Source organism: Arachis ipaensis, chromosome B08, assembly GCF_000816755.2.
Source record: "Arachis ipaensis cultivar K30076 chromosome B08, Araip1.1, whole genome shotgun sequence".
NCBI lineage: Eukaryota > Viridiplantae > Streptophyta > Magnoliopsida > Fabales > Fabaceae > Arachis > Arachis ipaensis.
This window is the reverse complement of record NC_029792.2, coordinates 118428972-118483726: the sequence shown is the minus strand read 5'-3', so window position 1 is coordinate 118483726 and position 54755 is coordinate 118428972. Positions and strand designations below refer to the sequence as shown.

Below are 54755 nucleotides of genomic sequence, written 5' to 3'. Positions count from 1 at the left end.
ATGCAATATATCAAACAGTTAGTGGGTTAGTGAACTGAATTGTAAATAACAAAGAAAAACTAAAAAGCAGGGGGAAGGGAAGAAATCAACTAAGACAGAAAGTAAATTACTCAAACAGAAAATTAAATCAAACAAAATAAAAATGCTCAATCTAGCGATCCTCTAATTTAATCATTGTCGATGCACAATCAATCCCCGACAACAGCGCCATAAACTTGATCGCGGAAAACTTGTCTCTCAACAAATTTCCATTCGGCAAGTGTACCGAACTTGTCGTCAAGTAAAAACTCACAATAGAGTGAGGTCGAATCCCACAGGGATTGATTGATCAAGCAACTTTAATTAGAGGAATGTTCTAGTTGAACAAATCCAGAATTAGAGTTGATAATTGCAGAAAATAAAATGGCGGGAAAATAAATGACTGAAAGTAAATTGCAGAATTGTAAATGGGAATTGGAGAATTGCTCGTAAAAGTAAATTGCAGAAATTAAAGAGAATGGGTAAGATTAGGAATGGGGAATTCATTGGGCTCAGGAGATGTTGCATTCTCCGGATCAATTTCATTTTCATCTCTTCCTCAATCAATGCACTCATTGATCTCCTTGGCAATCTTAAGTGATTGAATCACAATTTCTTGCAATTCAATCTCTCAAATCTTGATCAATAGCCAATTCCTTGGTCAATTGCTCATGAAAAGAGATGAAGTGTGGTCACTGATTATACCACATGCATTTCCCAAATCAAGTATTGAGAGGGTTATAGCCACATACCCATCCACACCCAATTTGGTCCAGCATGAGAAAGCATTTCTAGCTGATCTCTTCATTCCTCTTTCAAGGCTCCGAAGAGATCCAAGTTTGAATAGCTTCTTTTCCAAGATAACTATCCAATTGGATGAAGATCGAAAGCTTTCAAGTAAAATCAAGAGGAAAAATAGAAGAAGAACAAGAAAATTAGTATTGATCCATCAAATTACAACAGAGCTCCCTAACCCAATGAAAGGGGTTTAGTTGTTCATAGCTCTGGAAAATAAAAACAAAGATGGAGAATACATGATAGAACTAGAAGTGCAGAGAAAGTAAAATACAGAGAGTAGTTCTAAGCCAAGAGGCTCTCTATAATTTCTAACTCTCCAAAAGCTCCCCTCTAATTCAAAACTACCCCTATATATACTACTCTTCTGCTCTTCTAGTTGATTCTTCAAGTCTTGGGTATGTGCCTTGGATCTTGAGTTTGTAGCAGTTCCTCTTCTTCATTGGGCTTAACTTCACTTGCAGAGAGAAAGTGTGAAGTGGGCAGAGACTTGAGCTTAGGACGTTAAGGGTGTTAACGTTTAAATGAAGAGTGGATTCGAGAACGTTAGTGTCATTCAACATTTTCACTAACGTTCCTCACCAATTTAGAAGCCACGTTAACCTTGACGTTAGTGGCACAAACGTTGCCACTAACGTGGCCCTTTCATCCTTCGCACACGTTATTGGGACTCAACATTCCCAATAACGTTGCAAATCCTTCCACTTCCCTACGTTAGAGTCCACGTTAACTTAGTTAACGTGGCTCCTCTAACGTAGGCTTGCCAATCTTCGAGAACGTTAGTGACACTCAACATTGTCACTAACGTTCCATTGTTCCATTAGTCTCACGTTAGAGTCCACGTTAACTTGGTTAACGTGGCCTTTAACGTGGCCTTGCTAGCCATCTTCAACGTTAGTGACAATGTTGAGTGTCACTAACGTTGGCTCTTGAATCCTTTATCCACGTTAGCTTCCACGTTAACTAAGTTAACGTGGGAGTTAACGTGGCTCATAGTGGCTTGAGTGGTTGCTTCCAACGTTAGTGACAATGTTAAGTGTCACTAACGTTGGCGATGGCCTTCCTCTTTCACGTTAGCTTCCACGTTAACTAGGTTAACGTGGAAGTTAACGTGGCTTCTTAGGGGCTTTGTGGTTTCATTCCAACGTTAGTGACAATGTTGAGTGTCACTAACGTTGTCGACCACTTTGTTGCTTCACGTTAGCTTCCACGTTAACTAGGTTAACGTGGGAGTTAACGTGGCTCTTGTACCCTTGGCCAACATTAGTGATTATGTTTAATGTCACTAACGTTGGCTTCCCCCTTTGTTCTTAACGTTAGAGGCCACGTTAACTAAGTTAACGTGGCAACTAACATGGCCACTTATGAGCATGGACCAATGTTAGTGATAATGTTAAGTGTCACTAACGTTGGTTCCATTTTTCTTCTTCCACGTTAGAGCTCACGTTAACCTAGTTAACGTGACTCTTAACGTGGGCAATGATGGCTTCTATAGCTTTATTGGCAATTGCTTGTCTCATTACTTTGCAAGTTACTCCCATTCCTTGCTTCCTTTGTCCTGAAATCAAGCAGTAAAGTGCATCAAAGTTCTAATCCAAGTCATGGGATATGCAATATCAATTTTGTCATTAAAACCATGCAAAATCCTCATGAAATCATGTAAAATACACAATGCATGCTTGAATCAAGATGTAAATGATTTTCTACCCAAAACTAGCTTATTTCCTAAGAAAATGCAATGAAACTACCTAAAAACAGTAAAGAAAAGGTCAGTGAAACTGGCCAAAATGCCCTGGCATCAATGGCTTTCCCTCTCCACTATATATACACCTTTTACATTGGCAGTATTTGGGGTCTACATTATCTGTTTTGTTCCTCTGCTGTTCCCTCTATTGAAAGTAATGTGGCGGCCTAGGTGGTCCACAGTAAGTGTTTTTGTTTTCCTGGTCCTTATTTTGTTGGCCTCTGTGCCGTCGTAAGTGGTCCACGTCTTCTGTGTTGTGCTGTTGCTTAATTGTTAATGGTTCGCTATCTGGTGGAGCCGTGGTTGACTTGAAATTAATTACACAAATTTGTTGGTAATGCCTCGTATGCTGTTTTTCAATATCCAATCTTTTGTGAAACAAGCACCCAATTGCATGCTAACTGTTCATAATGCCATCATCAATAGTTGCCGTTTCATTTTCTTGGCTTCATGCACGTTGCATTCATGTTACACATGCCTTTAACTTTAAGTACATCTCCTTCTCGTTTTTTGGTTTGCCCAACCAAATGTGCCGCACTTTGGAGACGACGTCAGCGATGATGTCATGGTCACTCTAAGAGCGGGGGAGATTTCCGTCCGGGCAGACTACGCCAGATACAGGGGCAATAGAAGGCGCAATTGTGGCACCATCGGCGGAGGGTGGGCTGATTTCTTGCGCAAGTGCAACGTAACTGTGGAGAAGCTGGCCGTCTTTGAGATCTCCAGGACCAACCCAGACGTGGAGCTGTTGGTCCAATTTGTTGATTTTGAATGAATCCAACTGGGTTGATGAACTAGCTGACCATGTTATTTTGGATTTCCTTTTTTGATTTGGCAACAACTTTTTGTGTTCTGATTGTTGATGTGTTGCAACTGCTAGACTTAAATCTTTTTGTACATGATACAATCTTGTGACCGGTGTAACTAAGAACTTTTTAAAATATCAGTGTTCCTTAGATTACTTTACAATTCCAATTCACACAGCACCATGGATGCTCTCTACACTAATTTATATGGTCAAATTGGAAGTATAATAGTCGAAAACAGTTTTCTATAGCTACCCATTGTTTGTCCAAACATAGAACATCACGCATGATCTTCTAAGAAACTAAAACACCTGTTGCATCACCAAACCTTTGCCTAATTTGAAGACCCACGTTCCCACTGGATTGAGCTGTGAGCGCACTAAAAATAATGAATAGTTACCAAATTGTGCCCTGTGAATCATAACCCTCGTCCAAGGCAACGTCCGATGCATCGTCCCATGCCAACTACAACGATACATTCAGTTAGCCATGAACTACGAATTGATGAACGGTCAATACATTAATTGAAAAGGACGACTAAACAAATTTGTTGACAAAGCTTACCTCATCCTCCTCAGACGAGTCCTCCCTTGTGCCAGTTTCACCTTCGCCCTCACCACTAAAGTATGATGCACCCTCTTGTGTGTTCATTCTGCTGTTGGGATTTAAGTGGCAGGAAACTCGATTATGCCCTGTCTGGCGACAAAGACCGCACCTCTTCACCCCCTTCACCGTTTCCTTTCTTTGCCTCTTTCGACACCGCACCAACTCGTGCAGTGAAAAGGACCATACTAGACCATTTATCTAGTTTTAACAACACTTTTAATAGCCCAACACTTGAGCCCAGCATTGGTTTCAGAAAAAATGTGCATCTCAGGGGAAAAAATTAGTCCAGAGGCCCATCACGATTGACCCAAGTTCAACCAACTGTGTTCTAACCTAACCCGCCCGACCCGTAACACCATCGGCCCCTCCTTCGTCATCCTCTCGCCCACCATCCCCGCGCCGCTTCGATCCTTCCTTGTTGGACGTCTCCGGCAAAGCCATGCATCTAGTCGAAACATCACTCATTGTTATCCGACGGTGATCGAATCCAGCTCCGGCGAGGACACTATGCAGATCTTCATCCTCCGAACCAACGAGTCGCGACAGAGGCCGCACTTCGGAGAGCAGGCAGCTCTGCAGTGTGACTCCGTGGGAGAAAGCTTCCTACAACTCCATTACTCCATTGACGGGTCAGTGACGGATACGTATCCATCGCAGCTTATCTTGTATGCGTCAAACGACGTCCACGGCGCTTTTTCTTCCCTCCCAGCCCTCCTCTATCATGTCTGATTTAGCGTTAAACAGAATCACTAACAGCCATTAATTTAGTTCTTAAAACATGATAAACTAATTCTACATAAACCCAAGTAATTTTTTATTGTAACAAAAATAACCAGCTACAAAGTGAAATTTGCAAACTAACCCTCTGGCACACCTAAACCACTAACCAATCATAAGAGGAGAGAGAAAGAGTAATCTCTACCATTGGATTGAAAAAGCAGGGAGATCCGACGGCCAACCTCAAATGGCGCACCGATCAGCCAAACATATAAAAATTGGTATCCTCTACTATAGTTGTGAAATGAATTTATCACCTTGCTTTATATTATGCCTATACTTTTATGGTATAGAAAATTTTTAAATCTTCTTAAAACATTAATATTTTAGTGATTTATTACAAGCTCAACCTGCTTCATTAAACAAATTTCCAGGCTAAGCTTGGGGGCTATGATCCAGCCGTTACAAATCCAATGCCTTAACTCGGCATTATACACCATAACTTAGCAATTTGCGTCATAACTCGGCGGTTACACGTTATAATCGGACTCAACGGACTACATTTTGGAATAAAATTGTCTGACCAGGTATTTATTACTTATTAAACCTAATAACTGCTCATCAATTCAGATAAAGAACGTAATTGACCTATCTTACTTCACCTATAAAGATATGATGTTTTATCCTCAACAGATATACACTGAATTCACAGTACTAACTTAAGCATTGGAGTGCCTTTTGCAGGTACACTCTCCCTTTGTTTATACTCTCCGTAACGTGACACCCTTCTGGATGAGAAACTCGGACCATCCCAACTTATAGCTCGGTGCTGAAGGCCAAAGCTCGATGTGAAAGACCAAAGCTCGGCGTCAACTCCTATAGCAACTGGGGTTACGTCCAAGTTGTTCACACAAGAACAGATACTATGTTAATATATAATATCCTAAATATATTCTAATATGATATATTAACAGTATAAAAAAATTTATACATATATTTAATTATTAATGATATAATATGAATTATTAAAGTTATAATAATATAAAATTTTTGGACATTATTTATGCATAACCATAAAAAACAATGACATAGATAGAAGAAATCCAACAAAGATTTTCATGGTTGATACACACATATAGTGGGTGACCAAATCCCATCATCCATCTCGAACCACAACAAAACAACACAACCATGAATAATGATAATCTCTTTCTCGAGATTCTAACATTCTCTCCAACAAACTTATTATTATAAAATTCCCTTCACAACTTTACTGACTTGGCCCAACTCATTCATTTCTTGATTCCCCTTCTCTTCACACCACCATTTCACATGTAAATAAATAAAAACTTAATTATTTGTATGGTGTTTATAATTTTATTAAATTTTTAATTATATTTTTATATTTTTTAATTAAATTTTTATATTATTTTTAATTTTATAATTAAATTATTTATTCCCCTGACATCGACACACCTTTATAAATTTGAAACATATCCATCTGGCATTTTCAACTCTTGTACCCATTTACAAATATTTTTTCGTTGTTGGAGTGTCAAGACATAGTTACCCTTAGGCTTTGTCCAATGACCTTTATGTACCTCCACCAAATTCAAATCTGGTCGCCTACAAAGTACAGCCATGTCTAACCTTGCCTTTTCATTGTCTTTTGTTCTTTGAGTATCCATAACAGTATTCATTATGTTATCAAAAACATTATTCTCAATATGCATTAGATCCAAACAATGACGAACCAAATGATCTTTTCAATATGGGAGATCCCAAAATATACTCCCTTTGGTCCAATTGTGTTCCACCCCATATCCGCTCAATCACACTTGTCCTCCTGTGTCAACTATTTTATTTAGAATATTGTCTAACTCTTTTCCAGACCTATTCGCCGTTAAGCCTAATAGGAGGTTCTTCATCCTCCTCAACATTCTTCTTAAAACCAACTTTATTATGCCTATAAGGATGACCTTTAGGTAAATATCTCCTATGACAGTCAAACCACGAATTCTTTTCGCCATAATCTAACCAAAAAGTCTTGGTATCCTCCATATATATTGGACACGCTAATCTTCCCCCATGCTCTAACCAGACAACATTTCATAAGCAGAAAAATCGTTAATAGTTCACATTAATGCGGCTTTTAACTAAAAATTCATCTTTCTATGAATGTCGTATGTTAGGACGCCTTCGTCCCACAACTCTTTAAGTTCATCTATCAATAGTTGAAGATAAACATCAATTTTTGCTTTAGGATTTTCTTTTTTAGGTATGATGCACGTTAGAAACAAGAAAGGATCTTTCATACACATATGAGGTGGAAGGTTATAAAGGGTGACTATAACAGGCCAGCAAAAGTACGGTGTGCTAAAATGAACATTAGGAGAAAACCCATCAAAACAAAGTCCAAGTCTAACATTACGCGGTTCGCTTGTAAAATGAGGATACTTGGTATCAAAATATTTTCATGCTTCACCATGAGAAGGATGTGTCATCATCACGTCGTCGTTTCTGCGATTTTCGTGATGCTACAACATATGAGGGGCAGTACTCATTGATGCATACAACCTTTGTAGCCTTGGAATCAATGGCAAATAATGCATTCTTTTATATGGAACCTCTTTATTTTTACCCTTCCTAGGCTTAAATCTCTGCTCCCTACAAAATTTACATTGTCTAAGATCTTTGTCCTCTTTGTAATATATCATACAACCATTGATACAACAATCTATCTTAACCTCCTTAAACCCAAGCTGGGAAACAATTTTCTTAGCTTCATAGTAATTAGCAGGAATTTCATTTGGAGTTGTTTGCATTTCTCTAAACAAAGTTACCCACTGGTCAAAAGATCCCTGGATTGGTTTTCCTCTGATTTTATACTCAGCATCCTACTAGCAAGTGACAATCGTAAATGGATACAATTAGAAATTTGTTTATAAACATGAATCATATTTGCTTATATAACTTATAAATTAAGTTTGATTATAGATTTGAACATAAGACTACTACTTTCTTATACAAGTGACTTGATTTACGGCTGATTTACGGCCGAGTAAGGACACCAATGCTTCCAAAGGACCAACAATCGACCAATTCTATCTTCTTCTCTTTGTTTTATGTTTACTCACACCGGATTCTTGAATTTATGTTTCAGTGTTTGCATTCTATTGAGTTTTGACACTTAGAAAATAGTTGAAGTCATGATCATCAAAAACTAGGAAGATGAAGACTATTTCTCACTCATTCATTTATCATAGTAATCAATTTTTGGATGGTGGCTTTTGATGGTTAATTAGTTTAATCAAGTTGTGGACTAAAGAGTGTAAAACCAATTTTTTATAAATTAATAGATAAGAGAATTCACCATAATTATTAAAAAATAATAATGTCACTCTTATTTTTTATAATATTATTGTTCACATATATATTATCTAAGTTGATAAAAAAGTATATATAGACCACATAGGAATGAATTTAGTGTCATTATATACATAAGAAAGACTAATATACATAAGCTAGCTAAATACAGAACATGCAACTAACTGACTAGATATCAGATTGATTAGTGCATAATACACTAATTTAATGTGATCATATACATAAGAAATACTAATATATCAAATTAGAGTCTAGACAGATTATTTCTATTCCTTTGAATCACTAACTGACGAGATGTCAAAAGTGATGAACCCCTATGAGTTGTAGTATATATGTTCAACATTCTCTTTTGTGGGTGCATCAATAAGTGATTTTATGAAATATTATTTACTTTGATAAATAAAATTATTTGACATTAATCTATTTTTTTTCTTAGTCATACAATTCACACACATTCACACTCAACACATACTCTATTAAGGCTTCATCCACTGTATCTAGTGAAAGTTATGGACTTCCATTTATGATTTATCCTTCTAATTGCTTTTTTGAAAAAAAATAAAATATATATTTGCTTTCAAGCTCATAAATATATTAATAACTATTTGCGAGTCCAGTTTGGTTATTAGGGAAGGATCATATTCATACGGTAACTCAGGTGAGAAATTGTTGTTAGGAAAATAATTTCAAATCACCTATTTTTTTTCTCTCTCTCATACACAGCATGATTTTTTTCTGTCAATTCCTTAATTTATGCTGTTCTTTTTATTAATGACATTTTAATATTAATATTTTTTTGTTTGTTTTTTTCCTCTCCTTATGTTGTTTACAAGGCATTGCTTACAAAGACAGCCTCTAACGATCCTAAAACTGGTTATATTTTAATTGAATTTTTAGGATATGTTATTCTCTGGTTTGCTTTCTCTATATTCAAACAAAGAAAGGTATCCATCTTGGTTTCTTAGTTCATTAGTACTATAATAATGCTGCAATATAAATTATATAATTAATAAACCTGATGAATACAATGTCTTGTTATTACTGTTACTACAATTTCTTATTACCAAAGCACTAATATGTGTTAATATTAGGCTATGGATTCATGTTTCTTTAAATCAGGCTATGGATTCTCACTTCTTCAAATCATTGTACAATGCATGTTATAGAAGTTTCATTATAATCATTAAAGTCAACTTTGTTTTACGCACACAGTCTTCAGTCTTCATCATGTAATATGAAATTAGTTTTTTTTCCTTCTTAATTTCTTATCCATTAGTAATAAGTTGTATTCTTATAAAATTAAGTATATTTATAGTTTAATTTATTTTTAATATATATTTTATATTTTAATATATATTTTATATTATAATAAATAGAACAAATGATCCTGAACAGATAATTTACGATAATAGTGTATGTAAAAAAAATAGAAAAAGAATTAAAGTGAAAATATTCTGAACTCATATTTGTATGCTTTATTTTCTTCAAAACTACTTATCAAAATTAGAAAAGAAAAAGTGAAAATATCATTAGTATTTAAAGTTATCTTTCTAACAAATTTAAATATAAGATTAATGCAATAATGTTGTTTCAATTCAAGTAATGTTACTAAAAGAGTCTGTGTATGAAAATAGGAAAGTGAGTGGAGGTTGTTTGTGTAACTTCTATCAGTATAAGATTTTGTTTTGTTGACTTGTGAGAAAAAGATAAAAAGGTAAATTGGTTATTATCTGAAAATGATATAGTAATCGGTTACGCTAAGTTACCAACAGCATTTCTACCAACATCTGCCAACTCTTATGTATAACTGTGTTTAATGGATGTGTCTTCGTAGATGTGTCTAATAAAAATGTATTTTTTATGGCTGTGTTTAATAGAAGTGTCTTTATAGATATATTTTTTGGATGTGTCTATTTATAGTTGGCAATAAGTTGACAGATAATATGTTGGTACCCTATACTTTTTCTATAGTAATTTATTATTGGAAAGTCTTTCCCTTTTTTGTGGCAGCCAAAAAGTTACCGTGATTGATACTCAATAAGCCCTAAACTAAATTATCATATTTTTTTAGGGACAAAAAAATCAAATTAAACAAGATAATGACTAGACTCAAATAGTTTTAGAAATACTAGAACCTAAACCAATTAGATACAAGGACTTGATTACTAAATGTTAAACTATATAACAATCTAATTAATGAGACATGGAGTAAAGTCATAAAAATATTTAAGTAGTTGAATAAATGGAATCAATATCAACTTTATTTGTAAGAAAATAATTCTAATTTGTTTCCTTTTTATATTGAATAATGAATACCATAACAGAGCTGTGTTCACGGCACACCCTAAAATGAACCAACAGCGGCGTATCATGGTGAAAGTCAGTTCCTCCCCCTTCTGTGCAATATTCACTGTGATCGAAATTTATTATGATATAAATAATTGCAACTGGCTTAGTATTATTATTGGATAACTCAATGAAACAGGTGCCTTCCTACACCGGTACAGTGGTACCTAATTATTATATTGGTTTCTATTTTTCCGCATTAATTAATTATATAAAATGAAAACTATTTTATTTTAATTATCTTGTTTTATTTCATATGATTACATAATATATATATTGTCATCGTAAAAGAAAGATAAATCCACAGTAGAATTAATAACAATGCAGAACGACTAACATGTAAGAAAGGTAAAGAGTTGTAAAATATTGAGGACACATGCATGTTCATATTCATTGTTGTTCAATACTGATGAAAAAGGTCAAATGCGACGGTGCAGTTGGAGCTCTTGAATATTTTCTTTTGAAGTTCTGAAACTCTTTTATATTTGGTCATTGAAATGATAATTTTGTACTAATTTTATATATTCCTGCCTTTTATTAGATGTCTTGATTAACTATACTCCAACTTATAAAATTAAAAAAAAAAGGAAAGAAGAATAAAGATAATAGAATAGATAGATAATAAAGATATTTTCTTAAATTAGTATAATTATGTATTATTCATTAAATATTAATTGTAATATTGTAATATAGTTATAATAAAGATATTTTTATAAAATAATTTATTTAGAGAAATATAAATTGGTTATTAATAATCGGTGCCATTATCATATAATTATCATATTATTAATATTATTATTATTATTAAAATTATTAAAAATATTTTCGATTGATAATTGAAAAGTAGTTTAATAGTGCATTAAATATTGATTTTATATAATTATAATGAAGATATGTTCCTAAATTGGTATAATTATAATAAAGATATTTTTTATAAAATAATTTAAAATTGATTGAAAATTTCATGCATTTTGGAGGGAGAACGGACTCACGAGAGATCGACACGTCATATTTATTAGCTAGGGGAAAACTCAATTTTAGTATATTAAGTAGATGATTATTGTTGTCTTGTTGATTGTTGATAATCTAATTTTGTGTTGTTAATTGTTGATTTTGTGTTGTTTATTATTGATGGCTAAAAATTAATTTCTTTTATTATCTTAATGATCATATAAAATTACCCTAGCACTCCTACGGATTAAAATTAATTGAGTTTTATTAACTATTTTTCTAAAAATATTGGTTACAAATTTAAAATTATTTCAAATGCTAGAAAGATTGAATTTGTCACTATTGAGTATTGATGATCTAGAGTTTTCATCTTCTTAACCCAGAGATTTTATTTTAAAAATCTTAACTAATTTATTGTAGATTGGTTTAAAATTTAAATTAATTTTATTATACGCTTTTGTAGATTTCCGAATTTTAATTGAAACTCACCTTTACTAGCTACTTGGCCTGATTGTGTTTGGTATTGATCAAAGACCTTTACAAAATAATCTTATGCCTAAGGTTTCTTTAGCATTATTTTGTCCTTTTTTTTCCGAACATGAATTCTGAAGCTAATGTATAGAACTATAAATATTATATACATAAAATTATAGATATTAAATTAAATAAAATAGTTTTAAAGATCATAATAATTTTACTACAAATTTCAGGAATTAGTAGATCATAAAAATAATGTAAAAAATTAACTATCTATAATTTAATTCAAATAAAATATATATAAGAAATTATGATGGTTCTTTGAATTTGACCATGCTTAAATTCTTTTGCTGATGCTCGGTATATAAGGTGAATATTATAGTATTACACGACAGGAAGTTTCCTTAGTGGAAACATGGAACAATTAATTATTTAATTATGAATGTTTGTTTGCAACTAATGGGAATGTACCCTATGGCTCTGTATTGGCCATTTTTAGAAAAGCAGAGTGAGAAAAAAACCGAGTGATACCATAGTCAATATCAACCCGTACTTACATTAAATTTCATTTACACTTTTCAGTTTGGATTTTCTTATTATACAACCCATATTTTTCCAGTGTGAATCACACTACAATCTCCATCACCCCTTCCTTTACACTTTTCAGTTTGGATTTCCTTATCTCCATCACCCCTTCCTTTACGTATACAGTTAAAGGTTCTTATAGCCAACCATTTCTTAGCATCACACTATAAGTCACTGCTTCCAACATTTTTTCAGAGTGAGAGTGAGAACCAAACAGTTTTCAGAGTGAATCACAGTACTATAAGTCAATCTTAGCCGAACCAAACAAGTCTCCACTATAAGTCATCTTTCTTCTTTACTTTAAATCCTCTTCATGGCTTCCACCTCTTCTACTTCTTCAAGATCATGCAAGTACCATGTATTCCTCAGCTTCAGGGGTGAAGACACTCGCCAAAAATTCACTAGCTATCTCTATGCCGCACTCACAAGGAAGGGAATCACTACCTTCATTGATGAGACCAATCTTTGCAAAGGTGACGCTATTTCATATGAACTCCTAACAGCAATTGAAGACTCCATGTTTGCGATAATTGTTCTCTCACCAAACTACGCTTCCTCCACTTGCGATAATTATTTTATTGTTAATTTCACCGTACCAAAGTAGTTAGTTGAACGTATTTACAAAGGAGTTCACAGGTCAATTTCCAAAAAATAATTTCTTTCTTTAAAAGTTTAATCATGTATGCTTGTTCTGTTTCATGTATAAATTCTCCTTGCTGAAGATTTGATATTGACGTATCAGTGTCTTGGTTTGAACAAAACATTCATGTTTGGAAAAAAAAGGATAAAATAATGCTAAAGAAACCTTAGGCATAAGATTATTTTGTAAAGGTCTTTGATCAATACCAAACACAATCAGGCCAAGTAGCTAGTAAAGGTGAGTTTCAATTAAAATTCAGAAATCTACAAAAGCGTATAATAAAGTTAATTTAAATTTTAAATCAATCTACAATAAATTAGTTAAGATTTTTAAAATAAAATCTCTGGGTTAAGAAGATGAAAGCTCTAGATCATCAATACTCAATAGTGACAAATTCAATCTTTCTAGCATTTGAAATAATTTTAAATTTGTAACCAATATTTTTAGGAAAATAGTTAATAAAACTCAATTAATTTTAATCCGTAGGAGTGCTAGGGTAATTTTATATGATCATTAAGATAATAAAAGAAATTAATTTTTTTTTTTGTCTTACTTGATATCGTAATTCAGGATTTCTGTTAACTTTGTTTTTAATTTTTTGTCCTATTTCAAATCGTTACTCACGATTTCTTTTTATCCTACACCAAAACATCATAATATTAACGAAGTACACCAATAATAACCTAATATAAAAAAAAATTTAGCATATTCGTATAATCTATCAAAATGTCTAAAATAAAAAATATAAATCTTCTATTTTTTAAAATAAAAAACTGCATCAACGTTTTGTATTTAATAAAGGCAACCACTCGAATGAAGACACTAAAAATGTCTTCTTTTTAAAGATATTCACACATGTCATGTTATTATTGGACATCCTTATTATTAAACCGGTTAAAATTTTATTTTTTATTATAAACCAGAATAAAAATTTATGGGAGCATTCCCCTTTAATAAATTTAAAAATTATTTTTACATACCAAACGGCGGTGACGTTTTGTGTCTCTTAAAAAGTATAAAAGAAAAAATCAGCCCCTTGGCCTTACACTTCCCGTAATAATAACAATGTTAAATGTTCGCATTAGAATTTTTGTCATTTTGCATATTAAGTTTTTATCCTTCACATGCCACACACTTTAATTAAAATAGTTTTTAATATCGTTTCGCCGTGTGCAGACGCTACTGATCTCATGCAATGGCAGGTCACCTCTTGCTATGTTAGGAAGCACTTTGCAAAGGCTTGAACATTGGACGGCACCCGAGGTTGCCTAACCGGTGCAATTTTAAACGCATGTGATGCATCCTGCCTCGATGGAGCTGACCGTCTTCATACTCCAAGAAAGGTGTTTGCAGACCCAACTTTTTGACCGGGCAACAGCTAGCCGATTCCATCCTCTTCACAAATCAAGCCATCGCCAAAACACAACCATCCCCACCCACAACCAACGCGGACCAACCCATCGGACGCCGACGACCGATACTGCAACTAACAATGGCCGAACATGGGACACCCGCTGCATCCAACAACGTGAATGACGACACGGCCCAGGTACGATTGTGGTGCATTGGCTGATTTTGACTTTTTATTTATTTATTTTTTTAAGTTATGCTTATGCTGCTCCCGATTCTACTGAGTTAGTTGTATATCACAACGTACTAACAAGCGCCCAATGCCATGAGGACCAGAGAACACCAAACCCAGACGACAACACTTCAAACGACGCGTTACTGGAAATAATGAGAGAGGTGCTCGAGAACACAAAGGTTGGTAACACCCGTCTCAATTTCCGTTCTAACTGTTTCGATAACTCCAACCATCTGACAGATCTGTTACGATTTTCCATGGAAGAACACGCAATGCCGAATGGACAGAGTCGAAGCGGAAATGGTGACGATTCGGTTGTTGGTGGGCGGTCTCAGAGAGCCTATCACCGAGGCGCAAAAGGGACCTGCGAATAAAGTCAACGCAACGTCTGATGGAAACCGGATTGAGAAACAAAGAATACCGGTCGCCGACAGGGAACACATACACAACCCGATGTCACGCGCCTCCATTTCCAACCGTAGACAGTTGATGCTTCCAGGAGCGATGAGAAAGAGACTGCATCAGTCGTCGACAAAAAGCAGCGGCGAAGACGTCGACATGTCTGTTTACGATGACGACGAGGATCAGAAACGGGCCATGTACCCAAAGATGTGCAGGTCAAACACGCACGGCGTCAAACATGGGGCTAAGGGTGGCAAGGCCACATTCTTCTTCACTTGATTAAAGGAGAAGGTATACAGGGGTAACCGGGGGACTATATCGCCCCAACGAAGCAACAATGCCGACAACCCGACAGGGCGCAATGGACTGCAGCCAATGCAAAACAGAAAAGGCAGTTTTCCCTTTAACACGATGACGTCATTCGACGAGAGCTCATCGAAGCCGGAAAGCAGCCACGGACGGACAGCCGATACCTATAAGAAGATTCCGCGACGACCCCCGTCAAACTTGACCAAGAAGGGAACAAATACCACCAACGCATGGCCCATCTCTCAGCACGAGATGGACATATCTGTAAGTACGTCTACGACCATCATGCTGACCCCACGTAAGTATTCGATCTGAACATCAACGACTGAATCTGCCGTGTGCCGTCATTAGTGCCGGACGGCCGCAGTTAAATTGGGCTGGCGTGTGTAACATCTTCCATTTGTTGACGGTAGGGAGATCGTTGTACGCGTCGGGTCGCAGCATGCAACTCGTTCTGACATGGGATGCCTGTTAGACGGACGGCAACCAACCCTGAAGGCACGTGGCAATCCATCGTATCCTCTTCGAATTAATGGAATTTTTTCCGCTGACCCGGATTTATTATTTCCATGCGAAGTCTGATTTTTTTGTGTTGGGCATGATTTGCAGATAATGGAGTTGATCACGATCATGGTTGCATCGGAGGGAGAAACCGATGGAGATCACCCTCGAGCGGTGTGGTGCTTGCATCCGAATTTTGCGGTACGCCCAAATCCTAATTCGGTAGTTTATTTGAGTGCATACCTAGGATTTAATGTTCTCTGTTTTAACACAAACCATGTACCGTTGACATGCACGGTGACTTGTTTCAACTTCTGAATACTTCCTGAGTAACCAGGCCGATGTAATGGAGGGCGTCCACCCTGAAATTTTGGCGCAGCGATACGGCAATGACCACATGCACCCGACGGAAGACCTATGCCTTGTAAGCTACCGACCGATTAGATTATTGTACGCAAGTTCTGAACCTGGGCGGACTGAATTATGACTCTCTTATCGTATTCAGCTTTTTCCATCAATCGCAGGTCTATATGCCAGTACTGGAAGAAGATTGTGAGAAGCACTGGTTCTTGGCTATGGTTGACCTGTCGGAGAGGCAGGTCTTCCAATTTGACACGAATGCAACTAAGGAATCAAAGGCAAGACGGAGACGTGTCATACAATGCATGGTAAGCGACGCACATAGGTTAATTCAGCGTCCTATCTGAATACGCTAATCTTTATTATATTGGCGAATCTGTGCCAGCTGACTGCGCTGGATGGAATCGTTGCAACTGACGGGTATAAAAACTCACACTCTAAGAGCGCTCCCGAGTTTGCCAGTTTGGACATCATAGCCGCACCGGGAGTGCCAAAAAACAGCAGCAGTACAGACTCTGGTATTTGGGTCATGCAGTGGATGGCAATGGGACGGAGGTTCACCCATGCGGTGCTGCCAATTGTAAGTTAATGCTTGCCTACTAGTAGAATGCAATTGCACTGTGTGTCTCTAATAAACGCCGCATTGACCATTGCAGCTGGACGAAGAGAAGACCAGGATCAAAATGGCAATTGCACTGCTAACGGGAAGATGTAACGAGAAAAGCGGTCCATTGCTTGCGAAGGCGGCGGAAGCGGCCAAGACGGGGGAACCATGTCTAAGAGAGGTGTGAAGGGGCCAAATACAACGTTTTTTTTTCCTTCCACTGCAATTTTTTTGGTTGTTGGATGCATTGATACCGGTTATGTTATGTGACATTGTTGGGTCTCCTCACTGGACGGATAGTCTTCGTGGGCTGATTATATCATGGGCCATATATCCTATTACTGTTATTCTATCTTTATGTTGGGCCCCTTTATGTTATATCATGTTATTTTCCAGCGTGCATCTTCGTTGAGGATGATCGGCCGTGTCATCGCCACCATGCATCAAGTTTTCCGAGTCTTCCGAGCTTCGGTCGGAGGTGGAGTTGACATCGGCGGAGCGAGGAGTTTTGCCTTGGATGAAGAGGAGAGTAGCTTCGAATAGGGTCGGGCATTAAGGGTTGGGTCGCTATGCGAGTTCGGTTTCTGGGTTTTGGGTCGAGTCAGTTTCTCTGGCCCAACACCTAGTAAAAAAAAAAGTTATTTTCCAGCATGAGAAAAAAAAAAGTTATGTTCCAAGAAAAAAAATTAAAAACTGTAAAGATACCAAAAAAATAAAGTAATTATGAACAACTTACCTGCTTCCATCGCCTACATCAATCCGTCCATCCATCGCCAATGCAAGGCTGCCAATATGAAGTGACTATTCACTGACCCACGCAATGGAATGAATGATTAAGGCTATGTTTAAATCTTGAACTCATTCGGTGGTTAGCGTTTTTTTGGAAATCCGGTTATTGCCCTTGGTAATTGCACCAACATTAATGACCCATTAATGCCCAGTCTAATCAGGTTTAATAGTTATTTATTAAAAAAAAAACTTAAAAAGGCGGGAGTTGTTTCGCCTATTTAACGCGCGTACGTTTCTCATTTACCAAAAAAATAAAAAAATGCAAACTTTTCGAAGAAGGGAACCCATTGTTAGAGACTCAAAAACTCCCGGCAGTAAAGAACCGGAAACCATCAAAGAAATCACAGGCGAGGTATGACAATGCCGACGCTCGCTGATTTCCGCTTCTTCAGATTCATAATCCCCAACACGGAGAATCAACTTGTAAGTTTTCAGTTGTTTTTGTTCTACTACCATATCCCCAGGGCCCGCATGCAAGCCCACATCAATATCAATTTCTTACTCGTGCAGAGAATGCCAGCGCCCTTCTTCAACGCTGTCCGGGAGAACATGAGCAACCCCATCGAGGTAAGCACCACAAATGGTCAGTCGTGGAGCATCTCCTGGGTTGTCGAGGAGGAGCATCCACATCGAATCGTCTTCACCAGAGGGTGGCGAGCCTTTTACGAACACTACCATCTTTGAATCGGTAACACAATGCTATTTTCGTATCACCAACCAAAGTTTTTCTACGTGGCCATCCATGACGCAAGATACTACGAGATCAACTATGGAAGGTAACAAGATTATTCTAGCGGGTTTTCTGTATGCACTCGGCTAAGGCGTTTGTTTTATGCTGTTTTACGTTGTACCAGAAACTTGCGTAATGGAAGTCTTCCAGCAATCCCCGCACATGGCAACTATACAGTCCAGTTCTTCGCGATAATCCTGGTGAACGACCTCGATACACTGGTATAGATGCCAATTTCAATTCCTTTACTACCTGCAATCATCAATCCATCCATGTGTGTCACATTGTAAACCTTTTTTTTTCCACCATCTGCTACAGATGCTCCCGCTATGGTTCTCGCGGGATTATGGCCGGTCCCTACCGCGACCCCTGACCCTAACCACGCCTACAGGACATCATCATCACGTGGGCTGGAATATGGAACCTAATGGAAGGATCGTGCCTCATGGAGGATGGGACGCTGTCCGGGAACACTACGGCCTAAGGGATCAGTGGCTGGTGCTGTTCCGTTATCACGAAGCTCAAAACACCACGTATGTCATGTTCTTCAACGGTCATACAATGGAAATCAACTACTTGGCCCATGCCGAGCCGGGGACGGACTCCACTTGTATAAGCTATCCGACGGCCCCAAGTCAAGGCACATAGCCGATGGGTTCAGATCGACCAATCCCTTCTTTGTCAGCCCAATCGTGCATAGACTGCCAACCCGTTTTCTCATAAGTCTCCCGACAGTTATTTTTAAAGGCAACTATTTCCGGTGCTATTGTTCTATTCAATTATTTCATTGCTCTCACCCTACAAAATATGTCCTCGCTTCCAGCCGAATGTCCCCCCTCTGCCGGGAGTATACGAGGATAGCCCAATTTCGATTACAAACGAGAGGGGCGCGTGGACCGTTCAATATACGCACTATGTCGGGAGGACAAACGGATGTTTTGGAATGGGCTGGTGTGCCTTAGCAACAGCATGTCAACTAAGACACGGCCATGTGTGTGTCTTCGAGCGGCGCGGCTGCATATATATTGAGAACTCTTGTATCCTAAACCCCCCAGCCACTGATGATATTTTTGTGGCAACGAATTCCAACACCCAAACTCACCGGCAAGTGTACCGGGTCGCATCAAGTAGTAAAACTCACAGGAGTGAGGTCGATCCCACAGGGATTGATGGATCAAGCAACTTTAGTGGGTGATTAGTTTAGTCAAGCTAACATTTGAGTGATAATTGATGCAGCAGAAAGTAAATGACAAGGAAAATTAAAGTGCAGAAAGTAAATTGGACAGTAACTTAAAGAACAAATTCTCCCCTCAATCCAAGATTCAAATTTAAAGAAAGAAAAACTAGAAGAGGGAAAGCTCTCCAATCCTAATGCTCCCTAGTGGAGCCAGCCTCCTATTCTCTCTAATGGAGCTCTCTCCTTTTTGAAATGAAATTAATGCCTTTATATAGGCTTTTACAAAATGAAAATGAAAAATGAAAATAATATTTACAAAATGAAATTCCTAATCTAGCTTCTCTATGTGCCTTTGAGTCATGTGGGCTTTGCTTGCTTTGGAGTGGAATTGGGTTGAAGATGGATCCGGATGGCATTGGTCTTGAAAAGAAATCCGCTTGCAATTTGGACTTTGGAACATTCACGTTTGAGTCAACGTTTGAGGCAAACGTTGGCTCAAAAATCTTCGTGAAGGCATTATGCAGAATGGCCATTTTACTGTCACTCACGTCTGGGTTCACGTTTGAGGTCAAAACCTTGTAGTTCATCTTCATTATTGTTGTCCTTTTCCTCTATTCTTCCTTCTTCCCTTGCCAAACTCATAATGCTTGCTCATCCTCAAGCAACAATCAGAACAATGGCTACGGGGCTAAGATGGATCATGAATGTCTTACACAATGAAAAGTTAGTAGTATATGTGTTCTAAGCAAGCAAAATTAAAGATAATAGTCAAGGCACAAGAGACAGAGACATTGTGATTGCAAACTTAAGAAGGTGAGCATAATACTTTACATAAAGAATAAGTGGCACACCAAACTTAGTGTGACACTTTCACTTGGAATTGATGCAAGTATCTTGTAAGGATTAGAACCAAATTTGTTGCATAGCAACACCAAACTTAGAATGCAACCATATTTCAATTTATTGAAATTTAAACTAAACAAAGGAAGAAAACAAAGCAGAGAAAAAATGTCACCTACGGTTGGGTTACCTCCTAACAAGTGCTCTTTTAGTGTCATTAGCTTGACATGTTGTTCTTCACTTTCTTCCTCTTCTTCCAGTTTGTTAAGAGGAATGACCTTAAGGGGGGAGAAGATTCAGCTATTTCCCCTTGTCTTGGCCTTTCCTCAGCAAGCTTCCTTTTGCAAATGGCTTGATTGATCTTGCTTGCTGGATTAGGGACAGAATTGGTGTTCTTGCTAGTTGCCTTCACTTCTTTGGATTCAAGATTTGGTTGCTGTGTGATTATTGGAGTTTTGTATTCATCTAAAGCCTTTTGAATTGGTGGTTCCATGAGCTTTTCCTCTATGTACTTCTCTGCTTCACTTGAGTTTGGAATTCTTTGGTTGTCTTTCTCACTTTCTTGCTCTTCCACTTCCTCCCGTGCACTCAACATTTGACTTAATAGCTTTTTCATTGAGGAGGTTTGTTGATCTTCCCAACATTTCTTCATCTCCTCTTCATATCTTTCAATCATGGATTCAATTGTTGAGCCGTTTTGTTTCAAGGAGGTTTGAGAGAGTTGTGAGTTTTCATGTTCCCTTGTCATCTCAAGTGGCTTCTGTGAATATGCAAGTTCAGGTTCCAATACTTTCACCACCTCTTCCTTTTTTGCAATTTCACTTGACACAGGGACCTTGTGTTCTTGTTTTTCCATTTCCTCCTTCCTTGCATTCAACAATTGGCCTACCTTCACTTCCATGTTTTTGAGGGAGTTTTCTAGTTCTTTCTGGTATTTCTCTTTCTCCTCTGCAAATCTTTTGAGCATGGACTCAAGCTTTGAGAGCCTTGAGTGGTTCATGGAAGTTTGTGTGTGTGGTAAGTTTTGAAAGGGGCTTTCTGTTGAAGCATGGTCAAGTGATGATATCGTTGGATGAATATCATATGGAGCATTAGAATTCCCTTCCCTGCCACCATTAGAATCATGACTAGCATCATTTTGTGGTGGAAGAAAATATCCCATATGGTTTTCTTGCTCATCTTGTGTCTCTGAAGCAAATCTCCATGGATTGGAGTGCTTAGAATTTGTATTTTCTTGGTGATATTCCCAGCCACCATTAGATATTGGTGATGGTGGGTGATATCCCATAAAATTTTGTTTGACCATAAGATGAGTTGAACTCCATTTGTATTTTGTAAACATCAATGAAAATTGAAAATCATGTCACAGAGAAAGAATTTCTTAGTGAGGCAATAGCTCAAACACCTTGCTATCAATTTAAAATGGAGAACAAAAACAAAGAAAATGCTTGATCTAGACTTCTCACCCACTTAATCATTGTTGATATAAATCAATCCCTGGCAACGGCGCCAAAAACTTGATGGATGTTTTTGTGGAAAAATGAATTTCCAAAACACCGAACTCACCGGCAAGTGTACCGGGTCGCATCAAGTAGTAAAACTCATGGGAGTGAGGTCGATCCCACAGGGATTGATGGATCAAGCAACTTTAGTGGGTGATTAGTTTAGTCAAGCTAACATTTGAGTGATAATTGATGCAGCAGAAAGTAAATGACAAGGAAAATTAAAGTGCAGAAAGTAAATTGGACAGTAACTTAAAGAACAAGAAAGTAAAATAGCTGAAACTTAAATTGCAAGAAATGTAAATTGTATTAAATGTAAAGGGGAGTGGGTGCTGGAAATTAAAGAGAGCAATAGATCAAAGCTTAGAGAAAATTAAACTTGCAGGAAAAGTAAATCAGATCATGAACAGAAATGTAAAATGCAGAGCACTTACAGAAGAATTAAATTGCTTGAAAGTAAATTGAATTCAGTGAGAACAGAAAGCAATGAGAACCAAAGATCAAAATCAAGCTCAATGTAAATTAAATTGTAAACTTGCAGCAAAGGAACTTGTAGTAGAGGAGAAATTAAAATTGCAGAAGAAGAACAAGAGAAATCTTAGACCGAGAGGGAAACAGAATTCCTTTTCCCCTCAATCCAAGATTCAAATTTAAAGAAAGAAAAACTAGAAGAGGGAAAGCTCTCCAATCCTAATGCTCCCTAGTGGAGCCAGCCTCCTATTCTCTCTAATGGAGCTCTCTCCTTTTTAAAATGAAATTAATGCCTTTATATAGGCTTTTACAAAATGAAAATGAAAAATGAAAATAATATTTACAAAATGAAATTCCTAATCTAGCTTCTCTATGTGCCTTTGAGTCATGTGGGCTTTGCTTGCTTTGGAGTGGAATTGGGTTGAAGATGGATCCGGAGATTTGTTGCCGTGCTTCATTTAGTGTATTTTATTCATCATGTCCGGTGTTTTAAGCGTGTGCTTTAAATTACATCCAGAAGCCATGATCCCTTACAAAGAATTTCAAAACCGTGATTGAACCACATGCATTTTCCAATTAGCACACAAGGTAGTACAAGACGTAACCAGTTCCGAATGTCTGCTGCAAAGAGGCGGACGAAGGGAGTTTTTTTAGGAGACGTCCATCTGAATGTCCACATAAACGTTACATACAAAATATCCACTTACCATACATACAAAATATCCACTACACATAGAATCGCTATAAAGATGTCCCTAACTAACATGTTCGGTTCAACAAAAGGGTCAAAAACGAGCGATTAATAATACATCAGGTTTGACAGTGGATTTGCAGCTATTCGCATGACACCACTTCACACCTCCACTTCTTCAATCTCGATTAAAACCTGTTCTATCTAGAGCACAACCACATACCAACGAAAGCCAACATAGCAAAAACTTGTTTTAACGTCGACGACATATAGACGGTTCTGTACCCAGATGAAATGCAGACAATATTCTGTGTACGGCTACAGCCTACCGGAGAATGTGAAAGGATTCGACCAACCTACCGTTGCAACACACAGTCGTGACGATTGTAGGCCCCCTTTGCTCAATCGGCGAGAGACATGACAGGCCCGGACGTGTTGGTCCCAGCGAAGTCGCTGTTAGCAAACCCAGCCTGCGTGTCACTATCGGAGCATTGGAACGAAGAAATCTCGGCGGTCGCATACATATCGCCGGATAGGTTATCATAGAGCTGACACCAATGTGAAAAACAAATTATTAGAACCATTTAACAGGGCAGAAAACTTAACTAGATCATCTATAAAGCGACTAACCACCATGTCAGTGTCCATCGAATCCATGTCATCTGCAACTGCGCTGGATGACTCCATCGTGGGGCGGTCTGGACAAGTCGTCCTGTTGTGTCCCACCTCCCGGCACAAACGACATCGCTGGGTTTTCTTTCCACCATGAGCACTGTTATCCTTTGTATTGCGCCTGGGTGGATTCCGCGCCGGGCCTCTGCCATCCTCAGTAGGTGGCCCCTTGGGTGGAAAACGGGTGTCCCCTGCATCTTCGTTCTTGAAGTGCTTCAGCATCAGCATGGCAATGTCTCTTGCAAACTGGAATTTTTCAGTGCTGTGACATGCAATCTTTCACACTTTCCGGTACCAATCCATCAGGCACCAGTGTTGCGTCAGTTGTACAGAATCCCAAATCATGCCCATCGACTGCACCGCCACAAGTTTTGCATCCTTGGTCCATCTCGGCAATATCAGAGACCACGAGATCTCATGAACATTGTTAAGAACAAGCACCACAATTATATGTTCGCAGGGGACCCCAAAACATTCCATTCTCATGCACGTGCATCGGACCTCCCTCGTATCAGACGTTGCAACAACACGCCAATCCTTCCCCGGAGTGCCGTATCGAGAGACGGTGTGGATAAAATAGGAACCGTTGTCTTCAGAGTCAACCACCCTCATTGCGCAGGCCCTGTCAAGAATGGGAACAAACAAATAGAATATTGCACGAGTGTAGTTCTCGGCTGCACTCCGCTCCAGCTGTTTCAGGTTGGTGGTCATAACAGGGTCACCCTTTGCACACTCAAAATCAGCCTCCACCTCCTTTGCACGCACGAACATCAAGCATCGATGGAAATGACGTAAAAACTCAGTGTAGCTGTATCGAGACTTAACATACCGTGATATCACAGCGTGCAAGCCCTCGCACCTTGATGTTGTTCGAAATTCAGCAAAGAACTTTCCCCGTATGTGTGTTGTGGCCCAACTGTGCCTTCTCTCGTACATGTCCTGTACCCATCTTTTATCGGCGACGCCAAATTTCTCAACTATCTCAAACCACTTTCTCTGGAATGTTCGGACCTCGTAGTCTCCAAGCATGCAATCCCTAAACATCCTAGTGAATTTGGGCTTTCCGATGTTGCTCGTGGCGTTTCGGAGTAGATGCCAAGCGCAGAGTCAATGGTGAGCCTCCAGAAAAACTTGCTCGATCGCAGACTTCATTTGCCTGTCACCGTCGGTTATTATGGACACGGGAGCCTTCCTTTTCATTGAAGTTTGCAACTGTTGAAGCAGCCAGACATAGGTCTCTTCTTTCTCGTCTGCCACCAGTGCAGTGGCAAAGACAACCATTTGGTTGTGGTGATTCACACCGGAGAATACTACAAGAGGTGAAAGGTAAACGTTTTTCTTGTACATTGCATCAGATGCAACCATGTCTCCAAACACCTGGTAATCAATTTGGCTGGTGCCGTCACACCAAAACAAATGTTGCAACACGCCCTCACCGTCAACAACTTCCTTGTAGTACAGTGCTGGATCATTTGTCTTGCACTCTCGGAGATACCTTTGGCACGATTCCGCATCTAGGCCACCCTCCCTTCGTTGCTTCGCATTTACATTGTGCATGTCCCTTGTTGTGTACAGGACATTATGATACCCGCCGGCTAGGCTCGCCATAAAACCGTGGATTCGGGAGACGCCAATGCCCCCTTTGCGCATGTCGTTCATCTGCTCGATGTCCGCTTCGCTCATCCTCCGATGGCCTGGAAGCATGGAAGAAAATCGCAACTCAAGAACGTGGTGGTTATGCGCGTCTGAAAAGTACGCAACGTGCCAACGTCCTGATTCATCGTCCACGCGGAGTAGCATCCTTGCAGGGCATCCACAACGTGTCTCGGCCCTCGGCCTCTTTTGCCGGTTAGGCATCGAGTAGAACTTCGGGGATCAGTACCCTTGTCAGTGGCATACGAACTCCTGCCGTATCCTTACTTCGCCGCGTTTTTCGCTTCTGGAACGTCTCGCCCCGAAGCCATGGTGCTTTGCATATTGCTGGTATAACTCAAATGCAATGTCAACGTCTGCGAAATTAAACCGGAAAACATCCTCCTCGCTCAAGTTTAAAAAATCAATCCAACCTATCGACTCCACGGAATCAACAGCGTAAAACTCGTCTTCCGCATAATTGTCAGACATTCCTCCGGCGCCATCCAAACTGTCTTCCAATTCAACCGCATCCCCATTGTCGACATCGGCCTCTGCATGATGGTCGTGTTCTGTTTCATCTTCCTGAAAGTCGTACTCGTCCGACTCCATCCCTGCAGAGCCTTCGCCCTCAAACGATCCAACTCCGTGCTCTGCTCCGTCAGACATTTCTGGTTCATCGGCGACGCGCATGCCCCCAGTGGTATCTTCATCCCCGGCAACTCTGTGCCAAACAGCAACAATGTGGTAATTTAGCGAAACACGCAAAATTGGGGGATGTCCTCCAAAGAAAATTGAAGTCCTATGAGGAAGAAAAAGGGGGATATTTGTAAATCAAGTGAAGGGTGATAATACAACGGGTACCTTCTTTCCGTTGATGGAGACGGCGAAGCCATCAACTGCCGAAGACAACCGACAATGCAGATCAGGCTCCGTCGTCGTCAGAGGTGAGGCTATTTGTGGGCTTGGATCCGCCTGAACAGACTCGTTAACACTGGGGGGGAGAAGAAGTTATCTGAGTGGGGAGGCTTTAGTCGTTCTCGGTGGTGGAGATAGGAAGGGACGGTGCGATTGCGACGGAGGGGAAGGCGAGGAAGAGGACGCGATTGCGACGGAGGGGAAGGGGAGGAATAGGGCGGCAGTAATAGTTGATAACCAAATACTAAGTGTCCAGCTAATTCTAACAATTAAGTTAATTGTATGCATTTTAAAAATCGTAAAAATGACCCCCTATTTTATATGAAATTGCAGAAAGAACCCAGGAAAAGCATTAGATTTCATTTTGGCGCTCCCTGGCTGACCAGTGCGCCAAACACCAAAATGGCGTTTTGGTGCGCTAACTGGGCCCGCGTACCGAATTCGTGCCCTGATAGAAGTTACACAAACAACCTCCACTCACTTTCCTATTTTCATACACAGACACTTTTAGTAACATTGCTTGAATTGAAACAACATTATTGCATTAATCTTATATTTAAATTTGTTAGAAAGATAACTTTAAATACTAATGATATTTTCAATTTTTCTTTTCCAATTTTGATAAGTAGTTTTGAAGAAAATAAAGCATACAAATATGAGTTCAGAATATTTTCACTTTAACTCTTTTTCTATTTTTTTACATACACTATTATCGTAAATTATCTGTTCAGGATCATTTGTTCTATTTATTTAAAAAAATGTTAGAAGAATATTATAATTTATATTTTTGACTAATAATTAGTTAATAATATTTAAAAATATTGACTAAAAATATATTAATAAATTATTAGATTAAAAAATTAAATTAATAACTAAAAATAATAAATTTTTTTTAAAAGATTTGTTTGCCTCAATTTTATCCTTTTGTTTTTTGTATTTTATATAGCCTCTAAAATTGTCCACCAATCATAAGTAGCAACATACACTACAAAAAAGAAATTGATTAAAATGACATATAACACTGATATTATATGAAAGTTAATATAACTGCTACAATTTTTTATAGGATTTATTCAATATGTGTTTTAAAGACATATGTTAAGATAATAAATTAATTTTTTTAAAGCACAAAATTTTAATTTTTAATATATTTATTTTTTACTTATTAAATAAAAATACTTAAAATATTTTATTAATAATAATTTATAGTACTAATGAACTAAGAAACCAAGATGGATACCTTTCTTTGTTTGAATATAGAGAAAGCAAACCAGAGAATAACATATCCTAAAAATTCAATTAAAATATAACCAGTTTTAGGATCGTTAGAGGCTGCCTTTGTAAGCAATGCCTTGTAAACAACATAAGGAGAGGAAAAAAACAAACAAAAAATATTAATATTGAAATGCCATTAATAAAAAGAACAGCATAAATTAAGGAATTTACAGAGAAAAATCATGATGTGTATGAGAGAGAGAAAAAAAATAGGTGATTTGAAATTATTTTCCTAACAACAATTTCTCACCTGAGTTATCGTATGAATATGATCCTTCCCTAATAACCAAACTGGACTCGCAAATAGTTATTAATATATTTATGAGCTTGAAAGCAAATATATATTTTATTTTTTTTCAAAAAAGCAATTAGAAGGATAAATCATAAATGGAAGTCCATAACTTTCACTAGATACAGTGGATGAAGCCTTAATAGAGTATGTGTTGAGTGTGAATGTGTGTGAATTGTATGACTAAGAAAAAAAATAGATTAATGTCAAATAATTTTATTTATCAAAGTAAATAATATTTCATAAAGTCACTTATTGATGCACCCACAGAAGAGAATGTTGAACATATATACTACAACTCATAGGGGTTCATCACTTTCCTCTGACATCTCATCAGTTAGTGATTCAAAGGAATAGAAATAATCTGTCTAGACTCTACTTTGATATATTAGTATTTCTTATGTATATGATCACACTAAATTAGTGTATTATGCACTAATCAATCTGATATCTAGTCAGTTAGTTGCATGTTCTGTATTTAGCTAGCTTATGTATATTAGTCTTTCTTATGTATATGATGACACTAAATTCATTCCTATGTGGTCTATATATACTTTTTCATCAACTTAGATAATATATATGTGAACAATAATATTATAAAAAATAAGAGTGACATTATTATTTTTTAATAATTATGGTGAATTCTCTTATCTATTAATGTATAAAAAATTGGTTTTACACTCTTTAGTCCACAACTTGATTAAACTAATTAACAATCAAAAGCCACAATGAATGAGTGAGAAATGGTCTTCATTTTCTTAGTTCTTGATGATCATGACTTCAACTATTTTCTAAGTGTCAAAACTCAATAGAATGCAAACACTGAAACATAAATTCAAGAATCCGGTGTGAGTAAACATAAAACAAAGAGAAGAAGACAGAATTGGACGATTGTTGGTCCTTTGGAAGCATTGGTGTCCTTACTCGACCGTAAATCAGTCGTAAATCAAGTCACTTGTATAAGAAAGTAGTAGTCTTATGTTCAAATCTATAATCAAACTTAATTTATAAGTTATATAAGCAAATATGATTCATGTTTATAAACAAATTTCTAATTGTATCCATTCACGATTGTCACTTGCTAGTAGGATGCTGAGTATAAATCAGAGGAAAACCAATCCAGGAATCTTTTGACCAGTGGGTAACTTTGTTTAGAGAAATGCAAACAACTCCAAATGAAATTCCTGCTAATTACTATGAAGCTAAGAAAATTGTTTCCCAGCTTGGGTTTAAGGAGGTTAAGATAGATTGTTGTGTCAATGGTTGTATGATATATTACAAAGAGGACAAAGATCTTAGACAATATAAATTTTGTAGGGAGCAGAGATTTAAGCCTAGGAAGGGTAAAAATAAAGAGGTTCCATATAAAAGAATGCATTATTTGCCATTGATTCCAAGGCTACAAAGGTTGTATGCATCAATGAGTACTGCCCCTCATATGTTGTAGCATCACGAAAATCGCAGAAACGACGACGTGATGATGACACATCCTTCTCATGGTGAAGCATGGAAATATTTTGATACCAAGTATCCTCATTTTACAAGCGAACCGCGTAATGTTAGACTTGGACTTTGTTTTTATGGGTTTTCTCCTAATGTTCATTTTAGTACACCGTACTTTTGCTGGCCTGTTATAGTCACCCCTTATAACCTTCCACCTCATATGTGTATGAATGATCCTTTCTTGTTTCTAACGTGCATCATACCTAAAAAAGAAAATCCTAAAGCAAAAATTGATGTTTATCTTCAACCATTGATAGATGAACTTAAAGAGTTGTGGGACGAAGGCGTCCTAACATACGACATTCATAGAAAGATGAATTTTTAGTTAAAGGCCGCATTAATGTGGACTATTAACGATTTTCCTGCTTATAAAATGTTGTCTGGTTAGAGCATGGGGGGAAGATTAGCGTGTCTAATATGCATGGAGGATACCAAGACTTTTTGGTTAGATTATGGCGAAAAGAATTCGTGGTTTGACTGTCATAGGAGATATTTACCTGAAGGTCATCCTTATAGGTGTAATAAAGTTGGTTTTAAGAAGAATGTTGAGGAGGATGAAGAACCTCCTATTAGGCTTAACGGCGAATAGGTCTGGAAAAGAGTTAGACAATATTCTAAATAAAATAGTTGACACAGGAGGACAAGTGTGATTGAGCGGATATGGGGTGGAACACAATTGGACCAAAGGGAGTATATTTTGGGATCTCCCATATTGAAAAGATCATTTGGTTCGTCATTGTTTGGATCTAATGCATATTGAGAATAATGTTTTTGATAACATAATGAATACTGTTATGGATACTCAAAGAACAAAAGACAATGAAAAGGCAAGGTTAGACATGGCTGTACTTTGTAGGCGACCAGATTTGAATTTGGTGGAGGTACATAAAGGTCATTGGACAAAGCCTAAGGGTAACTATGTCTTGACACTCCAACAACGAAAAAATATTTGTAAATGGGTACAAGAGTTGAAAATGCCAGATGGATATGTTTCAAATTTATAAAGGTGTGTCGATGTCAGGGGAGGAAATTGTTTGGAATGAAAACTCATGATTGTCATGTATTTATGGAGTGTTTACTTCCATTATCCTTCAAAGAGTTGCCAGACCACGTGTGAAAACTGTTGACCGAAATAAGTCAATATTTTAGGGACCTTTGTTCATCTACTCTTTGGGTTAATGATCTTGTACAAATGGAAGCTAATATTCCTGTTATTTTGTGCAAGTTAAAAAGAAATTTTCCTCTTGCTTTTTTTTGACGTAATGGAGCATCTACCAATTCACTTGGCATATGAGGCACGTGTTTGTGGACCAGCTCAGTATAGGTGGATGTATCCATTTGAGCGTAAAATAGGCATGTATAAGAGATCGGTGAAGAATCGGGCTAGAATAGAGGATTCAATTTGTCAAGCATACCTGGCTAGAGAGACATCAAGTTATTGTTCTTATTACTTTGAGCCACATGTAATGTCTAAGAGAACAAGAGCGAACCGGAATGGCATAACTTGTCCTCATCTATTGAGTTTAGCATTCGGTCCAAAAACTAGGGCAACGAGTGTCGGTATGTTCAAGGTCAACGGTATAGATTTCATACTTCTGAGCATGCATGTGGAAAGAAGACAGATAATACAGGTATATATGTTAAAGGTGATAGAGAGAATGATGCATCTGACTGGTATGGTACTCTTAAAGAGATTTTGATTGTTAAATATCCAAGTCTTGTTAGTTTGAGAGTCACCTTGTTTTACTGTGAGTGATATGACCCTACCAAGCCTCGGGGAATGCATAGACACAAAGACTACAAAATAACTGAAGTATTACCTACTAGGAGATATGGGAGTTACGATCCATTCATCCTTGCACAAAAAGCTAGATAAGTGTATTACATGCCATATCCACAAGGCTGTAAGTGTAATTGGAAGGTTGTGATTACATGTAAACCGCGAAAAATAATAGAGGAGACACAAAATGAGTCTGAAACTGAGGTGTATCAGAATGATGAACCTCCACATGCTAGGATCATTTCAGAAACCGAGTTTCCAACATCATTAGCATCTACATCAGGAGATATTGATATGATACAACTTCAAGTAGCTAACCTCCAGGTTCCTAATGTAAATAATGAGGAGGATGATGACGTTGAGATCTATGATGACGATGATGCTTACATTGATGATGATGATGGAAGTTTAGAATTCTCGGATTGAGGTTTTAGTTGTAATTCATATTTCGTAATTTCTTGTATCGATTACTTGTAATTCAAATCACAAGCAATTTAGTTGTGAAAATAAATGTTTAGTGTGTGCGTGTGGAAGATGACACTGATATAATTTAGATTCTGAGGAATTAGGTTTTTATTTTCTCCCTCTGTTTAAGTCATAAGATGATGCTGGTTTGTGGTTTTGGTGGTCATTGCAGCTTTCGGATTGAATTGGTCATCACATAATCATGTATTGATTCTGCTATTATTTCTTTCTTTTATCAATGTGTTGTATTTCCTTTTTTGATGTTATTGTTTTCTTATGAAGATTGTGGTCCTGGTTTGTTTGTTTAACATGGATAAATCCAGGCAGAATCATCCATATCTATTATGTATATCATCTTGATGGTCCATATGAAGCTAAAAAGAGTACAGTTCATGTTTACTCATTCATATAAACTGTCTACATTCTTTTATCCTTTTGTTTTCTGCATCTGATTGAGCCTTTTTTTGAGTGTTCACAAGCATCTTTATCTTGTAGTAGAAACTGTATGTGTTAGAAAAAAGTGCTTGGCATCTAATGCTTTTTTTTTAATTTTCTGTTTTATCTTTTAATACAGTATTGAGAAGCAGCCCCCACATCAAAAAATTTGGAAAGTTGGAATACAGTATAGAATATGGTTGGTAGAGACAGAGATTGCAGCTGTGGCTGTGGCCGTGGCCGAGGCCGAGGCCGAAAGGGGAGGCCTAGGCTTTCTACTGGTCACCCTCTTGACTTACATGCGGATCCATACACTATTGTTGGGTCATCATCAGCCACGACTGCTCCGACCAATGGGAGACCGCCACCTATTGCTACAACTACCCTCTCTTGTCAGGAGCCTCAGATACACATGATGCCTACTCCGGGTGTGCCAAGATCATGCACACAACAAGCCAATGAACCTTCCAACACTGCCTCACATGGTGTGCAGAGTGATCCAGCTATTGTAGTGCCCAGTCGAGCAGGATCTTGTGGGGAAAGACAAACCACATCTAATGGTATCCAAGATACTCATGGTCAAGGAATATCCACCGCCACTGGTCACTCCAGCACAAGTGCTCCCAAGCTTAGATATGATGGTGCCAAATGGTTTGTTATTTGCTTTAAATTTTATGAATTGCATGTCTCATTTTTACTAAGTAATCTGTCCTTATCATTTTTTTTTGGTTTTTGATGTAGTTGACACCCACGTAAGCCTAGTTTGAAGCGTATTTCTCGGGTTTTTAAGAAAAACTACAACAAGACTTGGCTGAGTTTTGATGAGGCAGATGATGATACTCGAAAAATATGGTGGACAGAGTGGAGGGTAAATTTTAATTACTATATTATAGTAATTAACTCGAAAAATTATATGGCTGAGTTTTTAAGGACCTGCATGTTTTTACTGCACATGCTAATCTCATTAATTAATTACTAAAGTACATGTCATAATCTGTTTAATTTCAACGTGATGAAGGGCTAATTTGTTGCTGATAGATTTTTTTTCGAATCTTGTTGTTTAGAATTTCAATGGCATATTATATACTATACCATCTGATTTATATATATACTTGCTGGCTGCTTTAGTTAACATGTATGTCCTTCCATTGCGCTTCATTGCCTCTGTTATGTCAGATGCTCTCTTTAAGAGCTCAGAGAAAGTGTTTATGTTGCTCATAGAAAGATAAATTTGGGATCCATCTTCCACATTTCTAATACACCCGTACACCAATTGTGGCTCTCAGAGAGTGTCTATACAAAGTAAAACTTGATCTCTGTACCTCTTGACGAACGCTACCAATCCTTCTCCTTGTCTCTGTTTCACTCTCCCCAGGTCCATGATGTGCATGGAGGGTTCCTCTTCCAGGAACTTGTTGCAGAACTCCGTTACTAATTGCAACCAGGTGTTGATGTTACTGGCTTTCAACTTGCAATACCACGTGAATGCCCTTCCTGTCAGTGATTTTGAGAACTCCTTGATCTTGAGCTCCTGGTGGTTCCTGAACACCCTGAGATCATCCAAGAATGACAGGATGTGTTCTTTAGTACTTCCAGTACCATCAAATTTACAAAAGGTAGGTGGTTGGTACCCCTTAGGGTACGGTTTTGCCAAAATATGATGCCCGAATGGTGGACTTATCTCCCAAGTGGGTTCACTTGCTTCTCCTTTGCCCTTTAAAATATGTGCCAACTCCCTACGAGTGACTGGGGTGTTCTCGCCTTCCTCCATATTCTCCTGGTTCGCGAATGGAGGCGGTGAGGGGGTTCTATACCTCGTTTGATCTCTAGCCATCATTTCCGTGATCAAAGCTTGCATCTTTGTTTGGTTGTCTATCATATAGTTGTACACATGAGCAGGAATAGTTACATAAGTGTGCATGCCAGCGGTACCTCCAGCATGGGGTGTGAAGAAATTTGCATGGGCATGAGCTCCTTCTCCTCCTGCACCCTAGTTACATAAGTGTGCATGCCAGTGGTACCTCCAGCATGGGGTGTGAAGAAATTTGCATGGGCATGAGCTCCTTCTCCTCCTGCACCCAGATTCTGCTGCTCCATGTGTTCCTCTTCTTGGTTGTGTCCGTCCTCGTCTTGAGGTGATCCCAAGCTGAGGTTGAGATCCCGAGGAGTTATTGAGCGTCGCTTAGGTGGTCGATTCTGCCCAGGATGAGTATTGCTAGATTCAGCCATCACGTCGAAGTGTTCCTCCCCAGTAGAGTCGCCAGATGATTCGGGTGGGTTTCGTGAAAAATAGATTAAGTGAAAAATAATAGTTAAGATGAGAGATTAGGGGTAAGTAAATTTGTGAGGAAGACACTTCTATTAATGGCAAATAAGCAATACAAGAACTAATAATGAGGAAGAGAGGTGGAGAACAAGTGTTGAGACCTCTACTAATGTCACAAGAGGATGAATGAGCTTTGTTTAAAGTGGACAAGGGTTGGTTAATGGTTGTTGAGCGTTTTGGTGGAACACCAGAACGCTAGTTTTTACTCGTGAAGGTGGTGAATGAAATGAAGAACAATGAAAGAAAATTTGGGTAGAGGAAAAGATGGATTTTTTAGCTTCTTAGCTTCAGAAGTCAGAAAGGTCTGTGAAGAAGAAGATGAAGATGAAAGTGAAAAGTGAGAGTCTGGTTGAAGGTGAAGGTGAAAAGTGAAGTGTGGTTGAAGGTGAAAAGTGAAGTGCCTTACAGAGGTGACTTGAGGTCCTTTTTATAGTGTAAAACCATGATGAAGAGGACACCCCTTGGCCAATGGTTTTAGTCTGACATTTGGTTTACTGCTCTTTCCAAAATATCTTTAGGTACTCCTGTCACCTCAAGTCTTGTCAACTGAAAAGGTAGGAAGTTGATTCTCACACGTTAAACTAAAGCTCCTGACATGTGACATTAGTGAAGGGACATCTAGTTTGGTTTTCTTTCAACTAGATGACACCTTTACACTCCAAATCCAACCAATCCACTTCCACCAATATAGTTCCCACTGAAGAGAAATTTAACTCCTTAAGGTGTTCTTTTGGGTTCCATCCTTTTAGCCCAATACCTTTAGGAGGAACTTAACTCTTTTTTTACCATGTTTGTAGGTCATTATAAAAATTAATTATGTACAAAAAAGGTTTATATTTTTAGTACACAATCAATCATAGAGCTCAAACTCTTTAGTGAGAGCTGACGGATTTTTTATTGACTAATCATTAATTTTACAAGTATTTAAATTATATCCAATATCCATTCAACTAGTACTCCAGGGTATTAGGTGTCCGGAATCAAAGTATAATAAATACATTGTTAATTATTATGACAATGGCAGGTCAAAGAAAACCCTATTACCATGTTCATCTTGAGAATATCCTATTGACAAATATGTGGTAATTATAACCATTAAGAATTCTCAAATTGAGTCAGTTCAATGGTCATATCTATATATGCACCATCTATATATATAATTTAGTAAATGAGATCTATTAATCTTCATCCAATGAAGACCATTATTTATATATATATATATATATATTGATCTTTTTGGATTATTAATGTCCTTTTTAATAATCCTATGACCAAGAATAATTTAGATTAAATTATAAAAGATTTATCTCTCAATATTATGATCACTATCACAATGATAAATCTCTAAATTTAATCAAAGACTTTATTATATTAATATTTTAATATAATAACAATAACAAATTATTTGACACATAATTTATTAGATTGTGGTCATACTACTTATTTCCAACAGTAATATGATGATCAGATAAAGCTTTTTCGGAAAGTAAATATTTGATCATTAACAAGTAAAAATTATTATCTTCTAAACTTTTTCACATTATGATTGACTCTTATTTTTTCAAATAAATATTTGCCATGATAGCTCGCGCAAGTGTCTTCAACGTTCATTTTATTTTCTCTTTCATTTATTTTGCTGCTTGCATTGTTTGTAAAAATATAAAGTAAATAAATTTGCATTTTTTAAATTTATCCTTAGGTTATTATTATCATAATATTGTTATCAAACTAAACTTTGGTTTTACAAGTTCGTGAATTTCACTGAGATCTGATGATCATATGCAAAGAATGAAACAGAATTCTGATAACATTGCGTTAGGATTTCATGAAAATATGATAATAAATTGAAATATAAGGATATATTCATATATAATAATAACTAGGTTCTAGTTGCCTTTATATATATGGCGTAGAACCTGTTATCACCAAAATAATGTTGAACATAATATTATTAGAAGAATTCAAATTAAAGCGCTTTTAATGCAAGCTTAATACTCGGGAGGCGGAAGTGATGTGTGGACAGAGATAGGCTTGCTTTGATGGAGGTGGTGAGTTGTAACGTAAGGAGGAGGAAGTGAAGGTGAAGAGTGGCAGTGGAGACTTTTAATTAAATATATGGTGGAGGAGGTGACGGAGAAGGTGGAGGTGGTGACTTGTAAAAATATGGAGGAGGTGGTGGAGACTTGTAGACATATGGTGGTGGTAGTGATGGAGATGATGGTGGTGGCGATTTATAGATATAAGGAGGTGATGGTGATGGGGATGGTGGTGGAGGAGACTTGTAGAAATATGGAGGTGGTGGTGAAGGTGAGGGTGGAGGAGGAGACTTGTAGATATATGGTGGTGGGGGTGGAGAGTTAAAATAATAGGGAGGAGGAGGAGATTTGTTGATATATGGAGGTGGTGGAGAAAGAGAAGGAGAAGGTGGAGGAGGAGATTTATAATAATATGGAGGAGGTGGCGACGGAGAAGGTGGTGGTGGAGACTTGTAAATGTATGAAGATGGAGGAGGGGGAGACTTGTACATATAGGGTGGGTGAGGTTTATGTGCGGGTGGCGCCGCCTGTGGAGCTGGGTGGTAGGGAGAGTTGTGGCTTCCATAATAATTAAGGACTCTGATCATCATCAGCAGCAACATTGATAGCAATTAAGCAAAATGCTAATGCATAAATGAGTGGAGAAATGGATCCTCTCAATTTTTTTTAACAATTGAGGGAGTAAAGTGTAATCTCTCACTATTAATTGTTATAGGTAGGATCAAAAGAAAACATGAGAGAGAGTGTATTGAAGGGTTATAGATCACACTTTATTCCCTCAATTTTTTTTCAACAATTGAGAGGATCTATTCCCAATGAGCGGAGGCAAATGCTTCCATGTCATTGAGGTTCCCATAACAACTAACTCTTATTAAGTGTTAAACCCTAATTAGTCCTCTTTTCCTTACTAATTAGGGTTTATTTTTGTTGCTTGGCATAGTGAGGATTGCAACCCTATATAGTGCAAGCATCCAATACCTTGACTTATAACAATTATTTGTTAAATTCATTAATAGATTGCCGCCTTATTAGTTTTCAACTTAATGTGGCTTCCATAAAACAAAGTTCACATTTTCCACAAAGTCAAGGTTATTTGAGAGGGTTGGTGATGGCATACGCACGTCTTGAGGAACCAGTTTTATTAATTAGTAGCATATGTATGATGTATCAACTATCAAGATTCAAGAGTGTTATTATTTCTCTTCGGGCACTCCAAACTCCAAAGTGTGAAGCAGCTTATCAAAGTCAATCACTAACTTGCTCTAACATGTCTTTTTAATTTCTTTATACTTTGATTTATTTGTTCTTTCATCCATATTTAGCAATATATATTTCTGGATTATAAAAACGTGTTATTAATTAGTGTTATATATTTGCTTTTGTGCTCACATTTTTGTCGGTGAATAATGTTTAAACTGCCTCAAAAGAAAAAAAAAAGAAAAAAACCCTTATCAATGTGCTAACAAAATATAAACCATGCATGATGACATATGGTAGAAAAGTAGAATTGAAATATTTTCTATAGACATATGTAAATAAATGTTTCTCTAATTCTTTATTAATTTTTATATTTACTCCAATCCTTTCATCATCTAGGTTTATGTCTACAAGAATTTTAAAGCAAAGTGATTGTATGTGTTAAATATCTTTAAATTTACAAGTCAGTTCAACATATAAATTAAAGGACAATTTACATAAATAAATTATTGGAAATAGAAATTTACACAAATACAATTTTCTAAAACATCTTACATTCATATTTTGAATGAATTTTATGTAAATCGCAACATTCTACCACGGTTTAAGAATTACACGTAATTTGCACAAGTTATCGCTGATTATGTTTAAAACACATATAAGCATAATCCATTGTACTCTATCACAGACTATGACTAAAATGCAAGACATAAATCGCTGCACTTTATCGCAGTTTATGAAGGAATAGTGAAGCATAGTCTGCTATAATCTATAGCGGATTATGAACAGGTGGATTCATTATATATAACAGTTGAAGATAATTGTGAAGTAGAGTGTCAAATTCACAATGTCTAGTGAAGAGAGTTTTTTAACTCTATTGCATTGTTCTGAAAATTTTTTAAAAAGCAAAAGAGCGGATATAAAGTTTACTGGAGAACTTTTGAGTGTCTTTATCCGGTTATCGAATACCTTGTCAGATCTAAAAATCAGTATATTGCAGAAGTTTGGGGTGTATGGGATCAAGTGAGTGAAGAATTTATTTTACCAGATCTCTATTGCATTTGTGTCAAATGGTGTGAACGAAATACGATACGTTTGTGATAACATCCGACGAAGATCTGCAGGTTCTGTAAGTGAGAACACACGAGTTGTATGCAAAGTTGGAGGATGGTGTCAACAGTTCTGAGGCATCGTCTCCGAATCCTCAATCGACTGTGTTGAGGGTGCTTCTAGTTCGATGCGTGGTTGCTCCGACTTATCCGTTGGTTGCATCTCTATCTTTTATAATTGGGATGACTAGTTCTCTTTGCATGATTCCTGATTCTGTAGTTGACAGTGAACCGAATCAAGTTGAAAATGCAATGCGAGATGATGATTCGGACGAAGAGTCTGTCGACATAGTTGTGGACAGTGATGAGGATACAAGGAGCAATCTACCTACACAATATGGCCCATCAAGTTCTGGCACACAGCAACATCCTCCACATTTCTTGACCTTGAACTTGGAAGCTATGGGGCAACAGTTGGACTTAGATGCTATCTTTCGGGGTCAGGGATTGCATGATAGAGCCGCTCTTATAAAACTTCAGATTGGGCAATCTTTTCAGAATAAAGAAGAAGCTGTGTAAAGAGTTATACCATCCGTCGTGGAGTTGAGTACAGGATATTAGAGTCAGATCATTTTAAGTACCATGAGAAATGCAAGGAGTTTGGTAAAGGTTGCACTTGGTTGATTCGCATCCCACTTAGGCAATAAAAGGGTACCTAAGAGGTTAGAAGGTACAATGGATTTCACACTTGCTTGGCTACATTGATTTCAAGTGATCACCCACAGCTTGATTATTACGTCATTTGTGCGAAAATTTTTCCATTGATTAGAGCCGATGTTGTGGTTACGGTAAAGATGTTGCAGCAAGCTACAGAAGTAACCTATAGTTTCAGAACTACTTACAGAAAGGTTTAGCTGGCAAAGCAGAAGGCAAGAGTACAGATATATGGAGATTGGGAAGAGTCCTACGGCGAGTTGTCCCGTTGGATGCTTGGTGTGCAGTCCACCATGAGTAGATAGTAGCATCATAATATAAGCACGGGCATATATACGCACCGTATCCTCACTCGCATCGGCTGGGAGCACCCTAAACCTCTCATCAAACTATGTAAAGTGGATTGTCATCTGCTTGACTTTATTCGGCAGCGGCAGCTCGCCGAATAACTCCTGAAATCACTCCCACGCTGGTCTGCCATCTTCAATAAACTGTTTGGAGTCAGTGAGGCACCTACTAACAGTCTCTCCATCATGGGTAACCCCAACTGATACGTCCTGCAGTATGATGGTGCACTCTCCGAACGGCATGTGGAAGCTGTGTGTCTTAGGATGCCACCTCTCAATGAATGCACTCACCAATCTATAAGCTCATCCACTCAAAACCAATGAGTGTTCATCTTAGTCAAGTGATACAAACCATCCCTTTCCAAATAAGGTATGATCCGGTCATGCAAAGGCATATTCTGTTTCCTCTTAATACTATAAATACACTTAGTTGACTGCATTATATGAAAAAAATAACTACGCAATTTATGAAAATATCCTAATCAGATTTTAAATACATAAATGCGTGTTTTCTATTTAATCTTTTAAACATACAAAAATTATATAGATGTTACGTGAAAATAAAAAATATAAAAATTCTAAAACATGCAAGCCTAAACCATAAATCATTTATGAAAAAGTCCTAATCAGATTTCAGATACACAATGTGTGTTATTTATCTAATCTTTTAAATAAAACTGGATATATGTTATGTGAGAAAAAAATATAAAAATTCTAAAACATAAAAGTCTAACTCATAGATTATTTATAAAAAATATCCTCATCAACAAATAAATATACAAATACGTGTTATTTATCCAATCTTTTAAATATACAAAAATTGCAAAAATATTAGGTAAGACAAAATATAAAAAGACTTATATATTTAAACAGTTACAACTAATCTCTTAATGCAACGACAACTCTTATAGTTAGAGAAAGTTTAGGAGGCCAGCAGTTTTATTAAAATTTGGCCAGCACTTAACCATCAAAAGAAAAATGAGTAATCCTACACTATTAGATATAATCTCACATCATTAAAAATATCGATGATAGCTAATTGATGACTACAAATCATTACTGGCCCCCAAATACTCCTCCTTACCGTTAAAAAAAAAAACTAACCTCTTCATTAATACTTACAGCAATGAGAGCAATGCCGTTTCAACTGGTATAAGCGATTTTCTTCAGCCATAGTCCCACTAGAATATAGTATTCTAAAATTCTCTCTCAACCTCCTCTCAATCTAAAATTTGTTCACACAAGTGAATGAAGAATCTGTTGCTGATTATCGCCGTTTTATAATGCTGCAACACATAAACTGTAACAGCCTCTAGCAGATTATGCTTCACCATTTCTTCATAAACCGCGACAAAATGCAGCAGTTTATAGCTTGTATTTTAGTCATTATCTGCGATATGGTACAACAAATTATGTTTGTGTGTGTTTTAAACGTAATTCACGATAACCTATAACGAATTACTTATAATTCTTAAATCGTAGTAGGGTGCCACAGTTTGCATAGAATTCATTCAGGACATAAATGTAAACTGTTTCAAAAAATTATATTTATATAAATTTAATTTTCTAATAATTTATTTATTTTTAATTTAAATTAATAAATAGAAATATATAAATCATTACATCTTAACGCTAATTAATTATTTGTCAAAATTAGCTTACCTTCTAAAAATCTTTATTAAAATTTAACTTTTAGATTTAGAAGATATATATGTGATGGAAAAAGATTTTTTTTAAAAAAAATTGATAACATGAGAAGAATTGAGTTTTAAATAACTATCGAGTTTATAATTTTTATAATCTGAATTTTATTATTTTGATTTAAAGGTAATCAGATATTTATTATTTTACTTTATTTTTTTACTTTAGAAAAGATTAATCTATATTAAATTAGCTCAAATCAATTTGCAGTTAGGTTTAATTATTTAATTGAAATGATATTTATACAATAAACTAAAAATAATTCAAAATTATTCATACTAGATAATTTTTAATTTGTAATACATGTAAATAATTTATAAATTTAATTTTAAAGTTAACCTTTACTTTTTTTATAATTTTAGGGAGAAAATGAGATAATTAAGATAGTTAGAAAAAAAATAAAGAAAGAAGAAGAACATGTTGAGAAGAAAGAAATGAGAGAAAAAATATAAGAAAGAAAAGAAAAGAGTTGACAAAGAAGAAATCTCCCCCCCCCAAAAACAGTTATGTAACAAAAAAAAAAAACGAAAAACAAGGGAAAAAAATCAAGCATTAGAGGAGGAGAAAGAAGAAAAAAGTTTAATTTAAAACATAATTAAAAAATAATTTAATATTTATCTAAAATAGACAATTACGGTAACTTTTTGGCTGCTACAAAAAAGGGAAAGACTTAAATCAATACTATAATGCTAAAGAAAGGACAAAAATAATACTAAAGAAACCTTAAGCATAAGATTATTTTGTAAAGGTCTTTGATCAATACCAAACACAATCAGGCCAAATAGCTAGTAAAAGTGAGTTTCAATTAAAATTCGAAAATCTACAAAAACGTATAATAAAATTAATTTAAATTTTAAACCAATCTACAATAAATTAGTTAAGATTTTTAAAATAAAATCTCTGGGTTAAGAAAATGAAAATTCTAGATCATCAATACTCAATAGTGACAAATTCAATCTTTCTAGCATTTGAAATAATTTTAAATTTGTAACCAATATTTTTAGAAAAATAGTTAATAAAACTCAATTAATTTTAATCCGTAGGAGTGCTAGGGTAATTTTATATGATCATTAAGATAATAAAAGAAATTAATTTTTAGAAGTAATTAACTTTTATAATAAGATAATTCCGAGATATTGTTATGCTATATAATGATGAAATGAAATCATATTTTGCATTAAATAGTTCCAATATACTATACTATTGCTATTAAACATAACATTTTGCCTTATTGAAGAAAAATGAACACATTATAGTATTGATATAAGTCTTTCTCTTTTTTGTAGCAGCCAAGAAATTACCGTGATTGACACTAATAAATATTCTATGAGTCTTGCTTTTGCTTTTCCTCAGAAAATCTAGGAAGTTGGACCAATGAGTTTACTCGGGTGACACCTTCCAGACCCGACCAATGAGTCCCTCTTTAGTTTAAATCTTGAAAATAAATTATTATATTTTTTAGGATTAAAACCAAATATAATAACCAGCTTTGCTAGGTAGACAACAACATAAACAATGGGTTAAAAATTTGGTCCAATAAAATTAATTTCATTTAGTAATTTAAAAATTTTTACCATTCAATATACTCTAATTTACAATATACTCTAATATACTTGAAAAAGTGAAAATATCATTAGTATTTAAAGTTATTTTTCTAACAAATTCAAATATAAGATTAATGCAATAATGTTGTTTCAATTCAAGCAATGTTACTAAAAGTGTCTGTGTATGAAAATAGGAAAGTGAGTGGAGGTTGTTTGTGTAACTTCCATCAGTATAAGGTTTTGTTTTGTTGACGTGTGTGGAAAAGATAAAAAAGTAAATTGGTTATTATCTGAAAATGATATAGTAATTTATTATTGAAAAGTCTTTCCTTTTTTTGTGGCAGCCAAAAAGTTACTGTGATTGACACTCAATAAGCCCTAAACTAAATTATCATATTTTTTTAGGGACAAAAAAATTAAATTAAACAAGATAATGACTAGACTCAAATAGAAAAATAAGAAAATAAAAAAAAGAAGTTTAAAGGTTAAAGCACACAGTTATGTTTTAACAGAGTTAAGCCACGACGGCCAAAAAAGAGAAAAGCTAAAAGCAAGCACTTTTGAACATCACATTAAGAAGTTAATACACAGATACTTCCATGAGATAATAATAATAATAAATTAAAAAAAAGAAAAAGAAAACATTTTTATTGAGATCTAGTTCTAGTGCATGACTACTGCATGGCGGGAAGGATCCTTCAACGACGACGTTCCGGTGTCCAGTGAGGTGCAGCTGGGCTGAAATGAACAAAGACCACCCTAGAGTCGAGCAGTTTCATTATTGGTGTGAAGCTTACGCACCTTGGAACCTTGTACTGATTAATGGACGCACCCCTGGAGATAGCATAGTCCATGAGCTCCTCAAATGTTCCATTCTTCACCACTCTTATTTCCAAAGGTCCAATTGAATTATCTGCAACTCTTCCCTGTCTATAAACCGAGTTTAAAGACTCCTCCATTGCCAAGCAGCACTGGTTTAGAACTTCATTAGTTGGAGGACGAGAAGCGTTCTTTATAATAAGCTCCCAGTAAATCACGTAATGCCCTGGGATCGATTTTGTGTCTGCATAACTCGTGTACTCAACCACCGTCGTGTTGAACTCCTTTAACAACACAGATGCGTTCTCTATGCCTCTCTGAAGCTCCGATTCATCGGTTTTGTCAGAATCGATGCTCAAAAGAACGTTCTTTCTTCTTACAAAGCGGAATTCTGGCGCGGTGTTGTGGAACCTTGTGACTTGAAGAATGTCACCCACACAGTAACGGTTGAGGCCGCAGTAGGTTGTGATAACGAGCTCGTAGTACTTCCCGACTTCGACGTCGGCGAGGTCAACGAGCGGCGGCGGCGAGTCACGGGAGAGAGTGAGAGGAGACGAGTCATCGTGTGGAATGAACTCGAAGTAACCCATGTTTGGCATAATGGTGTAAGAAACGTCAGAAGGATCCGAAATTGGCCTGAGATTAAGACCAAAGTAGCACTCGGAGGAACCGTACATGGTGCAAGCTTTAGGTAATCCACCACTGTAGTAGTCCAGCGTGGGAATGTATTGCGCCATGGCACCGGTGACGATCACGTCCAGGTACTTAGTATTTGGCCAGATTCTTGTGATTATCCGTTCCCAGTCCTCACTGGAGCACTCCATCGTTATGAATTCCGCCAGCTCCGGGTCAGGTTTGAGGAGTTTGGCCATGCATTCCCTTATGGAAGGGTCGGTGATTTTGGGGCTTAGGGTTCCGGTTGAGATGTCATGGCTCAAATGTTGCCAGTTAAGCTGGAGGAAGTGGATGGCCCTGAGAAGGCCGGAGGCGAAGACGGCACCGACGCGGAGGACTTGGTGGCGCATGATGAGGCCGCATAGCATCTGTGTGTACATACTCTGGAACGAATCGGGGCAGAGGATCGCCTCATTCGGGCTTGTGTACAAGTTGTATGGGTCAAACGGATGGTTCTTGAAGTGCTCGCTTTTGTAGTAGCTTGTTAGCACCGGCCGCGCCACCAGCCCTCCGGGGGTCTTCGTTTCTGCCTTCACGAACAGGAAGTGAAGCGCTTTTCCTTTGTCCAAATCAGGGACGTACCTGTGTATGTGCAAAGCGTAAGAACCAAATTAATTAATTAATTTTTTATTTTAATTAATTAGGAGTTAGTACTGTAGCTGATACATATACACGTCGGTTGCGTTGAGTTAATGCAAGCACTGTGAAAGAGAAGAGAGAGAAAGAAACGTACTGGTTCATGACTGGCATGAGAAGGCTGTACAGTAACTGACGTCGGTCTAACTCCTCATGAATGAACGGCATCAGTTTTCTTTCGCCAGCAGATGTGCCAGAACTGGAAGTTTTCATCATTACATATCATCATCATATACATATTTCGTGACTGGTAAATAGTTACGGAAGGTTTTCACATGTTCCAATGTATTATAGTGGAACAAAGCTATACCAGAGACAAAAGGGTTGCAGGTAATTTATTTGTCGTGTTGTATATAGTGTAATTTCAAACTTATCCCTGAGCTAAGAAGGCAAATTACAAAAAGGATAATAAGGAAGCCAATATGCATAGTTGTAGTTGGCTATAAACGGCTCTAAGCCGATGGTCTGAATGGCATTGGGTCATTATTGATTTTTCTTTTACCCAAACCCAACTCTTTTTTTTCGGTGGAACACATGTAGATTTCTTAGCTGGGGAAAGCCCATGGTGTAAGCCTTTGTTCTTTCAATGTATTGAAGGGTATTGTTACAAGGTAGCAGCAGTTGCAGAAAAAGCGGGGTAGGCGGTGTTTCAATCAATACCAAAAATCGGGACACTGGAACAAATGGAGCAAAGACGAACAAGCTTCTTGCCAAGGTGAAACTAACAGAGAGACCTGATGCAGATTTCATGAATCAGATCACGCTTGATTCCAAAGTTGAGGATGAACCGGTAAGTGGAATTAAACATGTTCATGTTGTAGGCCATGGGAGCTTGACTCTTGGTGGTAGAATTCGATGCGTTGGGAGAGAAGATCAGATTGGGGTTTGAATGGGTTGAGTTATGGGTTTAGATAAGATTTTGGGCTTAGCCCAAGCCAAAAAGAAAAAGGTCTTGTTACAAAAAAAATAAGGTTCTAGTAATAATACCTAAGCGGCGACCATTTATGATTTGGGATGAAACACATTGTGTGTTTGTATGAGAAGATGAAGTTCTCAAAATCATCACTGTAGTTATTGTTTTCTCAAGTTTGTTTGTTGTGAACTTCAGTCGGTTGTAACTGGAAAAAATGGAAGCCAGCAGCAGTGTCGTCCAGGACGCATGGTTATGGAGTGGTTCAAGAAAAATTTTATTGACGGAAGAAGGCGATGTTGGTGATGTTGACATGCAGGTATGTGTGGCTTTTAACACTGTGATACCATTCCCGTATGTTGCTGTGCATATGTGATTTACTACAAAACTATTTATGTGGATGTACTGAACTGATTTATGTGGATGTATTGAACTATTATTGCATAAAAAAATTTGATTCGCTGTTACAGTTTTTTGTGTTACGATCACATTTTTATCAGCTTGGTTAGTTAATTAGTTTAGGCAATTTATCAGAAGTTAAATTTTGACAGTAATATACAGACCAAATTTTACTAGATATTATATGCTTATAATTTTCATTGCTTTTTATGTCTTGTTCTTTGACATTTTAGTTTAGTTCAAATAACAAAGTATCTTTTCGAAATCAATGTCACAGGCTCAAGAACATGTTACATGTTTGGATAAATATTAATAAATAAAATAAAATTATTGGAGATAAAAAGTTTAGATAAAGTCACTGTATAAGATTTTTTGGGATGGCTAAATTTTTTTTTAAAAAATACACATATAACCTTAAATTATTTTTTTATTTAGCTATCTCTTGTTGATATAATTATGTATTCATGTATATAAATTATTGTAAAATACGTAATTCTTAATTAGAGAACTAAGAACAAATATATTTTATAAAAAAAATTAATATCGAAAAAACTATTTTCTACAAGAGATACATAAAATGAATGGGTGTTTAATCATTTTTTGTGTAAATAAACAAATATTATATATGTACTCCTGTGTTTATATTTTGATGAACATATATACTAAAAACAAATGCTGCCTATACGTCGGTAATGATTTATTGGAGTAATTTTTTCAAAAGTTAAGAATGTTACTGTAGACTCAAAATTTGAAGTATTGATTTATTATTTGAAATGATTGGCAAATTTTTTAAAGAAAAAATCTTATTTGCATTCATTTTTTGTTATACACTAGATCGACTCACTAATGTTTGTTATAAAATGGATTCTAGATCTTAAATAAGAGCAGTAGAGAATAAGTTTTTTATCAACATTCAAAATCTAAGAAATTTTTTTATTATCTCAAATATAGTGCATGAGATTCAATAATGAATAGTATAGGATTCGGCAACTTATATTCTTATTTGACAAAAGCAACTTATTTTTTTAAATGTACCATTTAAGATTCATAATTTTTTTTTTTTTATTTTTTAGACTCGAACGGAAAATAACTTAAAAAAAAAGGTCAAATTTACCTATATTTGATCAACTCAAATTCTTTACTTTGAGACTTAATTTGTGCGTTATTTTGCATTTCACTTCATCAAATAAAACAACATTAATAGTTTAATACTTCAAACTTCACTTGCAAGAAATTAAATATGATCACCCTAAAAAATTATTATTTAGGATAAATTAAAGACATTCAATGAAAGCATAATGGAATATTTATCATTTTTTTTATTTTTTAAATTATAAAAGTCTTTTATTTTGCCTAGCTAGGGTGAGATCAAAGAAACGTGATTACTGAAAATATTTACATGGGTAGTGTTTATACATTATCCATTTGATAGTAAAATGGTTGAGTTAATTTTACTAATCTGTTTTGTGTTATAATGTAGGATGGAATGTATGATATGGGAGTTGAGGCAGATGAAGCTCTTGTGCAGGTGGAGGGGACAGCTAGTGGATCCCCAGACCAGTTGATAAATCTGGAAGGTGTTACTGTAGATGATGTTCTTCAAATGGAATTCAACACTCCCGAAGAAGCAAGTGGTTTCTACAACAACTATAGTCGACTGAAAGGTTTTGCATCAAGGCAAGGGAAGAAAATAAGGAATAGCATAGGGCATATTGTTAGATATACATTTGTATGTAACAGGCAGGGTTTTCGAGAGAAGAAATGGTTGGAAAAAATGGATAGGAAAAGGGAGCATAAGGTAGTCACTCGTTGTGGGTGTCTCGCTGAGATGAGGATTAAGAAAAAAGATGGAACCGGGAATTGGTACGTGTCGCGGTTCATTGATGAACATAACCACGAGATGGTATCTGGAAAGTTTGTAAATTATCTAAGATCACATAGGAAGATATCGGAGGTTGAGATTGCTCAGCTGACTAGTATGAGGGGAATTGGGATTAGTATTCCAAAGATATACGAATCATTTGCAGCACAGCTTGGAGGTTTTAATAAGGTTCCTTTCACGAAACAAGATATGTATAACGAGGTTAGGAGGCAAAGAGAATTGCAAGGTGGAGATGTGAATGCTGCTATTAGGTTTTTGGAGGGGGTTGCTCGTGTATATGGTAGATAGGACAGGCACTAGCAACACTTGAGTGCATTTGTCCAATCTTATGAAATGAGCTATTAGACTAATAAGAAAGGCTATTGTATCTTAAATGAGTTACCTTAAATGAGGATGGGATCATGGAAGACTATTAGAAAAAAGTAACATTAAATGAAAGAATATTAGGCAAGATTGAAATAACTTGTGGCATAAGTTGTTACATCTTTTAATTTTTACCACCGTTGTCATCTTTCGAAGTTTGGTTTCATGTGATCATTCTCAACCATTTGAATTAGTTTTAGTTTTTAGAATATCTTATAAAATTCAGGCTTACCTCGGTGTATGCATACTATCATTTGTTTTTCTAAATCATTAATCGAATATCAATCCTATTGAATCATCCAAAACTATTTTAAACAAAGTGATTATGTTTTATTCTTTTGTTGTACTACCGAAGTTTAACTAAGAAGGTCTCTGTTGACAAAACTGTTCAACCATGCAGGGTGGCGAAAAACCAGTTCGGACCAGGAAGCGGAAGATTGGTTGTGATCCTTCTATTGTCCACCAACCGATTTTCTCCGAGTCTACCACATGTATTGGTGAATGTAGTTAGTTGCCAGAGGTGTGACCCTTAGGGTTAAATTTGGCTGTTTAGTTGACAAAGTTATATTTTGGATAATTTGTGTTTATCTCTATTTAAATTGGATAAGTACTTGAACCATTATGAAGGGTTTATTTGTTGCATTAGATTGAGTAATGTAATCCGTTTGCTTCTATATGTATTGGTGGATTTAAGATGGATTTAAGCTGTATCACCATATTTTGTCATGGTTCGAAAGACTTTTTTTTAATGTTCCGATTCGTAACAATTACCAAATTTGCCACTAACCAGTGGAGACTTTTAAACTAGACTTGTATGTAGGGACGAATCTATGAAATAGAATGTGGGAGCAAAATGCCAACACTACCATTAATGAAATTTCTGGAGCAGTATATAACAATAATAACTGTTTATCCCTATTAAATTCATTCATTTGTTATTGCTGGAATTTTTTACCTCAATCATGTGTACTTGATAGTCATGAGAGTTTCCTTTTAGATATGCATTTTCATGATCAATTCTTGGAGTTAATTAAAAAATGTATTTCTTATTAGAAATTGGTTGAGATTTGATAGAATATTGTGTGTCCATGGTTGTTTTTACTTTTTAAAATTACCTTTAATTTTGTCGTATCATCTGAAACAGTAAAAAATAATTATATAAGTTTTCAATATTAAGAAGAGTCGGTCTGCTGATGGTAAGGGAGATAAATTCTAAAATGATTGTAGTTACATAATTAAAAAACTTTATCCAAATTAGATTTAAATACTCTATTAGATTTTATAGCTTTCGCAAAATTTTTATTTACGTACTCACAATTAAAAAATTTGTCTTTATGTTAAGTTTGTATATTAGATAAAAAATTTTAAGTTGGTTCTTTTTAATTTTTTTGTTATCAACTGTTTTATATTTAAACTAGGATGTCTTATACAATATGTTAAAAACAAAATATTTTATAGTTAGTCTCTCTTCTTTTAAAGATGATAACTAGTAACGATCTAATTACTTTTTTTTGTCTAATACAATGAATTTATTTTAAAATGTTAGAGTATAAGAACTAAATTTAAAAAATGGTAAAGATAAGAACTAATAAAATACTGAAACCAAAAGATTATTACTATGATTATTATATTAAAAATGTCTCTTAAAATAGCAGTCGGTAATAGTTAAGGAAGATAACTCACTTTTATTTTAAACATAATTGAAGAGTTCATTTTGGCAAAGTATAGACAATTCCCATAATTAAGCAGATTAATATCACATACCATCAATACTATTGGTCTTCATGATTCAGATTCAAAATACATATGCATAGATAGATTTAACAACAGTGAAGCCTAAAGACTAATATTTCACCATGGTTCAAAAGAGGTAACTCTAAAAGAGTATACCTAAGCTTGGAAATGTGAATTGTGTGCTATGACGGGTACCCTAGATCACTATTCTCCACACCAAAATAACTAAACAAGTAGAGCATTACATCTTAATATCATGACAGACCTATATAATTCATTAACATTTTGCAATTCTAAGATAAATAGGAATAATCCATGTTTGCTACTCAATGCTGTGCAGAATGGTGTTCCATGCCGCTGCACTATTCAAATCAACCTTCTTTAGAACCTCGTTGATTGGAAAGCGGACGATGTTTATAGCTGTCCTCATCCGCACCCTATCCGGCATTGTCTATTCATGAAATCCACACAAAATTTAGGTAACGAAGTGAAACATCGGTCGAGGAAGGCAACTTCTGTCCCAATTTTAAAAGAAATCTTGTATATCTTACCATGTTTCCTATGTCAGTGATGTTGAATTTGCCAGCCAGTTGAAGCCAATATAACATCCATGTTGCCGACTGAAAGCTGCCATTTGTTTTCACCATAAATTACTTCACGTTCACAATGGTATCATTCTTTTGTAAACAATGATTCACGAGCTTGATTTTCTCATACCTGTCATCCAGAGTAGGAACTCCTTGTGGATATTGAATAGGTCCCCATGTAGTAGGGTCAGGGGACACAAGCTGGAAGCTTCCAGCGTTGCGGTCTAGCCTAAAAATTTGTGATAGCGCAATCATCTGAAAGGTAAAATAAAATTTAATTAATAAAAAGCTCAAATGACCATCTTTATCTCACCAGAAAATTAGGTGTTACATTAGTAGTTTATGAATATAAAACAAATTTTTAAAACTCACTATGGTTCGCATGTTGCGTTCTCGCCGTTCTATTGTATCCGGTGCCTTGGTCACGTCAAGAGAGTACACCCTTGCATTTGATACATCTATGACCATCAGATACCATGAATGACTTGCTTCGCAAATTGGCACAAACACCTACAACTCATCATTTGAAAGATAATTGTGAACTAAAACTTTATTTGTAAATTAATTTCACAGATACTCAATTACAATAAGATTTCGATGATAAATATTACATGTTCCAGTTGGGTTGTTTCAGGCATCCATCGCTCAAGGTACCGTTTGATGATGACCTCCAAAGGTTTTAGAAGGAGAATATCATTTGCCATGGTAGAAGGAACAAACCATTTACGAGGTGGTAATGCTCTTGAGGCTTTCATGGAAGCCATCATTACAGTAATATTAACAATCTGCAAAATTTTTTAAAAGAAACCATACGTCAATGTATTCTCGGTACCTTCCCGTGTCAATATTATTTCTAAGACTGAAATGAATTAACTCACATCAGAATGGGGCACATAACGTGGACAAAGAGAAAATAACTGCCCTCTGGAAACCTCAAGTTGAGTGAATTTGAACAAAATTTCCCTATGCATGAATGGCACAAGTGAGTACATTTGTTAAATAATGGCATAAAAAAAAGTTAAAAAACTAAATCAAACCATATTGGCAAACTGGTGCAAAAGAAAGTACCCGTAGTTATTAGTCTCATTAGTCTTTCGAAATATATAAGCCGCAAATCAGACTTCATCATACACAAGGTCCATCTCCGGGGTCGGCCTGAACTCCATGTCGTAGGTCTGCACATAATAGCAACAAAAGAAATGCATCAACTCTTTCTTCCTTGAGTCAGGTTATTTATTACTATAAAATACTCTTATGTACTTGCCTGTGGAATTAGAAAAACAGGGGAATCGTAGCTGTTTAAGAGTGGATCTCGTAGGACACTTGTGGGTGGACCAACTTGGGTTATGAGGGGGACTTGATTGTTCACACACCCTCTCATCGAAAGAACTGGTATATAGGGTGAAATTTCAGCAGAATGAGGAATACTGTCATTGTCTAGAGGCTCCATCTTGGGTAGTTTCGTTGGTCTAGTCCTACAAGGTGAACCTGAAAATAACTCACCAACCTGGGTGTTGCAATCCGTGTGGGTTAGGCTCGGAAGTTGCATGACAGAATGCATTATCTAGTTCATCAAAACCTTACATCATTTACAGCAAACTAAATAGTGTAAAATATTGATTGGGGAGAATATGAAGGCCTTAAAGAAAGAGACAACAACTTTTTAAGAGAACCTGTACCATCTCTGTGGATCTTATGACAGGTGAACTCCTAGCGACAGTTCGGGAGATACCGACTTTCGGGACTCCTGTCGACCAATGCAGTTTGCGAGCTAGTGGGGGCTTCGAATTTGCTACACGAGACTTAGGCCTCGGTGTAGAACGTTGCTCGTCGATGATAACATCGTCGTCGTAGTCAGGAGAATTGGGGACTGTAATGTCAAACATCCCTACTAGGCATTCTCCTGCAATGCCTTTTCCATTGTCATGCGACTTGAGTGCAATTGTTTCTGTTATTTTTTTGTCCGCTGGCATAGGGATTTCACCGGCGAGGAATTCATCAGTGTTAGAGTACAACTTTGGACCAGTTAATTGTGCTTGTGATGGGTTCTGCATGCCCTGAGTATTGGTTCTACAGATCCCCGACGTGAATGTCTCAGCACCTCCTTTAAGATGGGGTAAATTGTTATGAAGGCCAGTGAAGTTCTTCACAATATTTAACAGACGCTTCTCAAAACACTGCATTTTATCCTCCATGACAGCAGTTCTAACCTCATGGTTCTACACAAAAAAACAACTAGCATTACGTTTGACTATACTATCAGGGGATGAAGTTCCAAAAGAAGTGTCGGAATAAAAATATGCATGAGATTAAAAAAGCATTTGTCTATGTCGGAAAGCCTTGTCTACCATATGAACACAACATGTACCACATATAACAATGAAAAAAAAAACACTCAAAATTTGTACAGTATACAAACCTGCACAATATCTAGCACCTTCTGGATAGAGGCTTTATCGACAACGTCAACAGCATCATCGGTAGAGTCTTTATGCACAAATTGATCTACTGACTGTTAGAGTCATGAAAAAGCGATACATCAGCACAAATAACGTGCGGCACGTCATCATTAAGTAAAGGACTATAAAATTAACGAAATAAATAGATAAAAGTTAGACACGTCACCCCTTGAATCATAAGCTCCAGGTTTAAGTTATTGTTGTCTTCCACGGAATGCACCTCCAGGACAGACGTGGGGCTCAGTGCTGGAACAACCCTACAGTACAAACAGTAATGTAGTAGGCTCAAGCCAAAAAGCATAACAAAGACTAGTGTGGTTAAACGTGTGATCCGAAAAATGCACTACAACTTATAACAAAAAGGCATTAACAAAAAACTTAAAGCATTGTTGTGGCACTTACGCATCATCCGTCTGAGGCTCCTGTGAGTCATCCGCAGGAAATGGCCGATATTCTTCCATGGTCACAACTTCAGAACACAACAAATATTAAGACTGAAAGTAAAGGAGGGAGAAAGATGTAGACTGGTGCATAAGACCATGCCTCAAATGCCCTATTTATAAGGCGAGGATGGTTCCTTCAAGGCAACCACAGTTGCTTACTCCATGCCTTCTATTGTTCAAAGGTCATGGCCCACAATTGTTGGGTTAATCAATCGACATCAAGCTTTTTTAATTTAACATAACGGTGAGAAATAGAACTGACTTAATATTAGAGTTGTTTAAAATGGTGGGTTTAGCAACTATCACAAACTAAATGGATATTAATATTTTTTTATAATAATTTAATTATTATTCAACTAACATAGAATGAATAAAATTTTTTAATTTAAAGAATTTTTTATTTTATATTGGATGGTGTTTAAAACGTAACTAATTTTACTAATTTACCCATCAAAAAGAACTTGACTGACTTAGATCACATTAATGTAAGTCTTACATGCATAATCAAAAATGATCACCGAAATAAATACATAACATTTTAGGAGTACAGACATATAAAATTGTCATTTCAATTTACTTGTTATTTCTCGTTATTGTATCACAATGTATGTTAGACAGAAAAACATATGTCATGCATGGAAACATATACATAAAGTACAATAAAACCTAGAGAAGTAAGAACTAATAAGCCATTAAAGATAACATAATTATCTGGGTGCTATGAAATTGATAAAAAATATTTTTTAAAATCAAAACTATTTTTTTACTGTATTTAAGAATTTTCTAATAATAAAAATAAAAATAAGACTAAAATAAAAAAAAACATTTTTAAAAAACTACAACTAACATTATTTTCAAAAAGATTTTTTTCTAAAAAAAAATATTAACAAAAATGATAATAAATTAAAAAAATACTCTTATCTTATTTTATT

At 36.4% G+C, this 54755-nt stretch overlaps 6 protein-coding genes across 6 annotated transcripts; 2 read left to right on the top strand and 4 right to left on the bottom strand.

Moving 5' to 3' along the window:
• Window positions 18319-19000, top strand: LOC107611560. Its single transcript, XM_016313471.1, has 3 exons — window positions 18319-18398; window positions 18477-18573; window positions 18671-19000. Exons 1-3 carry the CDS (start codon window positions 18319-18321, stop codon window positions 18998-19000), a joined length of 507 nt encoding a protein of 168 aa, XP_016168957.1.
• On the bottom strand, window positions 24813-25562 carry LOC107611562 (protein FAR1-RELATED SEQUENCE 5-like). Its single transcript, XM_016313473.1, has one exon. It carries the CDS (start codon window positions 25560-25562, stop codon window positions 24813-24815), a length of 750 nt encoding a protein of 249 aa, XP_016168959.1.
• Window positions 36354-37267, bottom strand: LOC107611563 (extensin-2-like). The gene has a single exon (XM_016313474.2). The coding sequence runs from the start codon at window positions 36964-36966 to the stop codon at window positions 36436-36438; it is 531 nt and encodes a 176-aa protein (XP_016168960.2). The 5' UTR covers window positions 36967-37267; the 3' UTR covers window positions 36354-36435.
• On the bottom strand, window positions 43492-45277 carry LOC107611564 (probable indole-3-acetic acid-amido synthetase GH3.1). The gene is made up of 2 exons (XM_016313475.2): window positions 45144-45277; window positions 43492-44992 (listed from the first exon to the last, which is right to left on the bottom strand). Exons 1-2 carry the CDS (start codon window positions 45260-45262, stop codon window positions 43615-43617), a joined length of 1497 nt encoding a protein of 498 aa, XP_016168961.2. The 5' UTR covers window positions 45263-45277; the 3' UTR covers window positions 43492-43614.
• LOC107611565 (protein FAR1-RELATED SEQUENCE 5-like) lies at window positions 46174-48525 on the top strand. Its single transcript, XM_016313476.1, has 2 exons — window positions 46174-46275; window positions 47836-48525. Exons 1-2 carry the CDS (start codon window positions 46174-46176, stop codon window positions 48523-48525), a joined length of 792 nt encoding a protein of 263 aa, XP_016168962.1.
• LOC110266062 lies at window positions 50370-53583 on the bottom strand. The gene is made up of 4 exons (XM_021109839.1): window positions 53341-53583; window positions 51533-53140; window positions 51294-51431; window positions 50370-51176 (listed from the first exon to the last, which is right to left on the bottom strand). Exons 2-4 carry the CDS (start codon window positions 51686-51688, stop codon window positions 50985-50987), a joined length of 486 nt encoding a protein of 161 aa, XP_020965498.1. The 5' UTR covers window positions 51689-53140; window positions 53341-53583; the 3' UTR covers window positions 50370-50984.

What these genes read in the sequence shown, in the direction of transcription:
- LOC107611564 (XM_016313475.2), bottom strand. Translation starts at nt 45,262, where the DNA reads ATGATGAAAACTTCCAGTTCTGGCACATCTGCTGGCGAAAGAAAACTG. An exon ending in CTCATGCCAGTCATGAACCA is followed by an intron (nt 44,993 to 45,143) that starts GTACGTTTCTTT and finishes GCACATACACAG; the next exon opens with GTACGTCCCTGATTTGGACA.
- LOC107611563 (XM_016313474.2), bottom strand. Translation starts at nt 36,966, where the DNA reads ATGTTGCTGCTGATGATGATCAGAGTCCTTAATTATTATGGAAGCCAC.
- LOC107611565 (XM_016313476.1), top strand. Translation starts at nt 46,174, where the DNA reads ATGGAAGCCAGCAGCAGTGTCGTCCAGGACGCATGGTTATGGAGTGGT. An exon ending in TTGGTGATGTTGACATGCAG is followed by an intron (nt 46,276 to 47,835) that starts GTATGTGTGGCT and finishes GTTATAATGTAG; the next exon opens with GATGGAATGTATGATATGGG.
- LOC110266062 (XM_021109839.1), bottom strand. Translation starts at nt 51,688, where the DNA reads ATGATGGCTTCCATGAAAGCCTCAAGAGCATTACCACCTCGTAAATGG. An exon ending in AAACAACCCAACTGGAACAT is followed by an intron (nt 51,432 to 51,532) that starts GTAATATTTATC and finishes GATGAGTTGTAG; the next exon opens with GTGTTTGTGCCAATTTGCGA. An exon ending in AACGCAACATGCGAACCATA is followed by an intron (nt 51,177 to 51,293) that starts GTGAGTTTTAAA and finishes TTTACCTTTCAG; the next exon opens with ATGATTGCGCTATCACAAAT.
- LOC107611562 (XM_016313473.1), bottom strand. Translation starts at nt 25,562, where the DNA reads ATGCCTAACCGGCAAAAGAGGCCGAGGGCCGAGACACGTTGTGGATGC.
- LOC107611560 (XM_016313471.1), top strand. Translation starts at nt 18,319, where the DNA reads ATGCTATTTTCGTATCACCAACCAAAGTTTTTCTACGTGGCCATCCAT. An exon ending in TACGAGATCAACTATGGAAG is followed by an intron (nt 18,399 to 18,476) that starts GTAACAAGATTA and finishes ACGTTGTACCAG; the next exon opens with AAACTTGCGTAATGGAAGTC. An exon ending in TGAACGACCTCGATACACTG is followed by an intron (nt 18,574 to 18,670) that starts GTATAGATGCCA and finishes CATCTGCTACAG; the next exon opens with ATGCTCCCGCTATGGTTCTC.